The 72,089-nt window shown below is 39.7% G+C and overlaps 2 protein-coding genes across 2 annotated transcripts; one reads left to right on the top strand and one right to left on the bottom strand.

Moving 5' to 3' along the window:
- The first annotated feature begins 17,351 nt into the window (after positions 1-17,351).
- On the top strand, positions 17,352-26,746 carry LOC137266310 (homeobox protein MSX-1-like). The gene is made up of 3 exons (XM_067801794.1): positions 17,352-17,965; positions 23,415-24,349; positions 26,615-26,746. Exons 1-2 carry the CDS (start codon positions 17,482-17,484, stop codon positions 23,843-23,845), a joined length of 915 nt encoding a protein of 304 aa, XP_067657895.1. The 5' UTR covers positions 17,352-17,481; the 3' UTR covers positions 23,846-24,349; positions 26,615-26,746.
- Positions 26,747-43,663: 16,917 nt separating this feature from the next.
- On the bottom strand, positions 43,664-59,749 carry LOC137264991 (mucin-3A-like). Its single transcript, XM_067800328.1, has 7 exons — positions 59,700-59,749; positions 59,059-59,155; positions 58,568-58,933; positions 58,292-58,428; positions 57,949-58,158; positions 46,589-48,548; positions 43,664-43,735 (listed from the first exon to the last, which is right to left on the bottom strand). The coding sequence occupies exons 1-7, from the start codon at positions 59,747-59,749 to the stop codon at positions 43,664-43,666; spliced, it is 2,892 nt and encodes a 963-aa protein (XP_067656429.1).
- Positions 59,750-72,089: the final 12,340 nt, after the last annotated feature.

The following is a 72,089-nucleotide window of genomic DNA, read 5'->3' as shown; positions in this document are numbered from 1 at the left end:
CTCGTGCAATATGTATAAATGTACTTAAATATGTTCTGAAGTACAGTCTCATGCAATATGTATAAATATACATAAATATGTTCTGAAGTACAGTCTCATGCAATATGTATAAATATACTTAAATATGTTCTGAAGTACAGTCTCATGCAATATGAGTGAGTGAGTTTAGTCTCATGCAATATGTATAAATATACTTAAATATGTTCTGAAGTACAGTCTCATGCAATATGTATAAATATACTTAAATATGTTCTGAAGTACAGTCTTATGCAATATGTATAAATATACTTAAATATGTTCTGAAGTACAGTCTTATGCAATATGTATAAATATACTTAAATATGTTTTGAAGTACAGTCTGATGCAATATGTATAAATATACTTAAATATGTTCTGAAGTACAGTCTTATGCTATATGTATAGATATACTTAAATATGTTCTGAAGTACAGTCTCATGCAATATGTATAAATATACTTAAATATGTTCTGAAGTACAGTCTCATGCTATATGTATGAATATACTTAAATATGTTCTGAAGTACAGTCTCATGCTATATGTATAAATATACTTAAATATATGTTTATCAAAAATCAAAATAAGCTTATCCAACATGGATTACGCTAAAATGTTCTGAGAAAGTTATGTCCACACAAGTGATGCAAACATCTAGTTAATAATATCCAATATCATTGCCTTCATTATTGATATCAGTTCCCGTTGTTATCTACTGATAGCACAGCCTGCCCCATATCAATCTCAGTTGATATCATATCCACTTCATCATCGTAATAAGTAACGTATCCCCATATATTCACCATCATCACAATTATCATATTCGACATCGCTCTCTCCTTTACAAAATCTGGAATGTACTCGTTATCGAAAATGTACGTCAGTTGTCTACACCGCCATTGCACTGCACCAGTCTCTATACTGAGGGAAAATATTAAAGGAACACTTGAATTCCCACATGATCCTTTATTTGTTTCTCTCAGTATATGTCTATGGTAATAAACTGCAGTCACTTTAAATTACCCTCATGTAATTTACGTACATCTGTAAATTATCTCACAATATTGACATCAAGCTGCTGCTTGCCACCTGTCGCTGTCAACCGGAGTCCAACACACATGTAGAGCGGTTGGAACACTCTATCTCGTTATAATAACAGAAATATATACATATATTGTGTGGTAATCTCATCCAAAGGTCATTGATTGCAACCTAATCGCCAAAATAGTGACAATAAAACCCAATAAACGATAACCTTCAATAACTCGCTTTCCACGTCTACCGAGTACACCCCGCCGAGGTCACCGGGGGTCGAACCCACTTAACGGCTTGATCTGTCTCAAGTATAATGGCCCCTGGTCAAGCCTAGCAGGACGCATGCGTAATAGTCGTACATGACGTCACGTCCAAGTAATTGCGCAAACAGACATGATCACGAAAAGAGCCGAACAGCTGTCGCGGGTTGGATCATAATATGCGTAATGACGCTTGACCAATGGCCATATCTTGACAAGTGTTTACTGTGGCGTGGCCGGGTCATTTGTTTGTTGTGTGAAATGAATCCTAATAGACGGCTACCCTTTGTTGATTTCCCGGCCACTTGACTTTGAAGTGATTGATCTCCGTGGACTATTGTGCATTTCAAGCACATGGATTGTGTTCAGATCATCGCTTACGTAATTGACGAAAAACATGTACAATACCAGCCCTCATCCCTGGCCATTTGAGGAGCATATCCTTGTCCCGAACTCTGCGTTCCAATTCATGCACGCTCAAACAGGAATAAGAATTTTGAGTGTGCAAATCGCCTGTCTGTTTCCCTGATAATAATCAGAAGATATGTAAATGAGTATCCAGTTTGCAGAAATTGAACAGTTTTATCTGAACAGAACACGTTCCGACAAATGCCACAGCTGAAATAAGAATGGGACGATTTAAATTCTCTAGCACATCCTCAGTAGGCAAACGTGAGACGTCCTCAGATATTTAACGTCAATGCCAAACAAAGCGTATGATAAAACGTCAAGGTTGGACAACAATGCTTTCCAAGTTAGCTTTTACAAAATTTTGTGAAACATTTTTCGATAGGTATCAGCACATTTGTCAAATTTAATATCACGGAGGGCAGAAAATGAACCAAAATGTCCGTTAAAAGCAAATTTAAAATTCCAGGACGCAGTTTGGTGTCTCTAAATCTCTCATTTGTCACAGCAATTCACCTTATAACATTCAAACATTATCAAAACATGCCATTTGTCGTGTTCAATATTACGAATCAACCTGATGAGCACTTTCCGATACCCCTTGGACAGATAACGAGCACCAGATTTGACACCACACCACTCGGCAATTTCTCATCAAGACGTACTATCTTCTTGAAAACTGCCTATCAGTCTGGGAAACATAATTACCCCTAAACATCAGACGATTTAAAATTAATAGGTGTGCTCACGAGCTAATTAAACACCGTCGAACAACCAGAAGGAGGGATCGACGTGCGTGGACCTCTGAGTTAAGGGGGGTGGATGTAGCTTTGCAGGAAACGCGAGATACCACAGATAAGCTAGAGCCTTGATCAAGTTTTAAGGCCGATAATTTTCCTGTGTGGTAAATTTTTGTGATCAGTAGTTTGATAAACGCTCTCTACTCATATAGAGATTGGAGACATAAAACGAGATAATGCACTGGCGTGACGGCTCGAGGTTTCACGTGAGCTACAGACATCTTTGATTCGAATCCTTCCTCTTCATTGAACGAGCAGGAAGGAACAACAGATATTTCACTGATCTTAACAGGACAGTTCTGTACAAAGATTTCCCTGGCATTGATGGACCTTCGTAGTACAAGCGGTCTGCAGGACCTCAAGCTGAGCTCTGTGTTTCAGTTCAGCACTTGTCGAAAAAGCAGTCTAGATGATTCAAAACCTGACCAGTTCTGCCCATGATCATCATCAGGGATCTCTTGCTTTTAGACATGAGAGAAATGTATTGTTTTATGAACGATCTCCATCGCGATTGGTTTGTTTAGTGTACTAACGATTTGAATGATGGATGAACACTAACGACATGGATAACCGTGTTCAGACAAAACATCAAACCGGCACATCGATCTTATGGTGGTATTTGGGACAGCCTGACTGAAGTTGTCACTTTAAATTTGAATGAACTATAGTTTCTTTGGGTTGGTTTTGATATGCATGTACGTATATTATGTGTGCGAATGTCAGATGATCTCATAAGATCTCATAAGTGGGTTTTATACAAGAATGGCTATGGAATCACTAGCAAACTGGGCCAGGAAGTTTTAAAAGTTACTACCCCGAATGAAAATTTACTAGCCAAACTGAATAAAGATTCAGAACTCTCAAAAGCAGTTATTTATCAGTTTATTATCATTTCTCATGAAACCCTTCAACGTTACAAGGGGCGGTGGGGTAGCGTAGAGGTTAAGGCGTTCGCTCGTCACGCCGAAGACCCGGATTCGATTCCCCACATGGGTACAGTGTGTGAAACCCATTTTATGGTGTCCCCCGCCGTGATATTGCTGGAATATTGCTAAAAGCGGCGTAAAACTTAACTCACTCACTCTCTCACTCAACGTTACAAATTGTCAAATTTCACAAACGTTACAAATTTCAGGTTTATAACTATTCTAACAGAAACAGTCCAGTCACTCAGGATGGAAACGACTTGACAGTCACTCAGGATGGAGACGACACCACGGCACCATTTGCAAGTGATGATGGATGCGTCGGCTATTTTGACTGGTAATTATTTCTTAACACTTATCACGACGGATTGTTTAGATACGGGTAGTGGTATAAGCTTCTTGTGTTGTTTCAATAAGCTCAGAAATGTCGGCTTGTGATCAAAACAATATATACTAAAAGAATTATGAAATGTTTATTTATTCATTCATTCATTCATTCATTCATTCATTCATTCATTCATTCATTCATTCATTCATTCATTCATTCATTCATTTATTTATTTATTTATTTATTTATTTATTTATTTTATTTATAGCCCGGGGAAGTTTTAGCTAGCATCGCGCTACCGGACTACCGGTAATTTCGAACGCTGATTGTTTGAGTGTATGTGTTTGGCAAATGCATTATTTACGTGTTTCTAGTAGAAGCAGTGAGCAGTACTTTTAGCAGGAACATTGTGTTTGTTTGTGGTAGATACATTGTGTGCGTGTATGTTTGTGGTAGGTACAGATTATGTTTTTTTTAATATTTTATGTGAATGTTTGCGGCAGATGCACTAGTCTGCATGAGTGCTTGTGGAAGACACAGTGTGAGTGTGTACAAATTCTTCCGTAAATGGGATTGACAGATTATTTGTCATGAGGAGTGTGCTTGTATGTTTGCGGTAGATAGATTGCAAGTGTATATGTGGTAGATTCATTGTGTATTTGTTTGTGGTAGATATAGTGTGTGTATTTGTGGTAGATACACTATCTTTGTGGTAGATACAGTGTGTTTGTAATAGCAGTATGCTTGGGGTAGATTACGTGTGTGTGTTTATCGGATACACAGTATGTTTGTGGTAGATACGGTGCGCTTGTGGCAGATACATTCTGTGTGCTTGTGGTAGATACGGTGTGTTTGTGGTAGATACAGTGTGTTTGTGGTAGATATAGTGTCTTTGTGGTACATACAGTGTGTGTGTGGTAGATACAATGTGTGTGTGATGGTGGCAGATACAGTATTTGTTTATGGTAGATACAATGTGTTTGCGGTAGATATAGTGTGTTTGTGCTAGATATAGTGTGTTTGTGGTAGACAGAGTATGTGTTTTTTGTTAGATACAGTGTATTCTGGTAGATATGGTGGTTTGTGGTAGACAGAGGGTCTGTTTGTGGTGGATACCATGTGTGTGTTTGTGGTACATATTGTGTGTGTGTGGTAGATGCAGTGTGTGTGTTTGTGATGTATACAGTGTGCGTGTTTGTAGTAGACACAGTGTGTGTGTTTGTGGTAGATACAGCGTGTGTGTGCATATATCGTAGAAACAGTGTGCTTGTTGTAGAGGTAGTATGTTTGTGGTACACACGGTGTATGTGTTTGTGGTAGATATAATGTGTGTTTGTGGTAGATACGGTGTGTTTCTGGTAGAGGTAATAGGTTTTTGGTAGATACAGTGTGTGTGTTTGTGTGCGTGTTTGTGGTGGATACGGTTTTTGTGGTTTTTGAAATAGGTACGTGTGTTTGTGGCTGATACATTGTGTCTGCTTGTGACAAATATATTGTCTGTTTGTGATGGATACAGTTTGTGTGTTTCTGATAGATACATTGCGCGTGTGTGTCTGCGCGTGTGTGTTTGTGGTAGAGTTATTGGTTGTGTCATATACTCGTTGTTTACTGTAGCTACGGTTTTGGTTGCATATATGTGTTAATTCTGAACATTGCATGTTTGCGAGTTATTATCAAGTTGTTCACAGTTACGGGATGAAGACAGGCAGCACATCTGGAGCGAGGTAACCCCCATGATGATTAATAATTGCACATTACGCGTGGCGTAGATAGGTACACCTCCCGTTGTTTATGTGTAATTGAATTAACTGGTCGGAGGCAGGAAATCGCGATAGAGTTTGGGATGCGTGTTCCAGTATCGCAGCATGGACAAATATCATTAAAAGACTATAATGTTTTATAGTCTTCCTGCAGTATCTGGTCCATCTACATCCGACATTACGACACCAGCAGAGATACGTCGACCGGGGTGAATGAGAGAGATAGAACCAGTTGTGGCCCTTGTGTATACACCAGAAGGCACGGGGACACGTCTTTATGTTATGGGGGTTACAGGTAAAAAGGTTTGGGCATGGGGTGGTGTATTTAAAGGATGGAGGGTGATAGCAGGGGAGGATATCAGGTAGAAGGGTTTGAGGGTAGGGTGGTGTATTGAAGGGGTGGAGATAGATGAGACGTGCTGAGAAGTGAAAGGGATTACGGTAATGGTGAAGGGTTGACCGGAAGAGATTAAGGGTGTTGATGGGATAGAGGTTGAAGGGTGGATGACATGGCATTTGATATGGAGGGAGATGAAATTCAATGAAGGGTATGTTGTAGACAACTGGGTGAAGTTACGGGATGTTAAGAGAGTTGGAGATGCGATACAATGTTGAGGGCACCAGTTTAAAACAGGACACACAAAGAAACAACTTTATGTCACTAAGCGAAATAAGATACTTTGACAAATTAAGAACATTTAATAAAATGGTTAATAATCAGTCTCACTAGGATTCGGGGAGACGTTTCAAACTATCAAGTTCAATACAACAAATGGCTCTAAAGTCGTTCTTCCAGACACAGTAAAACTTTTGAATTCACCTCGATGCATTTACCAAGCGGCTACTTTGGGCAGTTATATGAATACTGTTTTTTATTTCGGTCTTAACTTCGTATCAAAATTCTGTCAGAGTATTCCTTCCTGACTTGGCCGTATTGATCGTAATCCCCAAAGAACTGAAAATTCTTGTTTCCAATGACTACTAGAATAATGATGCTCTTCATGTCTTCATTTCCTGACAAATTTACAATTATATATATATATATATATATATATATATATATATATATATATATATATATATATATATATATATATATATATATATATATATATATATATATTCCTATCTTCTGTAATCTCTAACGGTATTGGCATAAGTTAAGTTACCGATCCAGTTAATGTTTACTGGGTAGCAGGTATGTTTCAATCGAAGATAGAGAGTTACGCGGAAGTACTATGAAATGTGATACCAAAATATTAAAATATAGACTGAAAGGAAGGGGCCGATATGGCACCGAGATGGAAGGACCGAGACACAGCGGAGATATGTTAAAAAACACATTGACGCGCAAATGTCAGTGACAGATAATGTTGAAGATCTGTAGAAATGTGTTTCGATATTTAAACATGTATTAATCACTGCCTTGTTTTGAACATAACTGATACAACACGATATCACCGTCGACCCTCCGTCCAATAGAAGTCCGAACACAAGTATATGATATATGAGAACATGATAACAAATCAGTCTGCAAACCATTCTCATATACTAAACGAATTCTGTCTCTAAACCCCCGGAGAAGGTGTAAATTCTACAGAATCCCAACTCGTATGTAAATGATAAGAATTTAATCTTCGAGTTATCTTTACTTGGATCTGTCAGTGAATATCTGGTTAGAATTACCACCCGTGTTTAATTTAGAAACGAAATAAACGACTTCCAAACCATCCCGGGTCTCATTTATGCCAGACACCATATATCAGGTTGAGACTTCTTTGATAACGTTTCTGAGATTCTATTTTGTGAGAAATTTGTGCATTTTATTGGAAACACGACCCCTCCACAATTGGAAGGGCTTTCTTCTCTATCTTCACCCATAATAACACTTTGTTAGACACTGACCCGATTGTTAGCTCGTAAATCTTTTAATATATACTACCTTCTTTTTAATGAGGCAACTGAAACCAGGACTAATTGCGGATGACTCCATGATTATTTTGAACTATGGCGTTAAATTTCTGAGTCTCCGAAAGGATCTTCGGGGCGAGAGAGGTAGAAAAGGTCAAATTTTGGCAGTTTGAGAGATAAGCACAATTTATTTGGATCAGCGGTGAGTTTATAGTCGAGAAATAAAAAGGTATGTTCTTGACGAGGAAGTGAGAGAATCGAACTCGTCCCTTCTTGCTTCCTGGGAAATCCGATACACTTGAAGCCAGCGTTTGTGGCGCCAGTCTGACCGGCTTTTATTGTGGCTTAACAACCCCGCGACACCCGATGGGGACAGGGTGGGCGAAACGTGTCACTCCCGGAACAGATGAATGCTGTCCACTGCTAGACTTACCCGTACTGTCGTCACAAACGTGTTGGGAGTTCAGGTGTGAGGTGCGAGAACGTCGAGGTGGTGTTCGGAGTTGGAACAAGAGCCACACTGTATCGACTGGTTTGAAGCGACTCCTGTGATGTTGGGAGCCAAAGGCGAATTTCAAGGGTCGTTAATTTCGACATTCAAAGTTATGGCTAACATTCTGCAGCATTATGGCAATAAATGTGCTCTAATATGCCTGCTTTTCTCACACAGAACTACATCTTGTCCTGCGTGTCGGGTATCGAGGCGAGTGTCAGGAAGTCGGCCACTGGTTGGTCAGTTTCTCCAGTGACCTGGGACATCACTTCACTTTCTAATCATCATGAGAACAGGTGCTCAATGATTCTCGAATCTAAAACAAAAAACAAAACAAAACTACAATAAACCCACAAAGCAACTCAATGGATTCAAGAAACATCATGCTACAACTACTACTACTACTACTACTACTACTACTACTACTACTACTACTGCTGCTGCTGCTGCTGCTGCTGCTGTTGCTGCGACTACCACTTCTTCTCCTCCTCCTCCTCCTCCTCCTCTCCTCCTCCTCCTCCTTCTTCTTCTTCTTCTACTACCACTACTACTACTACTACTACTACTACCACCACTACTACTTTTACTGCTACGGCTACTACTGCTACTGTTACTACTACTACTACCACTACTATGCTACTGCTACGGCTACTACTGCTGCTGCTGCTGATGTGTTGGATGCTCGAAGATCCGGATTAAAATTGATCTTCAGTAACCCATGTAAAAGTGTGATCAGGCTTGCTGACGTGGTTGACACTTATCATCGTAACCCAGTTGCATAGATCGATGGTCATGCTGTTGATCACTGGATTGTCTGGTCCATACTCGATTATTTACAATCCCCGTATAGCTGGAATATTGCTGAGGTCGGCGTAAAACTAAACGCACTCACACTCACTGATGATATGTCTCGATTCGTGTCTTGAGATAGGTGGATTGCTGTGATGTAATTAAGTGATTCCGTTGCAGTGGAAATTTAACATTGCTATAGTTTGTAAAAATATTAGGCTATTTTTGGTCCTTTACACGAAAAAGCCTCTGAAGTAAGATGCGGTCACTACCGATCCCCAGATTCGTATCCGTTAATCCATATACGCTTGGAATTCAATTTGTGATTCAACGAATTCAGATTCACTAGAAATAGTAACAAGTTCACAAACGAAAACAAAACACTTAAAATGCATATTCCTTAATATATATTCCTATATATATACTACTGTACTTAGCAGAAAAGCTTACCACATAGTACCACTGGGTATGCATTGGGTATGTATGATCACAAAGGGTTGTTCTACACAGAGATTACCAGCATATCCGCCGTCGGCAAGCACAGATATCTGGTAACTTGTATCGTGACACGAAGGATACGTAAGTTCGCTGAACCATTTAATTGTATATAGCCAGAACTATTAGTCATCCTGTCTCCGAGCGATGTCACGTAATGAATATATCAAATGATTAACATTTGTAGATAACATCGTACCCGTTCTTATTTTCGATATGGCATATTGCCCCTTTTCTGCTTGGGAAATCGATTTTCGAAGGTTCCCATCGTAAAATTGAATTTTATCTTCTAACAGGATGTCTTAACGTTCGTGTATGATTCCTTGGAGCAGTCATTTCAATAAGTTTATAGCAGCCCCTGACTTAAAGAGATCGCGTATATGCTAATCAGTCTCCATGTCACGTTGCAATCTCGGGGCATATCCCACAATCCCTCACGGCGGTCCGTTATTTCGTTGCAACGATGACTAAGAGGGAAAAGTTGTTTAAAACAATAGTGAATAGCCACATCGAGTGTGATATCCTTTGACAATACGTTTTTCAAAACACTCCCAGATTTAGTCCAGTTTTTTCTTAAACTGATAACGGGAAGTCAATATTGAATGCTCTTTGTTCCTCATGGGCAACCATTGTGCTCAACGTCTTGCAGATTTGTTTCGCTAAGAATACAAATAGGAATTCCTGTAGGGGGGCTGACCCCACGAACACAGTGGAGTTTGGCCGTGAAAATTAAACTTGACACTATACATACAGAAGATCTCATATCGTCAAGTTATGGTCAAATGTCCAGTGACTGTCCACTATCAACTAGCACCATCGGCCACTCAAACCGCTTCTTAATATTAAGATATACATATCAAATCGACAGCAACAAATTCCACAACACTATATTACAAGAGTGGCAACTTCCATTTCGTTTTCCTGCGTATACTATTGCTGCAACTCAGTCTTCCTTCTTCAGCTGATCATGGTCTTTTCAGGAAGACTGCAAAGAGATTCATTCATACAACGTGTGCTCAAAGGTTCTGTGAACAGGTCTAAAACATTCTAGGCATCAACAGATCTTTAAAAACGTTATGTTGGATATTTCCAAATGCAGCGTATCAGTGACAATCGCCGGTTTGCAATTCGCTAGTTTGATATCATGTTTTGTTTAAGTGAACAATTAATTTGCCTCAATATTCCTTTCGGTTTTGTAATGCATGGGACAGGAAACGCTGTCCTTATGGGGAATACTAGGTGTCAGCGCTGTGTGATATTTATACATAAACACATGTTGAACTGAAACAGTCGGAACTGTACAGTGGAATTGGTGTGACCTTGGGCTGTTTGTGTTTATAACGTAGTGATGAAAAGGTGGGTAGTTTAAATCTCATAGAAGTAACCACATTTCCATATTTCACATGAAGACGCGACTACTTCAAATGCTGCAACCTCGACGACGTTGACTACAGCCTCGACACCGACACCGACCTCAACACTGACAACTTCTACTATAAGTACACTACTGCTTCAGTAACAGGTACTGTTACAATCTGGGATGAAACAGCACAAGGTGAAGGTCATTACTACAACCAGGAACACGTGGGGAGCCCAGCATATGTAATGGTGTCTTCACAATTGTAATCTACAACACGGTGATAACACTGATAACAAAGCTATATTAAACCACATATTTTAGGATTATGAAAATGTTACTTTTTGTTCAGCCTTACACTTTGAGTGAATTGTGCACATTCTTCTTTAATAGTGTTTTTACAAATCAAAATAAGTGTTCACAGCAAGAGGTTTCGGGTGACGCTGACACAGTCAGACTAGTTTGGCACCTCATCCGCTCGGGTACCTTGCCCCATTCTCACCAGAACCGGAAGCCGTGCCAAGAAGAGCCCACAGAGACATCCAACTCTTCAACACAGAACCCTTCTGCGATACACATTCACGGTGCTAGTAGTTGTGTCAGTGCCTACAAACCCGGGCAATCTACCAAGGTCAATCAAAAGTTGGAAGGTACCAAAACTATAGCACCAAGACAAGTGGGAAGTCGCAGAACTTCGTACTTAGGGTACAAGCGTGACATATCATAAATGAGGTGGCTGTTGTTGTTGATATCGTTGATATGATATCTGTGCAGATTTAAGGAAGAACACACACGCAATCCAATGCAGTTCTCTGTGCAGTGTTTTATCGAAGTCTCAGCGTGGTATGGTTGGTCTCAAGCATCCTGATTCGAGTTTCCGATGTTTAATTTATACGACCAATATGGTGTCAATAATGTTTGTAATATATATTATGTGTAGATAGGATGGTATAATGTAACAGTGTCACTCATATGCTTCACAAACGTGTTAAAAATATCTATAGCTGCTGTACTAAAATATGCTTAACACGAAGTTTTGCCAAAAAGGCACTTCAAAGGTTCTCCATGGTAGTTCGTGTCTTCCACGTTCCCACGAACGACGTTCGATGTTGTATCGGAACCACTTCAAACCAGACACTCTTAGGCTGAAAATTGCCCAAAACGAGGCAGTTTGATAAATAGCTCATTGTAAATATTATTGGCAGTAGGAGAGCGGCAAGGTATAGGGGTGGTTTGTGAGTGCACCTGTCGGTGAAATAGACAAGCTATCAATCAGTGTTAATTTCATACCAGCGAGCAAGTAGGTGATAACATTACTTATTAAATTTGATGAAGAGCGAGCGTAATTAGCAATGTATCTCCACCTCAGTGTGACAAGGAACGCTTGTTAATGACAAGTAATACACTAAATTGCTTGGGGGATCTGCCGGCTAACGCCCTCTCCCATTCACGATAGCCCCACACCCCTTATTTCCACTTCTGTAGGGGTTATTTAGGCGTACGTCGAGAAGCACCTCACTTGCTTTATCAGTTGACGTTAACGATTACTTTTTAACGTCATTACGTCACCACTAACGCCGAAACAGTATCAGTTGTGCTAATACTGTATCGCTGATTGGGTAATGACCTTATAATTCTACAGTCCTTGAGACATACATTTGACAACTGATTGTTTGTGAAATAGACATAACATTAGCACCTCAGATAAAAGGTTCCTGCAAAAACTTAGTTTCTAGTAATAACTATTTACTTACATGAGTATAACATAACAAAAACAGGAGACTTTTCCAGATATATGCAATTAATGCACAAGGAGTTTTGACATGTACAAATATCTGGACTCATATATCCAGACGTTTTTGTACCTGTACATCGCTCACTATAAATTAGATTCAATTGTACTTGTTGCAGCATTCTTGAAATATTTTAACAGCACATTCGTCGGTTTTGTTGGTGCGCATTCAGGATGCAGTTTTACAGAAACATCTCCCTATTCAGCCTATTGTTCTTCCATTGTTTAGCTCTGTGTCGGTGCAGTAATGCGTTTTCAACAGGGCACACATTAGAAAGGCATATTCTATCAATTTAATACACGCTTAACAAAAACGGTATTTTGTGTTATTTTCACAGTGAGGTCATCTACCGTACAAAGTAGTCATTTTATTAACTTTCGTACTACAAGTTAATACATCTCATATTTCAGGTTATTTATTTTTGAAGACATTGGAAGAAGGCCAATAGATTGCACACCCGCCTTTATAATGTAATTGACTGTTCTTTTTCAGTCGCCGGACAAACAGGAACTTTATCCTGTCGCGAATGAATCCGTCAGAGCGTGATAGAGTAATTTACCCTTAAGTATTCATCCGCGAACAAAATGTAAACAAATATAACTTTGTGGGCAAATATGAACCTTCTTCAAGAATTTATGACTGTGGGGTTGAAGAATGTTGAATTTTCGCAAGCAAGGGGCCATTTGTTACAAAACATTTTTTGTAAACCTTGCCCATACTTTTATAACCCTCCTAAGCGAGAATGATAAAGAATAAACCATTTTTCCGGATGATTATTCTTGTATGAAAGACCGTTTTGTAATTTTATGTCCCATTAAGAGACTTTCGTCAGGACAAGGGGCTATTTAAAAGACGGGGATATCTACACCCAGAGTACAATCTACGCTATGGCTTTGGACTTAATAACTTGAGTTAATATCGTTTCGAATGACTTTGCAGGAACAGCCTGCTGAAAAAAATATCAAATTACAGCGTGATTAATCTTCTAGTCAGTCTGTCACTTATCATGTTTGTGATAGATGCGATTTAAACAGATAAAATATTTCTCAGGTTAAAATAACATTTTAGGGTTTGAAAACGTATGGACTGTATAAAGTGTGCTTCAAAGAATTAATTAAGGTCTCTTTAACTTTGAAAGTAATATGTTGAAGGTGTACTATACCAATTGTGCAAGGTGATCGAACAATACGCCCCAGGGTGGCTGCTACAACATGCACGCTCTGTTGGCAAGAGTTACGGGGATTGTGTGGCCAGGATCTGGCTGGTTGTGCATCAGTAAGACCGTGGTTGTTCATGACATCAATCACTGGTCTACCTTGTCTGTGCTATATTTTTTACAGTCATCAGTGGTAAAGCAGGATAAAAGAAATTTAAAATGAATGTTCACCCAGGCTACGGCTTTAAACAATATATTCATTCACCCGACTAGAAAAAAGCCAATAAACCTGCTGCAAACACATCAGGCTAATCTGTTGAAAAGGTGGTTATGTTTATTTAATATTCCCTCATCCGACCTATAGAAAGCAACCAACATAACTGCTGAAAAACAGATTGGTCATAAAGGCAAACGGATAAAGTATCTTTTTTTCTTATGCTATCAAGCAGTTTCGAATACATCGTTGATATATAAAGATATATTATCAGAAGTGTTTGTTTTATGCCTGTAATGACATCAATTATCAGCTACATGTAAGTGCGTTATGTGTAACAATGAAGAACATTAATTAAAAAAGTCTTTTAGCTGATAATGTTGTTAGTTTCAGCTTGACAGATAGGAAACGGTTAAATATAACATAGGTCAGTCACACAAATGTGCCAATGTGCATAAACCTTCGTTTCCGAAAACATTACCAAAACTATGCAGACATGTAACCCCAAAGACATTTGTTCTAGTTCACATCGATTGTAAATTGTTGATATGAGACAAATTCAAATACATTCAATTCAAGTCTGCCGTTGTTTTAAAATATTGTGAAAGTGACTTGTTATTTACATATTTGTGCACACATGACATAAACCTGTTAATAAACCTGTCATGTTGATTGGCAGTTTGTGTTAAAATTCAATAATGTTTTCCACCATAAATTCCAACATAACTCCTAATATGTCATTTGAGATACGTATCTTTCTTACTGTTTTTGTCAATCAAATTTACATCATATGTTTTATCGTATTCACTGACATAAAATTCACAGCGGAACAATATCAATATGGTTTTTAATATGAAGTTCAAAACATTTTTTCCGACATCTAAAGAATTGATTATTAGATATTGTTAACAATGACAGATGAATTTATAAATATTTATTCATAATACAAGATTGTAAAAAATGCGGGTGATATTTGATATTTTAAATGTGTGCTATTAGTATTCATATATCTGCTCATTTTTATGCCCGTTTACTAATGAAAGGTACAAAATTACGTTTGGGAAACTGTAAACATCTGTATTCTACTTGTAATGTTCCGAGTATAGAATCCACTATGACAAACGGTAGTAGTCTGTCATACACAGCCTGAAACTAATGTATACTGAAACAAATGTAGACCATACAGGTGTAGAAAATGTGACAAGTGTACATTTCTATAGTTTCTGAAAATGAAGAAAGTCTCACAGTTCCTTTTCATTATACATTATTTTTTTCTAATTATGAGCTGTTTTTTCTGTAAAGATGTGTTCATTTCAGAAACGGGTTGTTAGTCTAGAACAGTAGACACGTTGTGGTACCTAGTATAAAGGTTTCCAAGCGCAAATTTCATGCTATTTTATCAAATTTTAACTTCTTTTTAAAACGAAAACTGGATCAGATGGTCCCAGACCGGGGTATCGCCAAATGTCACATTAAAGAGACCCTGTAATGTGTACCTAATATTCCATTCATTTAAGTAGTCTGTTTCTAAGTACACATTTTATCGAACTAAAAACATACTATTTCATTGACTCAATCCTTCATTTCTGGACGCAAACCCATAACTTTCATATTACTTTTTTTGAAAACACCCATTCTCCTCACGATAGTGAGTGTTCTTCAACCGTTTCCAAGCACTTATCAAAAGTGATGCACATACCAGACCTATATGCATCCTCGAAATGACTAAAATCTACAAGCAATACATCTTTGTAAAAGTTGTTACATTTTCTACCAGCTAAATTAACTTAACTGAGCGAATGTTTTGAGTAGAGGAATGAACTATTTTGCTGCACATCGGCGGCATGAAGTCGCTAAGTACAAGAACCGTGTCACACTGAGCAAAATGGAACTAACCAAGACAAGTTGTAAGCATGTGATATTCAACTGTTGATGGGAAATACGCCAACGCGGATTTGTTTGAAATCAAGTCTTGTTAGGAAACTCTCTTTATTTTTGTGCCCATTTTCTGATATTCCACATGGCACAGATGAAATCAATCAGCTATAATTTCTATACATTATAGTTTATTTCATAATGATACATATCTATTAATCGAGGCCCTAGTGTTTCTGTCCATAAAATAAAGCAAACCACCATCTCATATTTCCTATCTATATCGACTTTCCAAGCGCAAATTTCATGCTATTTTATCAAATTTTAACTTCTTTTTAAAACGAAAACTGGATCAGATGGTCCCAGACCGGGGTATCGCCAAATGTCACATTAAAGAGATCTGGCGATATAAACCGGACAAAAAATGGTCGTCACCGGACTTGACTTCTATACGGCATCGTTTTACTACCGACAACGGTGGGTATGTTTACAATTTAAATTGCAAATAATTTGGGAATGTTTAGAGGTATCGAAATTGCCTGCTATTGCTGACGAGTGTTAAGCTATACACTGTGATGTTATCATGAGCGTTTATGTAGAAGAGAGTGGGCTCGCTCATCCGGGTATTGTGTTTGTCCACGCATGCGTAGTATTGTGCCCGAGGGTAAGGCCGGGGCTTGTCGTACCATCAAGATAAGAAGGGTAATTTCACCTCTCGTCAGATTGGGCGTGTAGGCAGATACCCTTATCATGACGAATAAAAAAGACCGTCGTTGACTTTTTAATAGGAAGATTGGAGGAAGCGATATAAAGCGATTTCTAAAATTATTTACGATTTGACAGTGTTAAGAATAAATGATGTATAGGAATTTACTTACTAAGATATATAGGTGAGATATATGGTGATAGATTAAAGCAAATTATTTTGATCAAAAGAAATGAATTTTAAATTAGTATATCTTATGTGTTGGATCATGGTATCTTTCACTTTGAAGTTCTGCAAGGTGCTTTCACTTCAGATGCAATATTGTCTTAATGTTATTGTGCTCCTGAAACAACTCGTAAAGAGTTCTCCTATTCTGAAAATGAATGAAAACAATGCATAAAATTAATCTTTATGTTCTATTATTACTCTAACAGATAAAAATAATAAAAAATAATGATTTTCAAAATGATAAGCGGAACGCTTATAAAATCATATTTAGCATGTTTATGAATAAATTATAAAACCGTGAATATGTAGATTTATTCCTACTAGGAGAAAAGTAGTTACTGCTTCCCGGCCGTGACACAAAGACGATTAGTCAGATTTTATTCCAAGGAAATTTCATCCCCTTATCAATAAACCACGCTCCCGGCGCGTTTCGATATTGTTACATTGTTTGAAATCTTAACTAACTTAACATCACACCAAGTCTGGTGTAATTGATGCAGAGATTCCATATTCGGCAAGCAATTTCCCAACATATGCATTGCTCTACAAACTAAGCCGCGGCCGTGCTCTAAATACTAATGCATTTTCCGCTCGACCGAGTCGGGCCTGTCAGCGCCAGCTAATATAGGAGATGCGACACAAATTGTTTACATCGCTAGGTTTTGGTGTACAAACGATCTCTTCGCTGAGACGATAGACGCTCGGCGCAGAACCGTCAATCATTTGTAACTACCACGCCAGGCGACCAATCACATTGCATCGTTTCGTGATGTCATTTCCTCCATTCGCTGGTTAGCTATCGGGGGCGGGACTTTGTTCATAGAATGCGAGGTTTCGTTTCAAGAAAAGAGGAAACGCCGTTGACGAAGTTAGAAGATTAATTTGACCTGATGTATTGAAATTGAGATTCACTGGCGAGAATCTGAGGTTAGAATGTCGTTGAAAACAAGCAGCAACTCAGCTTTCACTCCGATAGCAGCGAGTGCTGTCGACAGTCAGAGCGAAGCAGACGATACCGCTCCAGTGCAGACGACACCGGGCGCCGTTGACCCAGCTAGCAACATGCACGGTTTAGATTTGGAAGTTCGTGTGACTCCGGACTCAGTAAAGACACCCAGCATCCCTAGTGATTCCAAAACACCAACAGACGGAAAGGATTCCAGAAAAGACGAGCAAAAGTGTGTTCCTGTCAAATCGAGCCGATGTTCATTCTCGGTTGACGATATTCTCGCTAAACCCGAACGACGACCCGTGAGTCCAGAGCAAAGCAATTCCACCCAAGGTAGCCGCTCCCCCCCTTCCAGTCCCCCAGATTCACCCTCAGCCACAGGGGTGGAGGGCAGGTGGCCACCTGTCAGCCCAGTGACGTCATCGTTTCCTTCTTGGTACTATGCTTCAAGATTCCAACATGCCAGTGGTACGTATTCGAAAGTTTTAAAAAATGTCCAAGTATTTCTTCTTAATATATGTGCTACTACCAAAGCTTTCTTTAAAAAAATGAATAAGGAAAACCTTAGAAAACACCACGAATATTGTACTGTTTCTAGCTGAGCTTTATCATTATAGATTTTAAATTTAATTTAAAAATATAACATTTGATATGCAGTTTCGATGTCACGCCGTTTACTGACCATAAACATCGATTTGGGTCAAAAAGTGTTTGTTAATAACGGCAATTCTAACTGTCAGGTACGCTGGCACTGTTGAACCAGCATTGTATGGCACCACGATCACACCTCAGGGAAGCGTTATTGTGACAACATGTTCAATTATTTACTAATGCTTTCCAAAGTGCTTAAGCTGTTTTCCAGACACGGTTAGATAATCAAGAGAATTTGAGTACTTGAACTGACACTACCTGGATGAACCCAGTTATCGTATGTTTTTTATAAAAAGAATCACCGATGATTCTGTGAAGCTGCAATTCACATACACGGATAAGGGACTTGTAAATTTGTAAATTAATTTCGTTGATATTCAGAGCATGTAAAATTCAAGCAGAGTCACGTTATTTTAGTATTCTGGGTAAGATTCTGCCTATCTCTAGGATTTTGTGGTGGTGTTTAAATATCCAGCTATATATATGCAACTTGCAACATATTACAACTGACAGCAGTTATTCGTATGATTTGACAACTATTGATGTTATCTGCAAAATGTTCATGTCCATTCCATAGAAAATTTTCACGCATTCAAAAATTAATCTGTTGTATTTAGAAATGCACAGAATATCTCAGGGTAATATTGCGCATCCGCACCCAAAAAACACCACTGCTGAGTATTAAAAGAATGAATGGGAATATCTGTATCAAAAGTACTTCAGTCTGAATTTCATAGTGTTATATATACTACCCGACCGGTTACAAAATGCTTCAGTATGCGACAGGAACCCTGAAACAGTTGATGTACAAATTGTTTTGATTATTTATGCTGTACAAGTGATTAACTCGGAATGGCAGGTACAGATTTCATCACAAGCTAAGCCAAGGCACGGAATTTGAAATCTGTTGATTCTATGTACAGCGTAATCAAACTGTGCTAAATCATATACGAATCGTCCTTTTCTAAGAAAGCAAATGTGTGTAAAATGAAATTTCCGAGACCCCAAAACAGTAAGTGCAGAAAACGGATATGAAGTTAGATTCAATTTAACAGTTTCATCTCTGTTCGTAGCACACATTCAGTCTACGTATGTTGTCAGTCAAAATGCTAATACGAGTTGGATGCTTTCCGATACGTTGAAATGCACAGCAAACGCTATTTGTTTACAGACTTTGTGTGACAAAATCCTGACACATTGCAAATATTGTTTTTCAGTGCAAAGCAACAATTCTTCTTTTGTTCGAAGTTATGACGAATTTAGAAAAAAATGCTTTTGCATGAAGGTAGAATTTCTTTCTATCATAAAATTGTACATGATATTTGCATGTCAATATAAGTACGTTGTTCTACAATCACTTTTAACCATACTAATCGAGATCGGTAGGATATGTCGCCTCGCATCTTTATTTACCTCCTCGTATTACCTACAGCACTACCATAATGTCGTGTGTATATCAGTTCAAGCATGTACATATCACAGTCTCGCACCTATTTCTCACGTAGCCTCAGGGAAGTCGGCGAACTATCTATACAGCATTATGTTGTCAGTTACACCTAAATAACCAGCATGTAGATAGCTCATCGATTGTATCTAACAATATGTTAATGGGCTAATCATGAGAGAGTAGCCATCACTGCCCAGTGGCTAAGTGGCCTTAGGTTTAAGCTAATTATTTCAACAGTGGCTAGAAGTGGATTTATTGCACCGCCCTGACCGACAAAGGTATATTTATATATACCAACAATGTACGATTGTTGAAAGCGTTGCAAACGTCGCTTCTTCTGTCGAGATATTGCACTTATTTTATAATCTTGTGTCTGATTGCACATTTTACCGATTGGCAGTACAACCTGTGACGCCCGATAAATCTTAATATATATTCAGTCACATCGGTGCTTTATACTGAATTACATATTTCAGTTTTGTGTTTGTTTCATCGTCATACTTTACCGACAACGATACTGATAGGCAGAATGCAAGTAGACCATATTTACACCATTTAAAAATATCGATCAATAGTTTTTTGAGTCTAATGTTTAATTTCACGCTCGGATAGAGATAGACTGTCAGCCAACTTATGTTTAGGAATCAAATTTAACTTTATCAAGGTATTACTTTATTACGCAGCTTCATGAATGAACCTACCGATGGCACATGCAGGTTTAATGGGTGGTATAAACCCCGTGGGGCTACTCTCTAACAGCTGTGTATTTGGTTCGTGAAACAGTAGAGCTTTATGTTAAATGATCGAATAGACGCATAAAAACACACACAGATCGCCACGTATACGCGCACGACATTAGTTGACCAATGTTTCCAACACAACCATCACTCCAGTGTTAATCATCTGATATTTTTTTAACGATAGTTGGAGCCATAGCTGTCAGGCATATATGAAACAATGAATATATTGAATCTTATGAGACTTAAATAAAGAGATTATCTGAGCTGGCTTTCTCCTGATTACATAGTTAATAAAAACGATTTAATAAAAATGCCCAATAACGTTTAGGATTGCATGTGTAAGTGTACTGAATTAGATATCAACTATAAGTGATATTTTTGTTTCAAGCAGTACGAATATAGAATTGCGATTTTTTATGCCACAAAGAGGAAAGACATTATATCTGAATTGTAGTCACATTTACGTAGATGTTTGTGATCCTGTAAGGAATAAAATTAATGTACATGAAATTAAAAACTCCGACCTTGTTGCTTCTATTACATCCCGAGCTAACTATGAAACAGTGTGGGAATATATACTTTCTGTTTGGTTGACTGAAAAGGAGGTATGAAATAAATGATAATGTCATAGACGTACCGAAGTTAATACAAAGTCATCTCCCGAACAAAGATCAGCGGGCGGAACGAAGGAAATGCAGCACAGTTTTTCAGCGTAATATACACCATGGTTGGCTGCTGTCTTGCGGTTTCTTGTCTTCAGACGTAAATCCACGGAGACCAATTAACTCCTCATTATAATAGATCAACGTGTACATAATTAATGAAACACTACACGGCTGTTCCATGCATCATGGGATTCTGTGTATTAAGATATAGACCAATTGTCTAACAGGGGGCTCCTTGGGGTAAGTTTATAACATGCCGATACGACTTGTAATGTTACAAACTGAATTGGTTTATTTCTTGGGAGATGGTTGTGGACGGAGAGCTGTGTGTACTGATCAGATTGTAGGTGATTGGACTGGTACGCTTGAAAATATATCTTTACTGTTAAGGAGAAAAGTCATATTTTGAAATCTAAATGTCTTGATCTTTCAAGAATGCTGGTGCTCTGACAGATAAAAGTCATTAATTATTGATAGTTTGAGTGTTGCCCTATTTCTATGGCTAACATTTTATAATTTAATACATAATGCCTGACAAAACATATGTAGAGCACTATCACCACTTAAAATCACCAATTACTTCAAATCAATTATTGATAATTTGGTTAATATTTTAAATATTGATATATCTTATTTTCAGTATTATTGTCTGATAATATGCTATTAGGTCACTGGAGGCTGACGTACAGCAGCGTCTTTGTGGTGCATTAAGCATTGTGAACATCGGTTAGTAACTTAATGTCCTGACATTGATGCAGATTCATTACACATCTCCACAATAACTTGCATTGCTACTGATAGTTTAACACCTGTAGCAGGATGAGCACACTGTTGTCGATATCGGTCTCCGTGTCACACGAGTCGTTTGATTTCACAAAAATTGAAATCTACATGACAACAACAACTGCAATGAACTGAATTCCACCGTCCGAATCATTTCGATTGTAAGTCTGTTTTCATTTCTGATGTTACGCGCGATCAACTTGTCACTTTCACTGCACACGAACAAAGGCCTTTATGGTACCATATTCAGAACGTTTGAAATGTACACTAATGTATTTCAACGAATATATGACAGATCTCTCTGAATAGCAGCAGCTGGGTGGTATTTATCAGGCGATGCCTTCAAATACGCATGAGTTAATCGTATACTATCCATGCAGGGAAAGCAATTTCACTAATCAGTTTAAAGAGTGAGACATTTAACAGTCCGCACTGATTTTAGGAGACAAGGCCGTTAAAGTGTTGATGATCACTTGACAAAGAACACTGATGTGGAATAAAGGTTGACAACATGAATGTGTAAATGACCACAGCACGACTATGTGCTTACATTACATTTCAAAGCTAAGAGAATGCATAAAATACAAAGCACCAAAGATTCTTCTTTTGAAAGCCGTTCTCGAGCATCAGATGATAGTTTGGGATTACGATTTGGTCATTCACTCAACTAGGGACGTGTTGTTAAGGAGGTCGTGGAACGCTAACACCACAAATTGAAACCTTTCATCCATACTAACAGAAACGGGATTACAGTCCGTCAAAATATAGTGCATATAAACGGGAAGATATGATAGCGTGTTTATACAGGCAATATGCAAGGCGTCTGAGTGTCTATATCGAAATTAATATGTATGTCCGACAACGCTTTTATGTAAAACGTATCGCTAAAACACGATAATAAATTGTTGGAATTAATCAAACGTGAAAGAAAAGGCATTATATTTATATCAAAGTCATAAAAAATCTTCATAAAGAATTTTCAGAGGCATAAACATGTGGCAGTTTAATATTTAAATCTAATATTTCACACTTTGAAGAAAAACGCAATGTGTCATATAAACCCTACACGAGACCTGATTAAAGACTCTATAATTGGAACTTTTATTTGAAGTCTATCACATTTTCAACATGTACTGCTGGGCTATTTTATACACCAATAAGCCGACACAATAGCGCCCCAGAAATGTCGGTGGTATAACATGCACTTTGCATAAACAGTAAGTAGACATGCAGAAATCCAACAATTGACCCTCAAGAGTTTCAGTGACAGGGGCCTTTGATCATCTGAACTATGTAGTTCATAGCATTTTATGTTTGTATTATGAGATATTGTGGTTCTTGGTAAATAACCTTTTTTTGACTGACAATAAGCATTCAGCGTGCAGATTATGTATGGACTTCGTTCAACGAAGTCACGAGAAGAAGGGCAAAGTTGAATTCGATGGTGGGTCGACAACTTATCCTGCAATAATTTTCGACCATCACTGCGACTTAACTGTGTTTTAACAATGTCAACTATTCATGTCTGTCCATTCATATGGCTATAACACAGTTTGTCGATAGATAATTCATGGTGTAGTTGATGTAATAATTACGTAGATATTGGATTGACATATTTCTCATTATTTCAGGTATAGGAGAACGACAGCCAATAAGTCCCAAAACATGCCTCCGTAAGCACAAACCAAACAGAAAGCCAAGAACCCCGTTCACGACCACACAGCTGATGTCTCTTGAACGGAAGTTCCGGGAAAAACAGTATCTCTCCATCGCGGAAAGAGCCGAGTTTTCAGCGTCCCTAAATCTGACAGAAACACAAGTGAAAATCTGGTTCCAAAATCGACGTGCAAAAGCAAAACGCCTTCAAGAAGCCGAATTAGAAAAACTTCGAATGGCCTCTAGGCCAATGCTTCCTCCATTGTTTGGAGTGTCACTTCCGTCGGCAGCTGCGGCTGCGCTGTACAATGGTCACGTGTCACGTGCACCTCTATTTTCCTCTTCAATGATGTCTCCGTTAGCAGTGTACACGAGTCTACAGTCAGGGGCGCCTCACCTACACTGACACCAACCGTCATAGCAGTTTCTGTTGTGCAATATTGAACATGGTGGTGCATAAACTGTGATATCTTGACTCAAAGCTATATTCTCAAACGTAAGATGAAATATACTGTTTTGATTAGTATGAACTCCCATAGACCCCTGTGCTTGCAATCCTAAAACAATGACGATAGAATGACAGTTCGTTCTAAAGTCAAGACTTCAAAGACTGCAAACGAATGAAATCTTCAGTTTGAGGCAATACATTTCTGTTTTGATAATGACCGACAAATAGGTTCAGATAGCTTCCCATAAACACTGACAACACGATTTGTGGTCGTCATGAAATCATTACATCATCAAAGAACTACGTTTCTCCTGAGGGCCCAGTGTCCATTCGCCGCAGACGACCAGCTAATGATCTGACGTCACACAGAGCAGACGATGATCCAACGTCATGGCTGCCATTGTTCGAAATCCAAGATGGCGGGATTGTTTTGCGACCCGTGAAAATACAATGACCTTGCAGGTATAAATCACTTCTTTTTCTATTCAGTGCATACCAAACGCCCCATGCTCTTGCAACCAAACATACCATCCTTTATTGCACGATTAAATGCCATATTCCTTGTAATCTTATGAACTATTCTAAAAGTTCGCATCACTCTTTGTAAACATATCTACGCGAAAGAAAGTAGTGCACCGAACTACCCAGTAAGGATCAATTACCCCGCAGGGGGCGCCTGTAATGAACCGACGACCATATCTTAACTAATGAACAAGCTGTTGTCAATTTCACCGACTGATTTGACGCGCAATATCACTTCAAAGCGCTGGATAAATGATGAAAATTGTCTTTTAAGCGATCGCAGGTCTTCAAAGCCCTCGCTAAGTATAGAATAATAAGTAAACGATATGTTAAAAGAGTTTTCAAGTGATAAGAGTGATTCTTTGGCTATAAGTTTCAGCTATTCACCTCCAATTTCTGAAGGAGCCTCTTTTCAGAAATAATCTTTTCACACAGTCATATTAAAGTGCCTATTCTTGAATCTTAAATGGGACGTTGCCTACTTGGTTTTGGTGCATGTATGTGAACTGAAATCACAGTTTGTTTATCTCATGTAAAATGGCTTTGAGCACATATTTTTTGTTCACAAACGCGATGGGCAGGACAGTCGTTTAGGTAATATTTTATGTGTAGTCACATACCATGGTAATACATGTGAACTTATAAAATGATGCAACCTACACAGACGTCAAAAAGTCACTTGCACTAGTTCTAGCCCCCTTTTCGTAATATCTATTAAAATTCCCATATTTGACCGCTGTAAGCAACGCTCACAATCAAAGCCAATAATAATAAGCATACACAATTGTGAATTATGGATAATTATGTTTATGCTAGGAATCAATTTTACCATTTGCGCTTATAGTGCAAATATCACATTTGTTTTATTAAAGCTAGGGTTTTTCTGACATTTATTGCCAATAAACCAAAATTCATTAAAACTGTACACAGGCGAAATAAAGCCATTATCAGATGATATTAAAACAGAGGCAACAGCTCAGTGAACCGAATGTTTCTATGAAATACAGCTTAACACCGCGATACTGACTAATATAATTATCTCTGTTGAGAAATATTTGTCTATCATATATCAACACACTGCATGGGGAGCTGTAAATAATACATTCACATGCATATGTATGAATCAATCATAAAGTGTATTGTTCCATGGTGATATGTGCAGCTTGATGTTAAGCTTCATGACAGGTGGTGTTAATTGCTGTTGTCTATTGCACTGGGCAGAAGGATGAAATGACAGGAGATATGTGCGTCTCCACCTGAGTATTGTGATGCAAATGAAATCTACATCTCCCCGAACCGGAGTGTGTTGTGAAACTGGCAATATTGTTATGTACATCTTTTTACTAGCGTTGTTTGACAAGACCTCTAAATAATGTCCTATTACTTCCATGTCTCGTGTAGTACTTGGTTATCTGATAGGCCGGGTTTTGACTTGCATATAATTAAATTCTAATCAGGTGAAATCGATAGCGTTGTCGTTACATATCCTGTCTAAGATTAGCCAGTGAAATTGTGAAATATATAACTCTTACAGGTGCTTTTAGCATGGAAAAATGGACAACAGTTGATAAATAGAGTTAATCATATTTAATAAGGGGTCTTAAAATTTGAATTAAATCGTAATTTGCAATGATAGGTCGTGAACTAATTTTTAAATGTATTTTATCTAAATTATTTATGGGGTCGATAAAGCCCCACTATCTATTATCATATATGCGCATTTGGTCTGCTAAAATTACAATAATACCGATGACTGATTTTGCTCTGTGTAGGTTTTGTTTACAGGAAATTAATCAAACATATTAAACCTAGCTGACAAACACCGCCAAGAATATTAATGTGTAGTAATTTGTATCATTGCACGTAAATCAACCTGTAGGCAAATATGTTTTGCAACAGCATAGTTTTAATTATGGAACAAATGAGGGTTAAGAATTTCAGTAAGTCACATTTTACATTTTCTTACAACACCTAAAAGACAAGAATATAAATACTTGTCAGTTGTTACGTTACAGTTAGTGATTTTAGGTCGAATTACGCAGCAAAAGATTATTGAATCGGAAACATTCATGTGCAATGCCAATTGCCTTCATTCCCTGGCCTAAGATTTTTCTTTCTCATCAACTGAACTGAAACACCGTGTTTTCATTTTTCGTTCCTTTCACGTGCTATGTTTACAGTTTTGTCTTGATATTGTTGTTGCAGGTTTCTCGGGGACGGACGCACAGCGACACTTACCACACTTAATCATCAAGGTGATGCAGACTGTGAATGTCTGCAGCCAAATACTTCACTGTTGTATAATATATCCTAAATTAAAAATATTTATTTTCTTACTCACAGTCTCTTGTCTTGCTTTTTCAAAGTACAATTCAAGCTTGGAATATGCCGAAGTAACATGTCATTTGAAAATATCTTTTAGATGCAACCATGTTATATTTTCTATTCTTGGGTACTTTGGTAACGTTACGGTTAACAGTGGCTCGAAACTATGACAGATATCTGCACAATGTAACCAAGAATATTATTGTGTGTATATTGTTACTAGCTGAATGATGGTGTAATGTTGTAAATTACTGCAAGCCACAACACGGTGCAGCACCCAGCAACTAGATAATGGCCTGGAAGGAGCGAAGGAGACATAACACTTCATAACTGTCGCTGTAGCTGAGGCATAAAGGAACTGCACTCAAAGAGCACATAAGAAATATCAGATAAATTTTGTCAGCGAATAAATGGCAAAAACCACGATGTATTCCATAAACATACCCACAGGAAAATAAAACGTAATCTGGTCATGAAGCATAAACTGGTCTATAGGATTTAGAAAGTTTAAACGAATTAGGATCATAACTACAGTCTTCTTCCATAAAATATTTACACAGAACATAAAGTGCGCCATATATAAATCCCAATAATCAAAGTAGCGTAAAAATTAACCCGACCAGGTAATACGTATTTGGTAGGCGAAACATAATAAAATAATACCACTATTAATATATTATCTATGCATTCTATGAAGAAGACACAAAGAAATACGTGTTATAAAAACAGCCATATGAAGAAATGAGAAAGTGCAGGATAATATAGTAAATAAGGAAACACACCTGCCAGTGAATGAACCACAAATCACTGTATTCAAACTACATACTGTATTCTACCAATGAAACACTTGGGGCCAAATAGTCTTTGAAAGATAGACTCAATAATTATTTTTCAAGAAAATCAAACCACTTCGTTCCATTATTTATTAAACAAAATATTGCATTTCATAGAGAACAAATACTACATGTAATGTTAAAAGAGTAGGGGATATTCTATTTTCGAGCATAAAAATAGCCAATGCCAAGGCACGAGAAAAAGTAGCATATATCCGTACAGATGAAACCTTTCCGAAGGCTTGGAATTAATTGTCACATTTTCTCAAACTTTCTCTTCATGATCTGTTTTCTCCAAGGCTTTTGCATTTTATCAATCTTGTAAGTCCAATTTCCACTACTTTTTAAATGGTATATATACTGTGGGCTAGGACACTACATATACAGTGGGCTAGGAGACTACATAATTCAATTTTGGAGATGATGATTTACTTAGGACGCTTAGACGTATCGAAAATGGCCAAATGTCACGTCAAAAATGTTTCTGTTTTCTCCTTCGCACTCACGTGGGTAATATTCTTAGGATAGAAAAATGTGTATGTATTTGAAATTGGGGAAACGTTCCGTGCACTCATAGGTCATTTTAAAAGCCTACACGTGGGCTTCTCTTACATTTATAACTCTGAACCACGTGACGAGCATTAAAGACACTATATGGTTAGAAGTAAGTGTCATCCCGGTTTATATTTCCGGAGGATCTGCTATCAACACAATACCATGAACTGATAAATGAAAACAAAGGGTCATTTACTCTATCAATCAGCTTTTCATTGAACTAACACTATAACGTATTGTGTCAATGAATTATACGATGTTTACCTAGACAATGAGTTTTACAAATTGATATATTATGTAAAAGAAATATGAAGAACGTCAGATAGTCTAACCTGTAAATGGAACAGAAAATATAATGTTTCCTATACACGAAACACACAAAAAACTTTGGTCTAGGAAGAGAAAGCAAGCAAGATATTGTCCTTCGTAAAAGAAACGCATAAAATATTGTTTCTCATAGAAGAAACACACAAGATATTTTCCCTCAGACAGGCAACACACAATATTATGCATTTCACAGAGCAGCCACATAAAGAAACACACACTGATGTAGTCTTTCAGTGAAAAGAGTGTTTTTCCTGCTTTTCTCCCTGAACCACAATATCTTCCATCCCCCCAACCCTTTCTGCAATTCTAAAGTCCTAACCGAAGCAAGTCAAGATTTCATCAAGCTCTTAATGTCCTTTTTCAGTTGTAATGCAACTGTTTGTTTGTATATATATTCCGGGACTAAGTGTGAGTCTAACAGCATACCACATCCAGGTTTATAAGAAAGCTAGTCTGACTCTGCCACATCTGGGACACTGGTTAAATACCGATGTTGAAACTGGAGCATGCATCAACACTCAGCATGCTAAACTTTGATAAAAATATAGAAATAACAATATTTTATAGCTAAAGATAATTATCAGAAAATCCGCCATTACAATTTCACTTGATATTAAAGGCACATTCCTTCCAGAGCGTCTCATTTTATCACACAGTTCAGACCAACGTGTGCTTTTTCTATTCTGGTCGCCATCTCGAATAAACTTGAATGTACATTAAACACCTAATAATTGACGTCAATAATTTTACGCTGGATTAATTGTTCCTGTCATGGGTATTCGGAACGTCAGTGCCATAGAAAATTTGTCAAAAGAGATTCCGTAAAGCGGAACGAAATATTCGTGATAGAAGTCAATAGATCACTGAAAATCAGTGACGACACCAGGTGTTTAGAACAAGGTTAGGTATGTCTCGCTGTACTGGTGTTCAGTAAGACGCAGGTTCTTGTTTCTTTGTCACCTATAGCTTGTAAACAATCGGCAACTGTCGACTCCATCGGCATAGAACAACGTACCAACGGCAATTTCCACCCGCTCCATTAAAGAGGCAGTGGGGAAAGAGGGGAGAAAAGGCGATGCAAGGTTGAATAACTGGACAGGACCGCACATTAAACATATTTAGTACTTTCCTCTGAATGTCAACTAATAACTTCACAATCTTAGTCTTTTCTTGAGAAAAATGTAAATAACAAGTACATATACAGACAGATGAAGACACTACAAACTAGAGGCGATGGTACAATTCTCCACATGGACATTCGTGATGATATATGTATAAAATACAACATTATTTAGCACCAAGTACCATCGACTTCTGAATACTTTGGATAATGTATTAAAAAATGAAAACCATTTAAAATAGTCATGCGAAAAAGAATACACTTTAACACTTTATTCTGGAATACTTGATACTTTAGAGACTGTATTCGAAAACTGAAAACATATGTCTTACACTCTGGACAATGTATTTTATATCTAAGACACTAGACAATATATTTAATGTGTAAAACATTTGAAACATGCACATACGATATGTGACATGTAGTAGTTCTCGGTATACATGTGAGAAATTAGTATGTGTATTCTATACATGAGACATCAGACTATGTGTTCCATGTGTGAGATATTGGAATAAGTTCAGTATGTGAGACACTAGATTTGTATGTGTATTCTATACATGAGACATCAGACTATGTGTTCCATGTGTGAGATATTGGAATAAGTTCAGTATGTGAGACACTAGATTTGTATGTGTATTCTATACATGAGACATCAGACTATGTGTTCCATGTGTGAGATATTAAAATAAGTTCAGTATGTGAGACACTAGATTTGTATGTGAAACTAAGGGAAAATGTGACAATTTATTCCATTCCTTTGGAAATGTTTCACCTTTGTGGGTACATATTGCTTTTTCTCATATGCATTGACACTGGCTAGTGGTATGCTCGCAAAATGAAATATTCCCTACCTGTCTTAATGATATATTGCAAGCAAATGCATAGGATAATATCTTGGACAAGGGAGTAGACCCAGTGAATATGTTCAGAGTCTTCTATGAATGTAGCATCTCAGAGATTGTCATGCAAGAGAGTGTATTTTCGAAGTGGAACTAGATAATGTATGTGATAGTATATCCGTATGCATTAGTTAACTTAGTATGCATAAAATACATTTGCAGAAGATTTCAGAAAGTGCCACACAAATTCTATACTGGGCTTCTTTACATCCCATTAACATATTATCACGCCTCTCACACACAACAAAACCCCACACAAACAATTATATTCTATCATAGCATTCAATCCACCTTGCGTCAGCTTGAAATTTGCACAATAGTCCATGTTTTAATAATCACCGAAAAAACATCACCCCAAAAGCTCAATTGTCAATCACCAGGCAGGCGATACAGCCAATGCACATAAACCTTTCTTTTTAAAAACGTTTTGGAACATATTTTATTGTATTTGCCTTGGACCTGTTTGTGATAAGGACATAGTGCAGATGATTATTTTAAACTACAATATGCGGGCTTCCATTTATTTCTTTTGAAAAATCAAATATTTACACATGAATGGGTTTTATTTGTGCATGTAGAGTATATTAATATCCTCACCAATTTGATATTGCAACTGTCTATTTTTGCATAAGATATTTTACTATTCAGTGAAAAATGATGAATGCACAACAAATATAAACAATGCAAATTCAATAACCCCCGTTAAATTATTTTTATTGTTAGCCGAATACACATTCATGCTTTTGTACCAAGAAATATACATCGTTCTACTCGGTCAGGCAGATACATTTGAACTATGGTCTCCATATAAAATAATAAAAGTAGCATTATTTGCTCTTAATCTACGTATGGATTAGCAATATTTTATGTGCTGTTTTGATGCTTCTTTTCATTAAATGAGGGTAGGAATAAACACTTCATATGTTTTATACCCTCAAAAAGGTATTTAATGAGCATTGGAACGTCATGTTACGTTTCGGCGTAGAGGAATAACGGCATGTAAATTGTCATTTAGTTATATGTTTCTATTGAACTTGAAGACACGACATACAAAATAAATCGGAAGGAAGTGTAGGAAGCAACAATAACGTTGATTGCAGGGGATCTCTAAAATGTAGGATTCAAATACGACTGCCTGTGCATTTCATGTTTTGATTCGCAGATTTACAGATTCATTGATATAGAAATAAAAGAAAGTTGGTTTGTAACTATAATTATTCCTTCACACATATAACTGCATATATACAGGGATTGGGAAGCATGATGGTGGCACGATGCCATGGGAACATTATCGCTCCCAGTGATCACACATATAACTCCATATATACAGGGATTGGGAAGCATGATGGTGGCACGATGCCATGGGAACATTATCGCTCCCAGTGATCACACATATAACTCCATATATACAGGGATTGGGAAGCATGATGGTGGCACGATGCCATGGGAACATTATCGCTCCCAGTGATCACACATATAACTGCATATATACAGGGATTGGGAAGCATGATGGTGGCACGATGCCATGGGAACATTATCGCTCCCAGTGATCACACATATAACTGCATATATACAGGGATTGGGAAGCATGATGGTGGCACGATGCCATGGGAACATTATCGCTCCCAGTGATCACACATATATTCAACAAATACAGTTCATTCATGTATTCATTTTAAGATGACCGACTTAGTAGATTAGAACACCGACTTCTCGTAAAGACAGTATATTATAGCACACGATGTTCCTATGGTAAATGTATTGCAAAACTGGATGATCATAAAGTCAACATAACACATCATTTGATGTTCATATAGTCAGTATATCATATAATTGGATGTTCATATGGTCAGTATATCTCATCAGTGGATGTTCCTATAGTCAGTATATCACAGCAGTGGATGTTCCTATAGTCGGTATATCACAGCAGTGGGTGTTCCTATATTCAGTATATCACGGCAGTGGATGTTCCTATAGTCAGTATATCACAGCAGTGGATGTTCCTATAGTCAGTATATCACAGCAGTGGATGTTTCTACAGTCAGTATATCACAGCAGTGGATATTCCTATATTCAGTATATCACAGCACTGGAAGTTCATATATTCATTGTATCACCGTATTGGATTGGATGTTCCTATAGTCAGTATATCACATCACTGGATGATCATATATTCAGTATATCGTATCATTGGATTCCATATAGTCAGTATTTCACATCATGGCATGTTTTATATAGTCAGTGTGTCAGAGCCATATAACCCACGTTTTCATATTGGGAAGCCCTACAAGAGCGTCTGTTGGGGTTTGCTCTCGGGTGGTAGTTTAGGATGGTGGACAAGAGACAGGGAAGACATGAGTCGATGGTAGAGATGAAGACATCAGCATCCATGGTTTATTATTGTTTGGTCCACGCACAGAAAATTGCGTAGACACCTAAATTTTTATACTGTAATGACCTACAGACAGAACAGTGTTTAGACTCAAGTGTACTGATGGTTAAAACCCACACACAGAACAGTGTGTAGACACCTATGTTTTCATACTGTAAAGACCTACAAACAGAACAGTGCTTAGACTCAAGTGTACTGATGGTTAAAACCCACACACAGAACAGTGTGTAGACACCTATGTTTTCATACTGTAAAGACCTACAAACAGAACAGTGTTTTAATGATAAAGACCATAAAGAGTATAGTGTGCAGACATACCAGTATAAAAGAGTGAGTGACTTTAGTTTTACGCCACTTTTAGCAATATTCTAGCAATATGAAAGCGTGGGACACCGCCCCGGACACCCCAATATACAGATAGCAAACACCTACTCACAGAACAGTGTGTGGACACCCCAATATACAGATGGGAAAAACCTATATACTTGAAAGTGTGTAGACGCCCCATGTACAGGAGGGAAAGGCCCACATACTTAACAGTGTGTAGACGCCCCATGTACAGGAGGGACAGGACCACATACTTGACAGTGTGTAGACACCCCGATGTACAGGAGGGAAAGGCCCACATACTTGACAGTGTGTAGACGCCCCGATGTACAGAAGGAAAGGCCCACATGTTTGACAGTGTGTAGACGCCCTGATGTACAGAAGGAACGGCCCACATACTTGACAGTGTTTAGCCGACCCGATGTACAGGAGGGAAAGGCCTACATGCTTGAAAGTGTATAGACGCCCCAATGTACTGAATGAAAGACCCACATGCTTGACAGTGTGTAGACGGCCTGGTGTACAGAAGGAACGGCCCACATGCTTGACAGTGTGTAGATGCCCCGATGTACAGGAGGGAAAGGCCTACATGCTTGACTGTGTGTAGACGCCCCATGGTACTGGAGGGAAAGGCCTACATGCTTGACAGTGTGTAGATGCCCCATGGTACTGGAGGGAAAGGCCTACATGTTTGACAGTGTGTAGACGCCCCGCTGTACTGGAGGGAAAGGCCTACATGCTTGTCAGTGTGTAGACGCCCCATGGTACTGGAGGGCAAGGCCTACATGCTTGACAGTGTGTAGACGCCCCATGGTACAGGAGGGAAAGGACTACATGCTTGACAGTGTGCAGACGCCCCATGGTACAGGAGGGAAAGGCCTACATGCTTGACAGTGTGCAGACGCCCCATGGTACAGGAGGGAAAGGCCTACATGCTTGACAGTGTGTAGACGCCCCATGGTACTGGAGGGCAAGGCCTACATGCTTGACAGTGTGCAGACGCCCCATGGTACTGGAGGGCGTACATCTATGCATGTATGAATGCCGAGTATCCAGTAATAAAAGTTTCTGTTCTGTTCTGATCCAGAATGAATCCAATGCACTGATTACTTTACAGGGCAATTCTGCAATTCCGTTGGACACATAGAAAGTGTAATGCCAAACGCATGCGTGTCTTGTAACTTTTCTTTACAAGAGCTACACAGCCGATCCACAGTTTTACGTGCAAATGCATTGCTTTACAACAAATGCCTACGACTGCAAACATCGTAACTTACAAACACTTTAAAGAGAATGTTGGCTTTTGTTAACTACAAGAAGTACATCCCCAGTGAGAGGTGCTGTTTTCCCGTATCCAGAGGGTGCATTCGGAATTCTCAACACACAGTTCGCCGCACAGCAATGTGAGACGGTAGGCCACAAGATGGGGTTAATTTCTTGGATAATTACATATCATGAGACCAGCTTCACCTCATATCAAACACATACGGTCTATGATTGCACGATAAATAAATCATCAATCTACACTTCAAACAGTCGCCGCCATATCTGGTACCTGGCGATACGCTGACAGACTCAGTGTCATTTGCATACATAGATTGTTGTCAGTGCGCATGTCTGAAAAAGGATAGGTGTCTAAAATATAAAAGAACGTAGCTACTTGAATTAACGACTGATTCACGTCAGTGAGCCTTGTCTATTATTTGAGAAGGTGGCGAATAACCTGACTTCTATCACTAAAAGTATAATGTTCCCGTATCCTAAATTAGCCAATTCATCAAGTTGGATTTTGTATTGTAATGTATTCTTCCCGTCTAGGCTGGAAGGAAAGGTAGCTCGGGTAATTACGGAGAAACGGGGTGTATTTGTAAAATTTCGGCTCCGATACAATCAAAACACTTTGGACGAGGGCGCGGGGTTGCAAACATTACACCCTTTGCAGTTACCTCCCTTTGATATATGATATTCTGCTTGTCCCTTTAAATCCAAAGTCACCTGATCAATCTACGCTCATTCATTGCTCATTAACACGTATCAAAATAAAACTCTATCATAGTATTTAAAATAATGAATTAAACTCAACTGATTTATATCACAAACATATAGAGTATCGTGGATTACACAGGTTGGACAAACGGATATGGATCAATGAGCATGCGTGGAACCTTTCCGAGGTCAATACTGGGTGTCATTGCATTAAAATAGACCCTTTACGAACAATGGAAAACTCTACACACGGCATATCATTAGGCTACTACAAATGGGTGCGAACTACTTGCTAATTAATCTTGAAGAACCCTCTTTCAAGAGCACGCAACCGTTTAAGATAAATTATTCCTCGTCGACCAAGTGGCTCCGAATCGAAACAGTTAAAGAGGGCTGGTGAGCTTTATTCTCCATTAAAGCTTTACCCCTTTTGCTCCCCTGCATATGGTGTTCATAGACGGGTATGTATGGGTGCCTACATACTTGCTAATATGTGTCGGCAATTTAATTGCTGGGATTTTCTCTGTTCAGTTTGTATTACAAAAGTAACAAAAGTGAGAAATTAAACGCAACACGCTCGATAAAAATCTAAAGTTCTTGATTCCTCCGTCTCTCTCTGGGCCATAGGTGTTAGCGTCCCTCGCTATCGTCTTTATTGTGTTTCAGTCGCACTACATAAACGCTGGGACATTAGCCTTCATAAGTGGCAGTTTCATAAAAACAACATATTACTCCTAATGAAACGTGTATATGTATTCAACAGTTTGAAATCGTTTTTAAGTCAAGGAAATCGTCATGACTTTCATGTCGAGGTTAAACACCATTGTAAACTGTAGGGTGTGGTGAAAACTGCTGTGTATTGAGGTATCCACATTCAGGTAGAGTCTAAGAAGTTTGATCGTAGGCCAATGTCTTAAGAATGCTTCGTGAACACGGGTCCTGGATTCGGCACGAAGTTGGAAACCCTGAAACTGTGGAGACGATCAGTATGTCGGGGTATTATTTAGAATGAACTGAATGATGTTTTAACTCAGTATGATGATAGTATGTTGAAAATATTGAGGATGCAGTGATTATTTTGTCAGGGTGGTGCCGTTTATGTAGTGAACAATGGTGTAGACTTGGATATATAGAGTAGTGTGATGTTATGTCAGGCCATTTTAAACACCATACATCACTACAGTCGCCTCAGTGCAACTTCAAGGCAAGGATGGTGCTGGATCACTGCTGCCTGTTCGTTTCTGAGTTCCTGAGGGAGTAGGGTGTAACGCCCCTTTGAGCATTACATGGCGGATGGTTGTTGTATGCTGAAAATGAACTAACTGGGAGCGCGTTAGGACCGAGGTATAAGACATCATATGTTAATGGTTTGATGAGTTATATTGATGACGTTTTTGGATCAGTAATGCGTAATACCGCCACGATTTGACATATATTCATTTGACGGGGCACACTCCGCTGTCTCCGCTATGTAAGCGAGTGATTCCACTCCTACTGCAGCACCTTGTCAAGTTCAACCAACGTGGTCGGCGGCCTATCATGGTGGCGGATACTTGACTTCTACTTTAGTGGCCCGAAAATTTGCTTGGCCCATTGAGCTCGATTTCCTTTGACTCTGGCTCTTGTTTCAGATAACCATATCCTGAATACCTGTTCACTGGTCTTCTAATCACAGAACGTAGAACACTGAAAGTATTGGCAACTCACCAACAGCCCGTCGAGGCTTCGAGTGTTTCGGGTGCCACATCGCTTGTGAATGATGAGTAGAATCAATAAGAAAACTGTCGATTGTGTTGATGCTACGTTTAACAGACCTAACCGTTTCTACATGGGACGTTTATCGTAGATAATTGTCAGTTTTTTCAGTAGTTAATCTTGAATTCCAGCTTTATTCAAAGGAGAGGATTACAGTAGAAGAGTTTGACCTCTCCTGTCGAAACCCCTTGTAACGGCACAGTGGACGTATCATATCAGACTACTAGAGCTTTCATATCTGTTGAAAATTTGGATGAGTTCACAAAGTCAAGTTTGAACGGTTATCCATATTATTATAAAATTTGCTTTTGAATAGGACAAATGCATTGTGTGATAAAATAACATTTGTTGCCTGTTTGCGAAATTTCGTTAACACACGTACAATGAAAGAGTAACAGAAATGAAGAACGTACTTTTCGCAGCTTTGATCAGTATTTCAGTTCTATCACTGCGTGTCAATTTGAAAGAAAAACCTAAAGTGATGCAGGCGTCACCTATGCCTACCTCTCTGGTGACACGTACGAGCACTATTAGGTTGCTAACAAACCCAGAAACATAATCATGTTGAACATGAGATTCGAACCCGACCCGAAGAGTTGTTTCGGTTCACTGTTCCACAGTATCGTTACAAGCTCCACATATTTCAGTTTTGTTGGCGGCTTCGCATATTTCAGTATTGTTGCAAGCTTCATATGTTTCAATATTTTCGCAGGCTTCACATATACCAGTATGCTGCAGTTTCAAATATTACAGCAATGTTGGTGGCTTCGGTTATTTCAGTATTGTTGCAGGCCTCACATATTTCAGTATTGCTGCAGGCCTCACATTTTTCAGCATTGTTGCAGGCCTCACATATTTCAGTATTGCTGCAGGCCTCACATTGTTCAGCACTACAGCTGTGGATTGTTGTTTCGAGTTCAATTAGTACATGTGAACACAATTAATCATACAATGCCCTTTGTGTATTTGTATGTACTTATATTGCTCATGGGTTTCCCCTCGAGATCATCCGAACACACACATAAATTCTATAAATCTGCAAATAATTTGAGTAGAGACCTATTAAAACTTCCCCATGTGATAATTATTTCATATACATGTTCTGTTATCAGCGTATATGTGATAATAACAAAGGACAACCCTTATCTATAGTTATAGAAAAACCTAGTTTAATTAAAATCAACATTAAAAGAATATCCATGAAGAAGTGTCACCCGCTCAGTTTTATTGAGTCAGTAGTTACGGCTGAAGCACACCCACAATAAATCACGTATCGAAATTCATATCAAATGTTTTATAGTGTTTGCATGCGTGTTGGAGATATGCCACCTTGCTCAACCCTGACGGTGTTTGTACTTTGTTTTAAATGATCTTCATTATAATCAAAATTCGATTGTGTGGCGATTGCATTGCATCAGATTGTAAACAGCTGGTTAACTAATATAAACAAGTATGGAGTTTGTCACATCATACTGACGAACCAGGACTGTGTCGTCAATACAACCAGATAGCACTGCACATAAACAATACGTCACTGGTGATCTGAGAGTAGATTCTGGAACTAATTACACTGTTTTGGGGGAAATATAGTGTTTGAAGCTTTGTTGGAAGTATTTCATATAGAGCAATAATTAAAAGAGGACTTTATATCACCCCACATACCATACACACCTGAACCCAGGGCGATAAGACGTGCTGCGATATTTGAAAAATGTGCAGCGATCCGCGTCGTGTATTTTAAGACTAAATAAATAAAAATATTTGGATCGTAAATAATGGGGAAAAACAAAGGGTGTTTGTTTGTTTTAACGCGTGCAGGAACAATCCAATGTCTTTCATCGTGTGTTTCACACCTGCGGATAGTGCATTCTTATGAAAAGAATCTGTTGACACTTAATGCAACTGTCTACAGGCATACAGTGGTTACAAAAACGTCTTTGAAGCCATTTAAATCAATCCTGCATTCAGACACGCTTTCTCTGGTTTTGTCGACCTGTCAGCATATCCATTTGCATATACCTGTTCACCAAGGTCATTCGATATATGGTCGTAACTGTTAGGAAGAGACGGGAGAGAGGCATTTCAAAAACACATGAAAAAATGTAACAACTGGTCGCTTCATTTCCTGAATCTTTGATTTTCTTAACCCTGCAGAGTAACCTTAAAAGTATCCCTAAGTTCCCAGGGGGTAACAGGATTGAGGCTTTCATTGCATTGTAAGAGGGAAAACTCCGATAATCCTTACATCCTTGATCTAGTCAAATAAATAAGTCCGAATTCTCATTTGAATTTCATTCACACAATGTATATCCATCCAAAGTCAATGGGTGCTATTAAATGTCAGTGTAACAAAAGGAGAAAGGTAATTGATATAAGAAAAAAGTCCCTGTTTAAAATAGATGTGCAATATGAAACAACGGGATAGTTTGTGATTTACAACAACTCTTCAGAAACTTCCCAGGGGTCGAGTCCGAGAGCCGTGATTCTTAAAAGGAGATAATAACATCAAAGACTTGCCGCTCCACAGGTAACTTCCAAAAGGTGTTGAGGTAATTCAAAAGTCAATCGCTTGTCCCATCAATCTATGATAGGTAGCCTTTCGATACGCATGTCCGAGCTGCTTTACGACACCAAAATGACGTAATGTTGTGCCCCCTTTCGTTTTACGACAACCCACAAAGCGGTGATATCCGATACGATGTTACTACCCACGGCATCTCCATTCCTGGCAACAACTGCGTCGATATAAATAAATTGGGTGTTTTATGGGTGCATTCTATTCCAAAAATCTTTTCTTGGCACAACAGAAAGGGAATTGACGCATACACAATAACGGCATTTTCAACTGCCTCGCCACCCTCGGGAGAAGAAAGCACCAATAAAACGCGGTTGGACTTAAATTGATGTTATAATAAATAAACTATAAGCTTTACAAACCAGTGTATTATGAGCACCCTTATAGGTGTGATTTCAGAAAAGAAATAGACCTTATAAACATTACAATATATGGTATATTTTTTTCTCTGAATTTTTAAAATAAAATCGTGGTTAATGACAGTTATCCAACTTTCAATTCTGAATTATGAAAAAGGAGAGAGCATAATAATTGGAGGTTTATTACACGTAATTCAATTTCATATCATTCAATTATACCCCTGGTATTCAATATGGGTGGCAAGAGGTCCTTTTAATCTTCGATTTATGACTTAATACCATTATATCACGATAAATCTCTTATCAAATTATGACAGCCCGCCCATATAGCATAATACACAATTTAAACGTTTATTGACGAAAGGAATGGTTCATTAACCTCAACAAATGCCGGTTGAGACAGAGTTTGAAAAACAGACAGCTTTATTAAGATAATAATTCTACTTTAGCCATCATTCTTCAAAAAGCACATACGTTGGTCCTCAACGCCTCGTAATTATACTCAAGGCAGTTTTTTTAAAATCCAGTTTCGTTCTTAAGCAAACACTTATATTATTAGGGGAAACCAGATAACCGTAGACCGGTGATATTTATGTTGATCTTAGTTGATAAATAAAAACATGAAACTTCTGAAAGAAAATCACTTGAAGCAAACCAGGAGCTACTACGACAACTGTGCATCCAGAGATCACATGTAGGCCAGTCACTTATGAGATACATATATCGTGTTAAATAATCAGAGGTACATAACAAAATTATAATAACTCTAAATTTGATTTAAAACCGAATGCATATCGTGAGGTTTTAAATAAATCAAACAGAGCTCTTATAATTTCGTTTCATACCTCAGATTTTCCAACACAGCATGTTCTACCATAACTGCGTTATTGAGATTTAAAATACAATACTGTGTTGGAAAATTAGAGATAAATAACGTGGTTTAATACCTCTGAATGACTTTGATTAACCAATCAAAGTCTAGTAATTACTGAAGTCATGATAGAATACCAAGTGTGACTTTGAATTATCATGAATTAAGATTCATATTAATGATCACAAGTACAATAATAGATGGATAGTTTGTGGTGACTGATATTGTAAACTTGTGCTGAAATAGATATACAATATATACGTCTTTTTAAACTCTAAATGGGTAAATGGTTTGGGTAAACGCAACACATTGTCGAAGACCTGAAGTGCATCGCGAAACGTCATCCTACGCAGAACTGAAGAAATGTTTGAAGAAGGGATAATACTGCTCCAATGTCCATTACTGCTGGCTTGCTTTGTGAAATGATAATAAAATTAATGAAATCAATCATAATCCACACCAATTGTAAAACGTGACGATGCATTCACTACTTGAAATAAGAAAATCTGTATTCGTGAGTCCACTGTGAGTCATGACAGTGTGTATTTGTGTTTAACAGCCATTTGGACAAATGGAGATAGTATGATGATGCTTGTAGGCAATTAATAGCGTTTCGATATTTGCGGCATCAATAACAGAAAAAATGTCATATTCATTTACATATTTTTATCTTAACGTGTGGGTTCTAGTGTTTCCAGGTGAACATTTGACTCGCCTTTGCAAGTGTTTATGACGGGTGACACAGGTGACAAGGATATCGTACCCGGTATCGTCAGTATTGGCGAGTAATTCATAAACACTTGCTCCTGATAAAACCGGGGTCGCACGTTGCGTTTGGCAACGTTCTTATACGATGTTGCATTCCGTCGATGTCACTATAAGAATTGTAACATATTGCAGGGTACCATTTCCTCAGATCAATTCGATTTCATCCAGGACATCACATTTGCTTGTTAAGCGTGGACTCTTTAATGGTTCCACTCTTTAATGAACAGGAAACGTTTCAATATGACAATGTCTGGGAACCCGAGAAACTAGCCATCCTAGACACCGGATCTACAAAATTCCCAGGTAGGTCCATTGGTATACATGGGGTGAGAACATTCGGTGTACAAAACATACAGCTACTTGTCTACAGGTATAATCGAAGACTAGATTCAGATGGTATTTAGTACGATATTTTTATATGCTCTGAGTCACCATAAAAACATAACCATAAACATAAAATCTTTCTCCAACTAATATTAAGTATGGTTTTATTAGAAAATAACTCTTCCTCCTGACGATATTTATAAACGGAATATTTAACCAAGTTGTTTTCCGCTAGAGTAAAACAGACCTATATTTCTTTAGATCTTTTTTGTGACAATAGATTGGTGGCCACGTCATGGAGTTTCATTGCCAAGCCCTGCAGGTAAATGTCCTATCACACCTGTATAATCAGCAGCGACTGTTCACAGTGTGGCCCACTATCTCAAACACATCTGAGGATTTTCCCCATAGACGATAATGTCCTAACTGTGTGAGAACGTTCCTCGAGGCTAACAGTGCCGATCCAAAAATCGCTTCCTATAGTACCTTGCATTTAAAACGCATTGTTTCGTCCCCAAATAAAAGGAAGTTGTTTACCGTAATTGAACGTGTTTGCGGTATCTTTGAACCTAACTGGTTTACGTTGTTATTCATTACACCTTCGTGCAGCGCGTGTTTTGTTGGTAATTGATGCGATGATAGGGAGATTTTGATTATATATTAAACATTTGCTTATCAACACAAAGTGCACGGTAGGATGACGACTCGGGGCGTGATGGGGGTTAATTAATAACGATCTGCTTTATCTGATGAAACAGTACACCAGTTGATAGGTCAATCCAAACCGTGGATAGACACTTGCACAGCTGACATTAATTGCTAAATATGATAATTTACGAATTACTTGGAAACTCATTGTTAAAAGGTACTTCACATTCAATGACAAACAAAACAGGTACATTACAGTAGGCACTGTTTGAAATCATGAAGCCAACACGACCCTGAGGTGGTAATTTTGCGTTATTAATCTTCAATATCAGAACAATAAATGTAATTTAGTACGCAAATTTCGCTTGCATTTTTTTTCTGGAAGCATTTACAACTTTTATTTCTACTCTGTTATAATTATGGGCAAATCAGTATGAAATATTTGGATGATTTTATCTCAGTCATGTTTATTTCAAAGCAGGAACATTCTGCACATTATCCCGCCCATGGAAGCGACAGAAGACCAACATGAATATCCGACAATGGCCCACCATTAAATATTTAACGTGGTCATGGCAGATGAAGCTTCGCCGTTTCAAGATATTTAGGAGGAGTGCTAAACTGTATCCCTATTTGTTTATTTCGTAACGGGACACCATCTCTATAGGTCAAGTTCCGAGTAAGGTGACCCACCAGGGTTTACAAGGGTCACGGAAACAATATCCTACTTGCTGGTTTACCATCCCTGTAACATGAGCCCAAACACACACGGCTCTAAACGATTGCTCCCTTTCAAAAGTTTTATGTGTTTTTTGTAAATCCCCTTTGTCGAACCGTTCAAAGTCCCTAATTCCTCGTCTTAGGGGTCAACCAGTTGATTAGTTCAGCTTAACTGGATATTCAATCCAAAACAATTCATCGGTCATTACATGGAATCGGAGAGCGAAAACATCAACCAACGGATTAGAACAATGAAGCCTCCCCGAAACTTTAAATTCGTGGTTCTAAAAAGGCTAATGTGAAGTGCGTGAAACGAAAGACCAAATTAAGGCGCCATTAAACCCAAATGAATTCTCGACTACAGAGTCTTTTGTCAGAAATTACGATCGTTGGGCGGCTGTGTATTACCGCTGAATACAGGGCTTCAGCTTAAGCGATTTAATTAGCCTTTAAATCTTCATCAGTGGTTGTTAGCTCAGGTTTTTCCGGCGGTTGCAGTTCACAATGCGCAGCGCTCTGTCAATTGCTTTCCCAGCATCGTTCTGTAATTGCGTTGCTTCCATTAAACCATAATAGGATGATACACTACTTCACTTTGAACGTAGACTTTTTCGCAATTTTCTTAGAGACACAGGGCAAACTTGATAATTTGGTCACACGTGACGGTCGCGTGACGATGTCACGACAAGGGACCAGTCATTTTTATATGCGACCGGAGGTGCTCGAAATGGTCTTGTATTTCGCGGGAGGTGTCGCACGAATCATTATTCGCACTTCTTTGGCAGAAGATTATGGTTCCTGATGAATCTTCCTGACGCTCAGTTTGCAAATAGCTGCCAAGATAGATGTTACTTGCCAGTCATGAGCCACTCGAACTGAAAGTAATTTTCTAACTGCCCTATTGGGACGTCTCTCCTTCATTGTTTGACTAACTGAGAGCTCGCCTCTTCGGTGGCGGAAATATTGTCTGGGAGCATCGCGCGCCATTCGTGATGTACCCTGTCATAATTTGGCAGAAAGCGTTTTGGGACTCCGCCAAGCGAACCATTACAGATAAGCCACTTATAGCCTCTACCTTGCAGTTTGATTACTGTACTCAATAAACACATTACGATAAAAAATCGTTTAACTTGTTCAAATATTATCGTTAGGGCCCCGTGACAAGACTGGTCCCAAGCCCGTGCTATAAACGCATCTGGTTTTATGACTACAAAACATGCTAGGATGGTGATTTAACATTGTAGAGAGGATCTGATTTTGTTCCTGAATGATGAGAATAATCCTCAGCTTATATCATATGTAGACGGAAGCAGGGAAGTGTCAAAAGTTTATAAAGCAATTAAGCTGCACTCCTGTTCGTGTGCAGTGCCGCTGAAGCACCGGTTAGAATGTTAAACGGTTCAGGATAATTTGGCACAGAAGTACGGTTACAGTGTCGCCCTAGTGCTGTTGTATTTCTTTTTTTTAGTGTAGTGTTTTTGTATTTCTGGTTTAGACGTTAAAGACTTAAGGTTCAAGTGTCACTCCAGTGGGGCTTTAGTGTCACTGTAGTGTCACTGTAGTGTCACTGTAGTGTCTCTGTAGTGCCACTGTAGCGGGGCTTTAGTGTCGCTGTAGTGTCACTGTAGTGTCGCTGTAGTGTCACTGTAGTTGGGCTTTAGTGCCACTGTAGTTGGGGCTTTAGTGTTGCTGTATTGTCACTGTAGTGGGGCTTTAGTGTCGCTGTAGTGTCGCTCCAGTGCTGTTGTTGCTCTGGTTAGTTTGGTTGAAGCCATGAACATCTAGTTGAAGTGTTATTTGAGTTACTGTACTGTATTTTACTTTGAGTGTTTAGTGATGTCTAGTGTTTAATGTAGTATGACTTGAAGAGATTAGTGTTGTGCCACTGTATTATGGCAGTAGTGCTATTCTAGTTGTGGCTGAAGCGTATGATATAGAAATACTTGAAGAGATTAGTGTTGTGCCACTGTATTATGGCAGTAGTGCTATTCTAGTTGTGGATGACGTGTTTAATGTAGTATGACTTGAAGATATTAGTGTTGTGCCACTGTATTATGGCAGTAGTGCTATTCTAGTTGTGCTCGGAGTGTATAATATAATAACTGTTGAAGTAGTTAGTGTTGTGTTACTGTAATATGGCTGTAGTCCTATTCTAGTTGTTCTTGAAGTGACCATAGTACTGTATTTTAGTATAGTTCGTTTGTAGGGGTGGACGAGGTGTTTAGTGCAGTGCCACACTCTGCCTGACGTGGTTCTTGTAAAATCGCTCTGTTGCTAGTTCAGTTGCTCACCATTTCCTCCGAGAGAAGTGTACGTAGTGTCCCCTCTTTGGTTTGAAGTTTTAATTACAATGTATATATGTGTCATGGCTAGGTAGTGCTGAATGGAGTGTTTGGTATAGTTCCCTTGTAGTTCTGGTTCTAGTGTTCAGTTTAACTTGGTTGTGGGGTTGGTTGAAATGTTTTTTAGCAGTGTAATGATACTCTAATTCCGGTTGAAGTGTTTTAGTGTAGTGCTAGTGCAGGTGTGTTTTAGTGTAGTTATGGTAGTGGTAGCTGTAGCTGTGAAGGGGAATGTAGAGCAATGGTGGTAGCGAAGGCAACAACTGCGAGTACTGGTTGTAGTCGTTGCAGTAGGTTTCATGGTGCACGTCGGTGGTGTCGGTAACATTGGTTTTGATGGTATAAGTAGGGTAGGGTTGTGAAGGTGTAAACAGAGTAGTGGCAGCAATAGTTGTGAAGGTGTAAACAGAGTAGTGGTGGCAGTACGTGTGAAGGTGTAGGTGGAGTAGTTAGTGGTTGTAGTAGTTGTGAAGGTGTAAATAGAGTAGTGGTAGCAGTACGTGTAAAGGTGTAAATAGAGTAGTGGTTGTAGAAATTGTGAAAGTGTAGGTAGAGTAGTGGTTGTAGTTGTGAAAGTGTAAATAGAGTAGTGGTAGAAGTAGTTGTGAAGGTGTGGGTAGAGTAGTGGTTGTAGTAGTTGTGGAGGTGTAAAAAGAGTAGTGGTGGCAGTGCGTATGAAGGTGTAAATAGAGTAGTGGTTGTAGAAGTTGTGAAGGTGTAAACAGAGTAGTGGTAGCAGTAGTTATGAAGGTGTAAATATAGCAGTGGTAGCAGTTTTTGTGAAGGTGTAGGTAAAGTGGTGGTTGTATTAGTTGTGCAGGTGTAAATAGAGTAGTGGTAGCAGTAGGTGTGAAGGTGTAGGTAGAAGGTAGAAGAGTAGTGATGGTACTCTTTGTGAATGTGTAGTAGCAGTAGTGGTAGCAGTTGTAATGGCTGAGAGGGGCGGTTATAGTAGTAGCATTGGTTGCAAAGGTGAACGTAAAGCAGTAGTGGTAGCAGTTGTAATGGTTGAGAGTGGCGGTTGTAGTAGTAGCATTGGTTGTAAAGGTGAACGTAGAGCAGTAGTGGTAGCAGTTGTAATGGCTGAGAGTGGCGGGTGTAGTAGTAGCATTGGCAGTAGTGGTAGCAGTTGCAATGGCTGAGAGTAGCGGTTGTAGTAGTAGCATTAGTTGTAAAGGTGAACGTAGAGCAGTAGAGGTAGCAGTTGTAATGGTTGAGAGTGGCGGTTGTAGTAGTAGCATTGGTTGTAAAGGTGAACGTAGAGCAGTAGTGGTAGCAGTTGTAATGGCTGAGAGTAGCGGTTGTAGTAGTAGCATTGGTTGTAAAGGTGAACGTAGAGCAGTAGTGGTGGCAGTTGTAATGGCTGAGAGTGGCGGTTGTAGTAGTAGCATTGGTTGTAAATTTGAACGTAGAGCAGTAGTGGTAGCAGTTGTAATGGCTGAGAGTGGCGGTTGTAGTAGTAGCATTGGTTGTAAAGGTGAACGTAGAGCAGTAGTGGTAGCAGTTGTAATGGCTGAGAGTAGCGGGTGTAGTAGTAGCATTGGTTGTAAAGGTGAACGTAGAGCAGTAGTGGTAGCAGTTGTAATGGCTGAGAGCGGCGGTTGTAGTAGTAGCATTGGTTGTAAATTTGAACGTAGAGCAGTAGTGGTAGCAGTTGTAATGGCTGAGAGTGGCGGGTGTAGTAGTAGCATTGGTTGTAAAGGTGAACGTAGAGCAGTAGCGGTAGCAGTTGTAATGGCTGAGAGTGGTGAGTGTAGTAGTAGCATTGGTTGTAAAGGTGAACGTAGAGCAGTAGTGGTAGCAGTTGTAATGGCTGAGAGTGGCGGTTGTAGTAGTAGCATTGGTTGTAAAGGTGAACGTAGAGCAGTAGTGGTAGCAGTTGTAATGGCTGAGAGTGGCGGGTGTAGTAGTAGCATTGGTTGTAAAGGTGAACGTAGAGCAGTAGTGGTAGCAGTTGTAATGGCTGAGAGTGGCGGCTGTAGTAGTAGCATTGGTTGTAAAGGTGAACGTAGAGCAGTAGTGGTAGCAGTTGTAATGGCTGAGAGTGGCGGTTGTAGTAGTAGCGTTCTTTGTAAAGGTGAACGTAGAGCAGTAGTGGTAGCAGTTGTAATGGCTGAGAGTGGCGGGTGTAGTAGTAGCATTGGTTGTAAAGGTGAACGTAGAGCAGTAGTGGTAGCAGTTGTAATGGCTGAGAGTGGCGGCTGTAGTAGTAGCATTGGTTGTAAAGGTGAACGTAGAGCAGTAGTGGTAGCAGTTGTAATGGCTGAGAGTGGCGGTTGTAGTAGTAGCGTTCTTTGTAAAGGTGAACGTAGAGCAGTAGTGGTAGCAGTTGTAATGGCTGAGAGTAGCGGGTGTAGTAGTAGCATTGGTTGTAAAGGTGAACGTAGAGCAGTAGTGGTAGCAGTTGTAATGGCTGAGAGTAGCGGGTGTAGTAGTAGCATTGGTTGTACAGGCGAACGTAGAGCAGTAGTGGTAGCAGTTGTAATGGTTGAGAGTGGCGGGTGTAGTAGTAGCATTGGTTGTAAAGGTGAACGTAGAGCAGTAGTGGTGGCAGTTGTAATGGCTGAGAGAGGCGGGTGTAGTAGCAGCATTGGTTGTAAAGGTGAACGTAGAGCAGTAGTGGTAGCAGTTGTAATGGCTGAGAGTAGCGGTTGTAGTAGTAGCATTGGTTGTAAAGGTGAACGTAGAGCAGTAGTGGTAGCAGTTGTAATGGCTGAGAGTAGCGGTTGTAGTAGTAGCATTGGTTGTAAAGGTGAACGTAGAGCAGTAGTGGTAGCAGTTGTAATGGCTGAGAGTAGCGGTTGTAGTAGTAGCATTGGTTGTAAAGGTGAACGTAGAGCAGTAGTGGTAGCAGTTGTAATGGCTGAGAGTAGCGGTTGTAGTAGTAGCATTGGTTGTAAAGGTGAACGTAGAGCAGTAGTGGTAGCAGTTGTAATGGCTGAGAGTAGCGGTTGTAGTAGTAGCATTGGTTGTAAAGGTGAACGTAGAGCAGTAGTGGTAGCAGTTGTAATGGCTGAGAGTAGCGGTTGTAGTAGTAGCATTGGTTGTAAAGGTGAACGTAGAGCAGTAGTGGAGTTAACAGTAGAAGTGTACGTCGAGTAGTGCTGGTAGGACATTGCTGCCTATACAGGAAACTGCTGCCAAATCCATTCATAATATTATCTATCTTACACTCTCGCATCCGGTCAGTATTAAACAACTGGAACATTAGAATATCGTCATGATGGCACCCTGTTTCCGACCAGACTGCCATTTTGAATTTTGCTGAAACGTATTTCCTTTCGACAGATAGCGAGTCGGTCGATGTTGAAGAAAACCTCAGACGACCGTCTCGGCGGAAGTTGTAATTACCTATTGATGTTGAGTCTGGTTTGAAATGGTTACAAATTACCTACCAACACGGCCTAAAACTAACGCTGACAAATGAAAGACAGGTTGAGGTGAGTTGTCTATGGCCTTTGATGAGCTGCTGATTGACATCCATGCGAATTTCTAATTATCGGATCTGTTAAGATCTATCGAGGCGAGTAGAATTATCCAAGACACGCCTGCCATGCTAAATGCTGATTTTCCATTACGATCTCTTTCCGTGGCGACAAACTCGCCTCAAAGTAGGAGGTTATCTCGCCTCCATCGAGTCAAGAAAGCTATTGATACCAAGGAGAAGATATGTTCTCGTTCTGTCTCGTCTGTGAGACGTTAAATGCCGAGATCTCTATCGGGTATTTTCTGCCATTATCCTCAACCGCCGAAACTCGACTTCCCCTTCCAACAGAGTGTTATAGGCGTTGTTCAATATGGCGGGTCTACAAGTGAAGAACGTTACCCGATGAGCAAAGCATTCCAGTTTAGAATGTATGTCATATTCATGTTGTGTTTTTAGATAAAATTAAAAGAAATAGAAAATATAATAAATATATGCATAAAAAACCCCAAATAATAAATGAATAAAAATTAAATATAAATATTTTCCCATCTCCCCGCTCCCCACAAAGAAAACCCCCTAAAAACAAAAATACAAAATAATTAAACAAAATCAAAACCAATAAGCATAAACCAAACATAACAAAAAAAAAACTAAAAAAACCCCCAAAACAACAAACAACAATCATGTCTTCTTTACTGACATAAATCAAAACTGCTTCATGCATACACAATGGTGTCAAGTTGATGAAACAGTATCATTTGCACTGAGATAAAACCTAATCTAGTGAGATAAAAAAAATAGAATTAGGAAATTTCATTTTCATCTGAAAAGATTAACTGCAATTAGACATTGTTGGCATGCTGCATTCGTGTTTCGCACATCACGTGAAGTTTAAGAAACTCGCGAGACCTTAACGATTAGGACGAGACTTGGTCTATGAACGTGTTAAACGCCATCTATTCTCTCAGACTGACGGTCAAATTAATCACTTGTAATTTGGACGGGCGTTTCTCAGTGTCTGAACATGCAACGATGAATATTTGTAGAACAGTGTGTATAAATTGTGTAAGGTGAAATATAATTTCTACATAAGAGGGGTCGGTCACATTACTGAGTGGAGAGACTCAGAGACGACATCGTCGGGAGACGTTTGGAAGTTCGTACGATAAAGGCTGTATGTTGTGGCAGAGAACAGTGTCACAAACACAGTATCTCAGGGGACCTCACAAAACAACAACGTTCTGCCTCCATGTTGTGAGGATGAGGATCTTTGTTTTGCTGTTTATCTTCTTGTTACGTTGTTTGTTGTTGTTTCGTCTATTTGGTTTTCATTTGTTCAGTGTTCAGTATGCATGTCTTTCCTGGAAAATGTATGCACCTAATGTGCATTGACTGGATTCTTGGACATCGTGGTCAAGAGTTGTTGTTGAAACATTAGTGTGCCGTGCTTCTTACAGTCAATTCTTGCAGGCAGGCATGTCTCCACCACATGTACTTATACTGATCTCACTAGTGATTTACATGCAGATATACTGAACTCACGTGTACCACTAGTGATCGGCATCTACTTATACTGAACTCACGTGTACAACTAGTGATCTACATGTACCAGTAGTGATCTACATGTACCACTAGTGATCTACATGTACCACTAGTGGTCTACATGTACCAGTAGTGATCTACATGTACCCAAGCTGGAATCGTTTATTCTTTTCGGTATTAGTACATTTGTTTTGTTTTAGATATTTACTTTTTAGAAAGGTTTAAACATTTATTGTCTCTCCTAAAATTCGATTTTGCCATTTCCGCCAGTGCTGAAGATCTATTTAACATTTCGGAGAGTTAACAGTGATACGCGATATCTTTCCGCCATGTTGCGTCGAAATTATGTGACAATTACCTCACACATTTTTTGTTTCAACAAATTAACTTGCAGAAAGTAATGTCGTGAGATATCGTGCAGTCGGAATTATGAAAAACGTGTTATTTTCGTCACACGTAATCAATATCTCAAAACTGGCGATGTTTAAACTGGAAATAACAGTTAATCAATTCTGACTTTTTAAGCCTCAGTTTCCCAGAAAGGTCTATTCTAGATCCATTCCGAAAAATAACTTTTTGAAATGAACCTCCTTAAATGCTTAAAGTAATTTGAACATAAATCATATTTTTAACTATTACGTGAGCTCAAGAACTTGTCACGACAAGGGAGCGTAATTCAAAATGAAAATTATCGTTTCTTCAAAGAACATTCAGCAGTGCTCAAAATAAGCTAAAGTGTTGCAGAAGGAATCAACAAAATATCACCATCATATCCTAACGATACAGCTTCGCCATTTTTCAAACAGCTCTCTGCACTTTCAGCAAATTTGCCCTCAACCAACTGTCGGGGCTTTGGTCACCCTTATCACCCCTTCAGTGCAATCCTGTGAAGACCTACTTGGAGTAAGCATCCAGCACGAGGCCCTTCTTAACACTTCATTCGAACTGGGGTTTCTTTCAAATCAACCAAACGCTACAGATCTCCCTCATAAAGTCGTCGACCTACAAGCATTTAGCTTTTTGTCAGGTAGGTGTGCTTAAATGGAAACAACTCTCTTTTTTCAACGGCAGAAGTGAAAGCACGAGACGCTGGGATTTGGCCTGCCGAGAGAGTACTTAACAATAATGACTTTTGGCTGCACTTAAATGAGTTTCTTGAAAATCTCTTAAAGGTACAATTAGTAAGTAATTTCCATATTGTTAATTGGAGTGTTTTCTCGTCAGCAGAACCTCTCCAGCCAAGGTATACCTCCACAGCGATAATTAGACCCTGCTCTGTCTCATCTATAATGTGGAGCAATATCTGTCAGTTGCCATTACGACAAGATGGCGGCAGGAGCTTCAACACGAGGCACGCTGTTACCGACGAAGCATCAAAATGGCTGACTATCAATTATATGTAACTCAACCTAATTTTAAACATGCGTTCTGCCAGAATTGCCTCATTCGATTTTAATTACACACAATGCATCTGGAACAAAAGCAGACGACTTCCTAATCAACAGACAAGAAGGGGCAAGGTCTAGATTCAAATTTTCAACCCAGCCAAATTTGTTGGCTAACTACTCTATTAATTTTCGTTCTGCAACAAGGGTTAATTTTTTGGTAAACCTGATCGAGGCATGAGCCTGAGCGGGACAGTGCCAGTTTCCATTCCGCCTCTGTTCTGTTTCGCAATTTCAGTGCTCCCGCGCGCGCCACGTGCCGACCGCCCCGTGTGCTAATGGAGCGATGCTCTATTTGTTTATACAGACAGAACGTTTTCATACAGTGTTTAATGAGTGTAAGCTGATACAACAACACCGCCCCGAGTTGCTAAACTCCGCCATTACGAGGAAACATCTGGCACAATCTTATTACATGCTCAACTCAGTATCGCGCTGCCTTAGAAAGCGGCTGTGATTGAACGGCCGTTTTAGTTGAATGACTGGTCCCTGGTTGAGCGTAATGGCTGCTTCAACTCCCTCAATCACTTTGTGTCAGGAGTGATCGATGATATGGGATTGAATCAATCTCTGAAACAAAAATTAGAGACTTGAGCAGTTGATTTGTTGTCAGAGAACACCGTGTTACGATCTAAAGTTACTCTGCGAACATTTATCGCGTCAAAGGGTCATTTGTGGATGAATATTGTGTAAAACTCTCTCCCGCTCCTGTATTGGCGGATTGAACAATGCTGGAATTATTTCCTCTTTCCTGGCAAGAATACCGCACACCTGTTGGTGTGAATTACACATTTAAAAGACAAACGGCGAACTCTGGGAGAGATCCATGGTATTAAAACAGTGTCGCATCCTTAAATCCCTTTATGTTAATAAATCCACAAAGACGGTTAACGTTGTTTATTGTTTTCTTTATTTGCAGTTTTCATGTTCAGTCCAAGTACTGTTTCCTCACAAACACAAAAGGTACCACAGACCCGGAAGATCTGGCGTATGTGGGTCCATCAGCGGTAGCCGTGCCAGACTGTCCCAACACAAACGCTGAAAAATAGGCACTACATTATTTACTTCCTCGTATTTTTTCGGTACTGCAAATACCGTAAATGTAGCAGGTCCAGATTTCACCCAGGTTTGGTTACTTCCACCTCACTGGTGCGGCTGTCTACTTATAGTGAATATGTTTGTTTCTCGCAGAATAACATGTATATGTTTTGAGAGACATTTGAGATGTGTTTAAATGACAAAATCATTAACAATATCAAATATCTCCCGAAAACTTACTGCGCGCACTTATGCAAAACGAAAGTAAAATAACTGAATACCTGTTAACATCGGCCTTACTGAAGTTTATTGCGGACTTGGAACAGTGGAATAATATAGTACCAGTAAGATAGAGAAATCAAGACTTATGCTAATTCGTTTGTGAGAAATGTGTGCGTTATTCACCGTATAAACAGACATATGAAAGTCATTGCATGCGCTGAGATTCAAGGAGTTTGTCGGTTTCTTGGTTAATGCGAACCAATACACATATTGACCAGGGTTATCTGTAGCAGACCGGCAATATAGTCAAGTCATATGAACGTTATTGAGAAACATACTAAACTTGGGGCTAACATTGATTATCAGGCCCTTCGTCTTGCCGGTAAAAGACAACACATCTGTACATTACGTGTGTTCCCAGTCGACCGTGACAGGCTTCTCGCAAATCAGCACATTCTCCGTATCCTTAAAATCCACAAAACAAACTACACAGTTTATATATAACTATATAAATACATATAATTAAAGAAAGAAAGAGTAAGAGGAGTTAACAAATTGTTCAACTAATTGCAATGATAATGATATGACGTACTCCGTTGTCTCGGGGAAATATTACCCCAGGCGGAAGTTAGGTAAAGGTATATATCATGGCGTGGACTTAGTAGGGGCAGTGTTGGGTGTGGTACCATGGTCTAGTCATGAACTGGTCATCAGTTGATTTTTCACAAAGTTCACCACCTCAACTGCCTCTCACATGATGGTCACAGACACAACAAACGCCTATCTCGCAATCTGATCACAGTGTGTTCGTCAAGGGTGTTTTGTCTAACAGCTAGGGTGCAGATGGTCGGAATTCCTCCTATCTCCTACACTATTAGACTTCAACATAAATACATGTTCAAATAAGCTCACTGTTTCCTATATTCATGCGCACCTATACTAGCGCCATTTACTGGAAGAATTTGTCCATCTCGTATTTCACTTTCACATCGTTTGTCTGTCAAAAAATAGGACATGAAAGATACATTGACTGCCAATATCAAAGATGGAGGTTTCCATTAAAGGCTGTCTCTCGCCAACATGACATCACGCCATGGGAGGTTCAAGGGGAATATTGAAGCACAAAAATGTTTACCGATGCTTAGGTCAGTCTCTTATGTGTTTATTCAAGTATAGCGTTTACCTAAATCACAAACAGAAAAATGCATCTCACTTACAGCTACAGAACCTGTAGTTCGGCAGTCTTTCAAAAGCCTGGATCCAAATTGCTCCGATTACCCTAAATACCCATTTAAACTCGTTTTCTAATTACTTCACTGAAAGAAACAATAAATCTCTACCCACTAAAATGATAAATAAATTGTCTGGAAAATATTTTTGACAAGAAAACTGGGATAGTTGATTCACCGCCGAGGGGAAATAATTGGAGGGATAATTTTCTTCGAGATTTGGATGAATATTTATTTGAATTTGACAATAACAAATTTATGAGCACATAGAATGTGATTTACGCATACTCTACACGAAAGCAAACAAATTCCTAATAACTGCTCAATATTCAAAACGTATACTGTAGTATTAATCTTTCTGACAGTTTGTGTATCGGAAAATTGTTCAGTGGCATCATTGTCGATTACTGCATTCTATTATGCAGTCTGACTTATACACAGACTGGTTGTCTGCGGCCAGTGATCGTTAACTACGGTCTATGTTGGCATGTTGTAGGGTGAAAAAGATCCCGACAAAATGCCTGCTAGTGAATGGTTACACCACGATGGGTTAAAAGAAACCGTGTGCTTCACATGTTCAAATGTCATCTGTTAGCCGTAAACTTTCAACACATACGAAAACGACAGGACAGTCCAGTGGTTAAAGCCTGCGTTAGATACCAAAAATTAGAGTTTGATTCTATGAAGAAATGAAAGCTGTTTAGATATCAAAAGGCAACGAGGGCTTTCTCCGTTCCCGATAATTCTACAAAGGTACTGTAATCACCACCCTGTGGATCTTTGACTATGGTATAATTTATGAAATCCAGACTTAATGCCTTTGTATGGCATTTCAGAAGTATGGTCGTGTAGTCTTGAACAAACCTTTACCGTTTACAAGCAGAAACATCAACTCCATATCTTGTCCTGAGAACACATCTAATATTGAACAAAGGTTATGAATAACAACTACTTGTATTTAGTATCTGCGACGTGTCGATACATATTCCTGATCGACAACGTTAACGTTACAAGAGCTTTATCGAAACGTCGCAGATTCAGTTTGCTACCAACTGACCATCATTCGTAAACGAGTGAGGGAGTGAATGAATATTGCTTAACGCCGCCTAATTAGTTTTGCATGGATGGGATGGGAACGATATCGTGTAACGGAAGGTGATACTTCAAGTAAACAATTAGCAAACTGGGATGTATTTTTAGTCCAATAATGCCCGACACTTACTAAATACAAGGTGACAGGTATGGACAAATGTAACTGCACCAACACACCGGTTACGTCATGACTAACGGTTTTGTAACAGTTATCCTAAAGCTAGATTTTTCGCAGTGCTGTTGCCTTTGATTGGTTGATTGTTTAACGCCACGCTCAGCAATATTCCAGCTATATGGCGGTGGTCTGTAAATAATCAAGTGTGTAAAAAACAGACAATACAGTGATCAACACCATGGACATCCATCTACGAAACTGGGATACGGTGACATGTGTCAACCAAGTCATCGAGTCTGACCACCTGATCCCATTAGTCGTCTCGTTACAGAAGATATATTCTGTATGTTTATTTTCTCCAGCAGTCACTTAAAATCAAATTTCAATAGCGTGTGACCTTCAATCAGTGTTGATCAAATTTACAATTTCACAAGGTCAGGAATCATGATTCGGTTTTAAGGTGACACCGAATTTCAATTTCATTGCATTGCACATCGGACTTCATTAGTTTTAGGTTTGAAGAAATTTATACATGTGATTAAACGAAATGGGAACCTTGCATAATAAAAAAATGGCGGTTCAAGCTAACGATAGAAATTATCTCTTCAAAGTGATCCATTTGCATGCTATTGCCAAAGGGTCTAGCCCTGCATTTGAAAATAGCGCTTTGCCGATTGAGAGATAAGGTGTGTTCTTCGGGGACTAGATCAATTAACTGTTAAGACAATTCAATTAAGGCCACTATTAATTTCCCGGTTTTGTCCGGATTGTGAAAGACACTTACAATTTGTTAGCGACCGTCAAAGATATTTGCATCTTTCGACAGTGATTAATAATGACTGGCTTGTCAATCGCACACGTTCTTTGTTCGTTTTAAATAACAACTCTACCGGTAGATTTCGTTTCGGCTTTCTACATTTCCCCTATGCCAGCGCCTTTGCTTTCCGATCGACTTAACTTTAGTAGCTACACAATAATGATTTATGGTACGGTCCGATCGCTGCGTCCGGCTGTGTGCAAAATGTTTGAAAAGGAATTGTGGGATAGAGGAAATGACCAAGTCGATTGTCGATTTCAAAAGTCAATCATCCGGGAAGAGCGATATGCCCGTCGCGTTGTCAATTACACTGTTTACTGGAAAATAATCGCCGACAATTTATCCAATTATTGGGATCCTTACCGATGCGCATTGGCTAGTATTATTGGTTATGCGAGAATTATCGTTATAACGTCAATTAGAGGTTTGCGTGTATCGGGCAATCTTGCGTCGCCAGCACGTCAATCCAGAAAGGGAAATTAAAGCAAAAAATCGACCAAAGCTTGAACGAAATTGGAAAGGAGAAATTACTCGATTGGGAACACCAAACAGATAATCTGACGTCCTCTCTAAACAAGGTTCGCTAGGAGAAATTGTCCCAATCCTTATCTTTGTGAAGGCGTGTAAATATCAATTTATTGCCCAAATGAATTAAGATAACGCGAAATGAACCAGTTAAATGGAAGAGAAAATAGCGTCTTAAAGGCCTCTCCTTCTCGTTGGGAACTCTTCCTAAATGATAAAACTCTTGCTTAGCCCTCGAGGTTTTCAACCAGTTTTTATCACCCTCCCTACCCTGAGGTTTCTATTCAATATGCCAACTCATCGCAGAATGAGCGTTTTCGGCGGATATTAATAAAGAATTTCGGTTGAAACGATAAGATGTTAATCGTGATATAGACTGGCGAGAATAATTTCCAGTTGGAGCTAGCTATTGCCCCAGTGTCTCTGGTCTTGAGGCAATATTAAATACGACATTTATCACACAAGGACTTGATAAGCGTGGAGGCGATAAAAGAAGAAAATGTATTACACTCCAGCCAGGAAATGATCTTCCTCATCATGTTAATGCTATCACTTTTCACAATTTGGCGCGCGGCTCTTTTGACTTTGTCTGGATCAACGGGGGGCCCCAATAAGTGCCCGCCCCCCAGGGCTTCTCCACTCGGGGACAGTCGGCAGCCCTAGCGGCCACTCACACGTGGTAATGGGGTAGGTTATTGCTCCCAGCTTTGCTGAAAACCCACACATTATTAGGGAATTAGTAAACTCAGCATTTCCATTGTTTCTTTCTTTGATTGACCCTTTATCGATCTCTTATCGACCCTGCAAACCGGACTATCATGGATTAATCCAAAAGGTGAAATCTCTTCATTTTGCCTTTGTCATATGCACTGCTACCACTGCCACTTTTTATACCAGCTACGGCAAGATTGCCACAGTCTGCTTCTGTGCAACCACAGTTATGGATCCATATGGAAGCTACTATAGACATAGGTTGTCTTTTGTAGCTGGCGCAGATGGATGACGACGGTTGCCTCCTGGAACAACCAGAGATGGGCTGGTGTAGCTTGCCTCCTGTATCTGCCAGAGATGGACTGACGTAGCTTGCCTCATGTAGCTGGTGAGAGTTGAACTGATGTAGGTTGCCTCCTGCAGCTGCCAGAGATGAACTGATTTAGGCTTCCTCCCGTATCTGCCAGAGATGGACACTGATGCAGGTTGTCGCCTGTCTCTGCTAGAGATGGACTGATGTAGGTTTCTTTCTGTATCTGCCAGAGATGGGCTGATGTAGGTTGTCTCCTGTAGCTGGTAAAAGATGGACTGACGTAGCTTGCCTCATGTAACTGGTAAGAGTTGGACTGATGTAGGTTGCCTCCTGCAGCTGGTAGCTCCCACGGATGGACTGTTTCATGTTGTCTTGAGCAGGTGCCAGAGATGGACTGATATAGGTGACCTCCTGTAGCTGCCAGAGATGAACTGGCACAGACTGTTTCCTTTAGCTGCCACAGATGGACTGATATAGGTTATCTCCTTTAACTGTCTGGACTGATGTAGGCTGCTTGCTGTTGCTGCCAGAGATGGATTAATGTAGGTTGCCTCACGAAGGTGATAGAGATGGGCTGACTTTGGATCGATGTATCCTGCTGCTGCCAGTGATAGACGGATGTACGTTGCCTCCTATGGATGGTAGACATGGACTGATGAAGGTCGCCATCTGCATCTGTCAGAGATGGACTGATGTAGGCTGACTCCTGTAGCTTCCAGAGATGGACTCTGTAGCTGCCTGTCAGAGGTAGACTGATGAAGGTTACCGTTCGTAGATAGTAGACATGTCTGATGCAGATTGCCACTTGTGTCTGCCAGAGATAGACTGATATAGGTTTCTTCTTGTAACTGCCAAAGATGAAGTGATGCGGATTGCATCCTGTATCTGCTAGAGATAGACTTATGAGGGTAGCCTTGGGTAGCTGCAACAGATGGACTGATGTAGGTTGCCTAATGTAGACGAGCTGCCAGTGATGGACTGATGTTGGTTGTCCCCTGTAGTGGCCAGAGATGAACTGAAGTAGGTTGCCTCTTACAGTTACCATACATGGTCTGATGAAGGCTGCCTCCTGTAGCTGCCAGAGATGGTCTGACGCAGGTTGTCTTGTGCAGCTGCCAAAGATTGGCTGATGTTGTGCTGTCTCCTGTATTTGCCAGAGATGGCCTAATGCAGTTTGAATCCTCTATCTGCCGGAGATGGGCTGATGCATGTTATCTGCCGGAGATGGGCTGATGCATGTTGCCTTCTGTAGATGGTGGAGATGGACTGATGTAGGTTGCCTCCTGTAGCTGCCACTGATGGACCGATGCAGGTTGTTTCCTCTAACTGGTTGACATGTCTCCTTAACTAGAGATAGAAATGGAGCGATGATGTATGTTGTCTGTTGAATGTACTGGGGCTGTTTACTTGCAGTATAGTCAATGAAAGACACTGCAGATGCAGTAATGCATTGCATATGCACTGCCATTCATTAGGCTAAAAGGTTTAACTAAAAGGTTTGGGAACATCAATGATCTGATATCGCTCAATAACGCCCAGAGAACCAAATAATTTCTAATGATTTGCCATGTAGAAATATGAGACACTGGTCAAACAACCTGATCTGTTTCCTTTTCAGATCTGTGTTTAAAGACTCAAAGTGACACAAGAACATATACCATTAGAGATGACATCAACATTCCAATCACGCATGCGCTTTGTAGAACAGCTTCAGAGTGGTCGCAACAGCCAAAGCCATGGCGAACTTTTATTTTATGATGGGCATTTACAAGGTATTTTCGAATTTAACTTATAGATGACAAATATTTTATCGATTTGTGATTTTCATATGTGACCCAAACCGTCAGGTGCTCTGATGCGAACAGCTGATTCGCTTTTGGGTGCGTTTGTGACGGCTGATACTAGTGGGGAAGGATACACAGACATTGTCTGGACATCTGATATCGTTCATTTTGGGGGGATTATTTCTTATAAACATGTGATGTTCGTCATTCAAAAGATGTGGGTCACTGTGTAGACGTATGGATAATATGTCATATCACGGTGTAGGTGTGTAAATAATATGGTATTTCATGGAGTTGGTGTATGGATATTTTATTTCACCATGTAGATATATAATATTTGACTGTATGAACGAAAGATAATATGTCACTTCACTGTGTAAATGTATGGATAATATGTTATTTCTCATTGCAGATGCGTGCATAATATATTATTTCATGTCGTGGATGTATGGGTGATATGTTACTTGAGTGTAGAAGTGTGCATAATATGTTATATCACTGTGTAGGTGTATAGATGATATGTTACTTGAGTATAGAAGTGTGCATAATATGTTATATCACTGTGTAGGTGTATAGATGATATGTTACTTGAGTATAGAAGTGTGCATAATATGTTATATCACTGTGTAGGTGTATAGATGATATGTTACTTGAGTATAGAAGTGTGCATAATATGTTATATCACTGTGTAGGTGTATAGATGATATGTTATTTCACTTTCTAGGTGTACAGATAATATGTTATTTCACTGACGGATGTATTGTTGCACTGTGGTTGCTTTTGTGTGAGTTATACTGAAGAACGGTGGCTGGACTATGCAGGTTGATGCACGGTAGTTATATTATGCTGTTTGATATGTAGTGGCTGTGTTAATGTGTTTGATGGTGATGTTACTCTGCTTCGTGCATGCTGGTTTGGCTGTACTGCTTGATGAACAGTGGTTATGTTACACTGCTTGATGTATGGTGGTTGGCTGCACTGCTTGATGTACAGAGGTTATGTTACACTGCTTGATGTATAGTGGTTTGGCTGTACTGCTTGATGTACAGAGGTTATGTTACACTGCTTGGTGTATGGTGGTGTGGCTGTACTGCTTGATGCACAGAGGTTATGTTACACTGCTTGGTGTATGGTGGTGTGGCTGTACTGCTTGATGTACAGAGGTTATGTTACACTGCTTGGTGTATGGTGGTGTGGCTGTACTGCTTGATGCACAGAGGTTATGTTACACTGCTTGGTGTATGGTGGTGTGGCTGTACTGCTTGATGCACAGAGGTTATGTTACACTGCTTGGTGTATGGTGGTGTGGCTGTACTGCTTGATGCACAGAGGTTATGTTACACTGCTTGATGTATAGTGGTTTGGCTGTACTGCTTGATGTGCAGAGGTTTTGTTACACTGCTTGGTGTATGGTGGATGGCTGCACTGCTTGATGTACAGAGGTTATGTTACACTGCTTGGTGTATGGTGGTTTGGCTGTACTGCTTGATGCACAGAGGTTATGTTACACTGCTTGGTGTATGGTGGTGTGGCTGTACTGCTTGATGCACAGAGGTTATGTTACACTGCTTGGTGTATGGTGGTTGGCTGCACTGCTTGATGCACAGAGGTTATGTTACACTGCTTGGTGTATGGTGGTGTGGCTGTACTGCTTGATGCACAGAGGTTATGTTACACTGCTTGGTGTATGGTGGTTTGGCTGTACTGCTTGATGTACAGAGGTTATGTTACACTGCTTGGTGTATGGTGGTTTGGCTGTACTACTTGATGCACAGAGGTTATGTTACACTGCTTGGTGTATGGTGGTGTGGCTGTACTGCTTGATGTACAGAGGTTATGTTACACTGCTTGGTGTATGGTGGTGTGGCTGTACTGCTTGATGTACAGAGGTTATGTTACACTGCTTGGTGTATGGTGGTGTGGCTGCACTGCTTGATGCACAGAGGTTATGTTACACTGCTTGGTGTATGGTGGTTTGGCTGCACTGCTTGATGGACAGAGGTTATGTTACACTGCTTGGTGTATGGTGGTGTGGCTGTACTGCTTGATGCACAGAGGTTATGTTACACTGCTTGATGTATAGTGGTTTGGCTGTACTGCTTGATGCACAGAGGTTATGTTACACTGCTTGGTGTATGGTGGTGTGGCTGTACTGCTTGATGCACAGAGGTTATGTTACACTGCTTGGTGTATGGTGGTTTGGCTGTACTGCTTGATGTACAGAGGTTATGTTACACTGCTTGGTGTATGGTGGTGTGGCTGTACTGCTTGATGCACAGAGGTTATGTTACACTGCTTGATGTATGGTGGTTTGGCTGTACTGCTTGATGTACAGAGGTTATGTTGCACTGCTTGGTGTATGGTGGTGTGGCTGTACTGCTTGATGCACAGAGGTTATGTTACACTGCTTGATGTATAGTGGTTTGGCTGCACTGCTTGATGTACAGAGGTTATGTTACACTGCTTGGTGTATGGTGGTGTGGCTGTACTGCTTGATGCACAGAGGTTTTGTTACACTGCTTGGTGTATGGTGGTGTGGCTGTACCACTTGATGCACAGAGGTTATGTTACACTGCTTGGTGTATGGTGGTTTGGCTGCACTGCTTGATGTACAGAGGTTATGTTACACTGCTTGGTGTATGGTGGTGTGGCTGTACTGCTTGATGTACAGAGGTTATGTTACACTGCTTGATGTATGGTGGTGTGGCTGTACTGCTTGATGTACAGAGGTTATGTTACACTGCTTGGTGTATGGTGGTGTGGCTGTACTGCTTGATGCACAGAGGTTATGTTACACTGCTTGGTGTATGGTGGATGGCTGTACTGCTTGATGTACAGAGGTTATGTTACACTGCTTGGTGTATGGTGGTGTGGCTGTACTGCTTGATGTACAGAGGTTATGTTACACTGCTTGGTGTATGGTGGTTTGGCTGTACTGCTTGATGCACAGAGGTTATGTTACACTGCTTGGTGTATGGTGGTGTGGCTGTACTGCTTGATGCACAGAGGTTATGTTACACTGCTTGGTGTATGGTGGTGTGGCTGTACTGCTTGATGCACAGAGGTTATGTTACACTGCTTGATGTATAGTGGTTTGGCTGTACTGCTTGATGTACAGAGGTTTTGTTACACTGCTTGGTGTGTGGTGGTTGGCTGCACTGCTTGATGTACAGAGGTTATGTTACACTGCTTGGTGTATGGTGGTTTGGCTGTACTGCTTGATGTACAGAGGTTATGTTACACTGCTTGGTGTATGGTGGTGTGGCTGTACTGCTTGATGTACAGAGGTTATGTTACACTGCTTGGTGTATGGTGGTTGGCTGCACTGCTTGATGCACAGAGGTTATGTTACACTGCTTGGTGTATGGTGGTGTGGCTGTACTGCTTGATGTACAGAGGTTATGTTACACTGCTTGGTGTATGGTGGTGTGGCTGTACTGCTTGATGTACAGAGGTTATGTTACACTGCTTGGTGTATGGTGGTTTGGCTGTACTGCTTGATGCACAGAGGTTATGTTACACTGCTTGGTGTATGGTGGTGTGGCTGTACTGCTTGATGTACAGAGGTTATGTTACACTGCTTGGTGTATGGTGGTTTGGCTGTACTGCTTGATGCACAGAGGTTATGTTACACTGCTTGGTGTATGGTGGTGTGGCTGTACTGCTTGATGTACAGAGGTTATGTTACACTGCTTGGTGTATGGTGGTGTGGCTGTACTGCTTGATGCACAGAGGTTATGTTACACTGCTTGGTGTATGGTGGTTTGGCTGTACTGCTTGATGCACAGAGGTTATGTTACACTGCTTGGTGTATGGTGGTGTGGCTGTACTGCTTGATGTACAGAGGTTATGTTACACTGCTTGGTGTATGGTGGTTTGGCTGTACTGCTTGATGCACAGAGGTTATGTTACACTGCTTGGTGTATGGTGGTGTGGCTGTACTGCTTGATGTACAGAGGTTATGTTACACTGCTTGGTGTATGGTGGTTTGGCTGTACTGCTTGATGCACAGAGGTTATGTTACACTGCTTGGTGTATGGTGGTGTGGCTGTACTGCTTGATGTACAGAGGTTATGTTACACTGCTTGGTGTATGGTGGTTTGGCTGTACTGCTTGATGCACAGAGGTTATGTTACACTGCTTGGTGTATGGTGGTGTGGCTGTACTGCTTGATGTACAGAGGTTATGTTACACTGCTTGGTGTATGGTGGTGTGGCTGTACTGCTTGATGTACAGAGGTTATGTTACACTGCTTGGTGTATGGTGGTGTGGCTGTATTGCTTGATGCAAGGTAGTTATATTATACTGCTTTATTCAAGATGTGTATGTTATACCACTTGGTACACGATGGTTATATTTTATGGTTTAATGCTCGATGGTTATGTTATACCGCTTAATGTACGGTGGTTATGTTATACCACTTGATGCAAGGTGGCTATGTTATACCGCTTGATGCAAGGTGGCTATGTTATACCACTTGATGCAAGGTGGCTATGTTATACATCTTGATGCAAGGTGGCTATGTTATACCACTTGATGCAAGGTGGCTATGTTATACATCTTGATGCAAGGTGGCTGTGTTAGACCGCTTGATGCCAAGTGGCTGTGTCATATCGACTAATGCAGGTTAGGTTTTCCAGGTTACGTTTCACCGTTAACTGTAGCGATGCACGGTAGTTATGTTATTCACGTTAACTTCGTAATTCTTGGGGGGGATATTCTACTGGTCAGTGGTGTGGGTCTGCAGTGGTCAAACTGTTTCGTTTCATTCATTGTACACTTAACAAATAACGTTTTCATTTCTCTCCTCGATTAAAAATACATTTCGTTTAATCTTCACCAATAATACATATAATCGCAAAATAACAAGCGTTTCGGGGATATTGGTGATTTACAAACTAATAATGCGTTATGTAATGGCACGTTATTGAATCTTGAACAAAATTACTCTGTGAAATAGCCAACATCGTCAAATTCCGTTTATTCCCATATTCTTTCAAATCCCTTCATACGTGGATTATTATACAAATCCTCTCTCAGTATGGGACGTAATGTGAGCCGGGCAATGATACAGCTGTCTCGGTATTACTTTACACCAGAGGGCTGCCACAATGCCAAATTGGCCATTTCCTTCCAAACTGCTTATTGCTGCTAGCAATCGTTTGACAATACCTCTTCGGTAAAATATGTTTCGGAACTTGCACATAAAAATGTCCTGAGATTGTAGAAATCAATCTCTAATTACGAAGCATGTTCAATTTCCTATTTTACAGTTCATTAGTTGTAATTAGCCAACACTAACGATCTATTTCACGGTAGTCTAAACATTACTTTGGGTAGCTGTGGTTCTTCTTTGATGTCCACAGGTAGACTAATGCCGATATTGTCGTTTTATCACTTCACAACCCTAGGCAGCCCGATCTCCTTCCAACCGCTGCACGAACAACAACTAACAACGATACATTGTAGTACGCTGATAATATGTCTACAAGAATTGACTTCAGCTCAAAAATTGAACCTTCATTATCTTATCCTTTATATCATCACCCATTATTGGATGACACTGACACCTGAAATAATCAAATTATGGTTTAGTGATGATCCCCGTATTCATAAGCAGTCACGTTGTTGTTATCGTTTTGAGTAAGTGAGTCATGTTTTAAGCCGCTTTTAGCAATTTTCCAGCAACATCACGGTGTGTGGCACCAGAAGTGGACTTCACACGTTGTACCCATGTGAGGAATGAACCCTGGTCTTCGGCGTGAGGAACGAACGCTTTAACCGTAAGGCTAAACCACCGCCCCGTTATCGTTAGGAGGTGATTAGATGTCTCACAGTAATGACCACAATAAAAGAGTGGTTTGATGGGAACAGGGCCCGCGAGTCAGAGTACAGAGTTACTTCCCTTACTCGTGCCAGGATTCGTGAGAATGAAATTATTACACTTCGTAAGCATCTATCAACACCACATTCTTTGCGGCTTGACAGTTTCATCAATGCCTCGGTGTGATTTACACGGCGTTTAACTCACTCAGTGTTGCTCAGTTCCTTAGACTGCAGACTCGTCCAGTTGATGGAACGCTCTGTCCATTTGATCGTGCTCGTTGTACATACTGGACTGCACAATGTCATCACACGTTCAGCCATTAAGTACCTGGGAGCAGAAGTGTGGGAGAGTGAGTTTAGGTTTACACCGCTTTATTCCAATATTCCAACAATATCGTGGCGAGAGAGTGTGAGGGTGAGGGTGGTGGTGGTGGTGAATTGTATCAAAAGATACAATGTAACATGTTGACAGTATGCGGCTAAGCGCTCTCTAGGAAAGACGTCTTTAAGCATCATATAACAAACAACAGACTTGAGTAAGACGTCACATTGAGGTAGATTTTGAAACGGGTATATATTTCTACGCCCGTGTCCACAAAGAGATCAAAGAAATTTTCACGAATATCTCATAGCAAAGATATTTTTAACAGTCCAAGAACTATGATGCAACCAATGAAAACAGGGAAACATATGTGTGGTTGTTTTGTGCATTGTGTGGTTATTACAAACTGTGTTCAAATCATACAACCAATAAACAAGAATACTGATGAGACACGCGACACGGTCTTAACCACGTTGTCGGTTCCATACTGGCACCACCAGCTTCCAGACCCGTGGCACCGTGCTGATGTGACCACAACTCTCCACTGTAGAGTGGCTGAGTGATTGCTTGATTCGGGGCAGTGGGTATTTCATAGTGTGCGAGCTGTCTAAGACGCCAGGCTAGTGATCCAGCGAGCTTGGGGGTTCTGGGATCGAGCCTGCCTGTGACCGGGTGTGAAAACCTGGAGTCAGCTTTGTGTGGAGACTTTTTCAACGTTGTCACAACCCCTAGTGTACAATACATAACACGATACACTTTAAAACAAACACACGAATGCGTTGGTAGATGACCTGGTGGTGGTCACATGAATGCGCGCAAACACAAACACTTGGATGGAGTACTGTGACTATGTGCCCAAGCCCACCCAGCTGTGAATGGGTTCCTCGTTAGGATGAGAAAACCACATTAACTCAGACAGCAGGAGTTGTATGGTCCCCATGGCGTTGAGATTGATAATGCTCTGTGTCGTTGTGATGAACATCCAGTGGTCAAAGTTGTACTGGATGTTGGTTTGTATGTATACAAATGTTTGTATGTATGGTTGTATCAAGACGAATTTGTTGATTGTGCAGATCCGGAAACGGCTATGGGAAGTAATTATGTCATAAGGCGACCATGAGTATTACCGCTCTATTCACCATTAGTTTACCGAGCTTGCTGGGTCGACAGACCGACAAAAAATACTTCCATGATATATTTACAATTCCCTTTCCACTTGATGGTTTATTTGTGTCATAAAACACACGGATTTCTTTCGCATCACTGCCATCAACGCTGTTTCATAGTCATACAGTAATGCTTAATCCGGAGCTTCACATTCTCGCCGGAACATATCCTGATTCAGGTGCAATGTGGATTCAACTACATGACATCATTTATCGATGAATTATTTTTTGCAAATAAAAACTGAATAGATAAAATATGAACAAAAAATAATAATAAAAAACCCCTAACTCTCTTATACATTTGCCTGTATAGAAATATATACACTACCCCCCTAACCCGAACACGTAACAAACTAACTCATGTAATCATTATTCTGGGTTTATGAAAATAAATACCAATTCGAACTGACAGTTATACAGAGGCTTTCATCCTCATCAATCAATCTCAAACTCTGGACTTTTAATATTAATTTGAAAGGGCTTTGTATCAAAGTCGTACAGTGAAATGAATTGACTAGATTATTTTGGAAAATTCATAAATATGACTGAGTTAAAAGAATGAGTCTTGCCAAATTAGAATCCCAGCTTAAGCGAATCATTCAGCATGAAGATACGTATCGACGTTCAGTGCGCTTTGCGACCAGCTGATTCGGGTAAATTAGCATACTTTTGAATTATGAATTTTCCGCAATTTCTGTCGAGGGATACATTTGCATACGCTGTATTTTGATAAAACGCAATGGGTATAATTACATATTTCTGGTACTAGTAAAATATTTGGCACAATTCAAAAGGTAATTTATGCTTTATCAGTGAGCGCTTTTTAACGCATGACATGGTGTCATGCAAATGTCCATGGAGAGACGGCGAGATCTTTAACGGGGCTATTGATGATCGACAGCTGTCACTCGTTGTCTATTACAAGACATGCAGGTCGATTATTTACTTGGCGATCTGGACCGGTGATTGGACTTATACATTCATATCGTATTTGCACAGGTGATTAAGTTTTTAAGCGTGTCTATTTGTGTATGAATGCGCCTAGAGATTGTAACTTTATCATTTACATGTAAATGTTTCGTTTTTTCGATAGTTTAATCCCACACCTATTTTATTATTGTGCACTAATTGAGAGTTCTGTTTAATTATTCTGTCAAAAACCCACTTGTCATTAAGCCGTTGTACATGTAAAAAAAAGGAAAAATAAGATTCGAAAACAAACGTGAATTTCGACGTAATAACATTAAAAAACGTCACGTATTCATGATCAATGGAAGGCACTGAATTTAAACGCACTCAGTGTTGTGAGCCTGATTTGTGAGCAACGTTTCAGATTTAGTAAACAGCTGATTTTTTTTTTACTCTGGAATTACACATTCTAAATGATGATTAACGCCAGCGTGAATAATACCAGCGTGTTCATGTCGGTAAAACTTCATTTCCCAAGTACAGTTGCAGGCCCCCCTAAGTAATTGAAGGAATTACAGCAAATTTGAAGGAATTGCATCTCAAATGTAAACAAACGCAGCCCACTCGCGAAACAATTGCAGCGATATCGGTAGTTTAGCGGTAATAACAGAAACACATCGGCCCTATCGGAAGCAATGTCGGTAATACTGGAAACACGCTCGGCCATCTTCGGAGATTTTTCGGTCGCGAGCGGAAACTCACGCAGCAAAACATGGCGTCGTTGGAAGAAGCACCCGTCTCGGTGAGATTTGTTTTTAGTTCCTACTATTACATTTTTATACTTATCCATCTTTGACCACCCGCGTTGAATTCGTTTAGGTATGAGGTGTTGTCGGGGCAATAGCTTATGTTTTTAGGAAAAGATTGTCACTGCAGAAGAGTGTCACAAGTCATGCCCCTGGAGATTGTTTACATCTGAACATCGAAGTCGTGCCGATGATTACGAACATCATGAACGTGCGCCATGAAGAAGTTTATGAGCCATAATTTTTCTTGCTACGAAGTGCAATTGACAAATTTAAACACATTTTACAAAAAAATGATGTTATATCTGGCGCACGTTCGTAATCATCGGCACGACTTCGATGTTCAGATGTAAACAAACTACAGGGGCATGACTTGTGACACTCTCCTAGAGTGACTATCTTTTCCTAAAACATAAGCTTTTGCCCCGACAACACCTCATACCTAAACGCATTCAACACGGGTGGTCAAAGATGGATAAGTATAAAAATGTAATAGTAGAAACTAAAAACAAATCTCACCGAGACGGGTGCTTCTTCCAACGACGACATGTTTTGCTGCGTGAGTTTCCGCTCGCGACCGAAAAATCTCCGAAGATGGCCGAGCGTGTTTCCAGTATTACCGACATTGCTTCCGATAGGGCCGATGTATTTCTGTTATTACCGCTAAATTACCGATATCGCTGCAATTGGTTCGTGAGTGGGCTGCGTTTGTTTACATTTCCTTCAAATTTGCTGTAATTCCTTCAATTACTTAGGGGGGCCTGAGTTGTGTACTAATGATCACAGACTTTACTTGGACAAAATGTGAGCGAGTTTCGTTTTACGCCACACTCAGCAGTATTTCAGCTGTAAAAGTTCGAGTCTGGACAATCCTGTGATCAACAGTGTGAACATCTATTCACGCAAATGGGATACGCTGGCATGTGCCATCCAAGTCAGCGGGTCTGACCACCCGATCCCCTTAGTAGCCTCTTACGACAAACATGGGTTACAGAACATCAATTCTAACCCGGATCTTCACGGATTGAGCAAAAGGTGAAAAAAATACTATGTACATAGCAATAACTGATAATCCATCTTTCATCTGGATATATATCAATTATCAAACACACATTTTCTTCAGTTATTGGTAGTTCGTATATTTGAAAGTGTGCGGACTAGGCAAATCATGTGTTTTATGTTCAAAAATACAGTATTGACCTTTCTCGTGGTGACATTCACAGTCCGCAGTTAGAGTACGTGAGTGAATATGGCCTTCCGCCACTTTTAGCAATATTCCAGCAATGTCAAGGAGGGAAACACCAGAACTTAACACGCTGTACACATGTAGGGAATCGAACCTGGGTCTTCGGCGTAACGACCTAACGCTTTAACCACTAGACTACCCCATCGCCCCTCCTTCATATGAAGCAGACTCTAGATGTTTGCGACTGGACATCCAAACACAGACATCCTGTAGAACAAATATTCCCTGCTGGCATTCGTGACAAAATGGTCGAATTAAACATAATACATCCATGCGGTATTATCCCAGTTCCATGAAGACAGTCTTGGACATCTTGACCAGACCAACTACAGGTCAATAGCATGACAACAATGCTCCCATCATAGGCACCAAGTACATAGTAATAACCCAATAACCATTTCATCTGCTCTTGGGAAAAATGTGTTTTATCTAGTTTTGTTTTCTAAATATTCTGACTTTTTTGCTTTGGAAATTGTTAAGTTACGGTAACATCAAGACCAGCTATTTCTCCCGGCACTGGACATATTTGCTTCACTCGCTTCCTATTTGGTTTAGTGAATATATTTTGAACCTCTGCCAATAATGCTTGATAGACTGAAGACTAGTATAGATCACGTGACAGGCATGGGGACGTGGCTGGGTGCGACTGTGTGGCTGAACAGTATGTAGCCAGTCCAAAACTCGGTAATTTACAGGCAGATTATTGATTTCAATAACTTAAAAGTTATTCCCTATTCATGAGAAATTTCTTCCCAAAGCAGAGTCAATTGTACGATTCCAAAGTCTATCATGAGCGTGAGTCTGTGACTTATTATCATATAGAATGACACCAGGTGTTCGTGGAACAATGAGGACATCCTGCTCTACTTGTTGCAGTCGAACCTCAATTACAGCATACAATTTAGTTTGCTCACAAACATACACAAGTTAACACAGGCCTTCCTGGAATCATGACAACCAATAATACTTTCACGTTTTCCAACGTTTCTGTCGGTGTCTGAAATTATCCTTACAGTACGTAACCAAATTATCTACGGACGTGAAATCCAGCTTTCGAGTACTGTTTACAAAGATACAGTAAGTTACTTTCATTTCTCAACTTAAGATAAGCATCTAATGTTGTAACCTTGAAAACTTTTTATTCAACTAACTTTTGTCCTCTCCTCCCGGGCAAATGGTAAAGCCAGAGGTAGATCTTTAACTTTAACCAAACTTTGAAAACCTCAGAAACCAACCAACTAATACTCTATCCATGTTTACAGATTGATGGAATGATGTTGCGCGGTTGCTGGTGTCACTGTCCATTTGGTCCAGAGCAACGTCTTCGTGATTATCAGATGACTGCACTATTTGCTCTGCAGAAGCTTTTACCATATGGACAGATCCCTAATAGCTATAGATATAAACCAAAATATACTTTTGTGCAGTCAAGCTATTAAAAATGTGTCTAGTAATAGATCGTCCTACCGACCAATGCAACAGCCAGGTGGGAGTTGCTGGTGATACAATGACTATTCTGCCGCTCAGGCAGCACTCAAAACAAAAATCTGTGACACAACGTCTCATCCCGTACTCTGATTACACAACCGCGATTAAGTCTTACATCCGTGTTAGAAAGACACTCAAGTAGGTATAAATAAGCTACACTAAATTCAAACAAGTGTCGATCATACCTGCTTGGGTTGTCAGTCCAAGTTTGAAGAGGTCATCAAACGACGATGTCCTATTGGTCCTATCAGATGTACAAATGAATGTTTATTGAAGTGTGGAAATACTCCGTTTTGCCCCCGTGTGATGAAAGAATCACAGCTAGGCATGTTTTGCTTGACTGTATTGATTTTTCCATTACATAGGATCAGTATTTCACAGTTTCGTAACTAAAGCATCTTTTAAATTTAACTCCTCCCTTATTTGTATTTTTTTTTTAAGAATTTGATTTAATTCGTAACCTTGGATCGTGTCTAGCAATTAATAAGTTCGCGTGAATAAATAACTGGGAATGTGAGTGGATATACCCTC

The sequence above is a fragment of the Haliotis asinina genome, chromosome 15 (assembly GCF_037392515.1).
Source record: "Haliotis asinina isolate JCU_RB_2024 chromosome 15, JCU_Hal_asi_v2, whole genome shotgun sequence".
NCBI classification, from domain to species: Eukaryota; Metazoa; Mollusca; class Gastropoda; order Lepetellida; family Haliotidae; genus Haliotis; species Haliotis asinina.
This window is presented reverse-complemented; position numbering and strand designations above follow the sequence as displayed.

Coding starts and splice junctions, on each gene's coding strand:
- LOC137266310 (XM_067801794.1), top strand. CDS start 17,482: ATGTCGTTGAAAACAAGCAGCAACTCAGCTTTCACTCCGATAGCAGCG. Junction 17,966..23,414: donor AAGATTCCAACATGCCAGTG/GTACGTATTCGA, acceptor TCATTATTTCAG/GTATAGGAGAACGACAGCCA.
- LOC137264991 (XM_067800328.1), bottom strand. CDS start 59,749: ATGGCTTTGGCTGTTGCGACCACTCTGAAGCTGTTCTACAAAGCGCAT. Junction 59,156..59,699: donor CTGTTCTACAAAGCGCATGC/GTGATTGGAATG, acceptor TGGCAAATACAG/GAGACAGCACAACATCAGCC. Junction 58,429..58,567: donor AGCCCATCTCTATCACCTTC/GTGAGGCAACCT, acceptor CATCTCTGGCAG/CTACAGGAGGTCACCTATAT.